Genomic DNA, 72089 nt, shown 5'->3' with positions numbered 1-72089 from the left:
GACTGGATTGAAACATTAAGCTGCTGAGGGGTATTGACAGGGTGGATGTGGTGAGGATTCTCTTGCTGGAGAACCTAGAACTCGGGGTCACTGTTTAAAAATAAGGGGTTGCTCATTTAAGACGGAGATGAGGAGAATTTTTTCTCAGAGGGTAGTGAGTCTCTGGAACTCTCTTCCTCAATAGGCAGTGGAAGCAGAGTCTTTGAATACTGTTATGGCAGAGCTGGACAGATTCCTGATTAACACGGGGGTGAGCAGCCAGGGTGGCACGGTGGCACAGTGGTTGGCACTGCTGCCTCACAGTGCCAGGGACCTGGGTTCGATTCCCGGCTTGGATCACTGCCTGTGTAGAGTTTGCAGATTCTCCCCGTGTCTGCGTAGGTTTCCTCCGGGTGCTCCGGTTTCCTCCCACAGTCCAAAGGTGTGCGGGTTAGGTGGATTGGCCATGCTAAATTGCCCCTTAGTGGTACTAGCTAGGGCAAATGCATGGGGTTATGGGGATAGGACCTGGGTGGTACTGTGGTCGGTGCGGACTCGACGGGCCAACTGGTCTCCTTCTGCACTGTGTGGATTCTATCTTATTGAATGGCGGAGCAGTCTCGAGGGGCTGAGTGGCCTACTCTTGCTCCTAGTTCGTATGTGCATTATCAGACAGCCATACTGAGGGAGTTGTGAGGGAGTGCTGGACTGCAGGGGGGGGGGCATACTCGGGAGTGCAATACTGTCAGAGGTACTGATTTCCGATAATAGATGTTAAATTGTGGTTCCAACTTGAATAAATGAAGTGGAGGAAATCTGTGCCATGGACAAGATGGGCCAAATGGCCTCCCTCTGTGCTGTAACTTTCCTATGGTTCTATGTGAAGGGATTGTTGGGAAACTATGGAGAATGTAGGGGATGGGGATCATTGTGGAGCTAGCTAGAGAGGGCACAAGTGCAGAAGGGGAATATCACTTGGGAAAGGAGAAGGCGCAGTGGGACAATGAAGGAGAGGATTATTTGTGCGGTCTGCAAAGGTGATACTGAATTATTGAACATTCCTAAGAAGCATTAGATTATTCAGCTTGGTCCGCTCTGTACCATCGTGTTTCTCCAGCGAGACACCTATCTCAACCCACTCTCCCACTCACTTCCTGTAATATCTCTCCTCCTCAAGCACTGCTGCCTCACAGCGCCAGGGACCTGTAGCTGTGCTACGGTAATGAATAGTGACAGTGAATTTTACATACCAGTCACTCTGTGACCAATTTCCTCCTGACCTCTTTCACTCTGTTTGTGATGATTGTAAATGTGCCTCTACTGCAGCGGCCAGGAGTGACAGTCCATCACTGTTCACTGTATCATGATCATTTCTCATCTTAAATGCCACCCCTTAACCTTAACTCCAGTGGGAGAAACTCGTCACTTCTCAAGGATCTCTTCACGACAAAAATCCCTCATTCCCGATAATGTCCCATGAAGCTACACCGCACACTTTCAAATACTCTTACATCCTCTCCATAGTGGGAGACCCCACACTGCACAGTGTGATCTGACTGCAGTTTAACTGAGATCTTTTGCTTCTGAATCCTGATTCTGCTTACAGCGCCAGGAATTTAATTTGGTTTGTTTTTATGGTCTAACTTACAGTGATGGGGTGGCAGGGTCATTTGAGACCTCAGGGGGTGGTCGCCTTGTCCTTTAGGGAATTTCCCCAAGTGAGGGTCCCCTGCTCAGGGTGAGGTGTGACGGCTAATGTCAGAACCAGTAAGTCTGCCCCTGTATCGGTGTGAGAGCTCGAACCTTGAGGGACAATGGCTGCTTCCAGATGGAGGGTCCTTTGGGAAGAGCTTTCTCTTTCTTTCTTTTAATTAATTTACAGGATGTGGGTGTCACTGGCTAGGCCAACATTTATTGTCCATCCCTAATTGCCCTACAGAGGGTGGCACTCAGCTGCCTTTTAAACCGCTGCAGTTCATGTGGTGTAGGTACACCCACGATGCTGTTAGGGAGGGAGTTCCAGGAATTTGATCCAGCGACAGTGAAGGAATGGCGATATATTTAACCGTAAGGATTGTAAGTAACTTGGACGGTGTTGGGGGACATAAAAGACTTTAAGGGCTAAGGGTTTTCTAATTGTGTTAAGAGATATGATTGTGTGAGTTTGGTTTTAAAGTTTATTTATTATTGTCACAAGTTGGCTTACATTAATACTGCAACGAAGTTACTGTGAAAATCCCCAAGTCGCCACACTCCAGCACCTGTTCGGGTACACTGAGGGAGAATTTAGCACGGCCAATGCACCTAACCAGCACGTCTTTCAGACTGTGGGAGGAAACCGGAGCACCCGGAGAAAACCCACGCAGACACAGGGAGAATGTGCAGACTCCATACAGACAGTGACCCAAGCCGGGAATTGAACCCGGGTCCCTGGCACTGTGAGGCAGCAGTGCTAACCACTGTGCCACCGTGTCGCCTATAGGAGACATAATTATGTTAGGGGAAAGACCAGTAGTCAGATGTGACGATTCTATCTCAATCAGGAAAAGATACCAAAAAGAACAATGTGGGAGTAATGTAGTTACAGGAACAGAAACTGATGTAAAACGTCAGCCTGGGCAGTGGTTGGAACAAAGGAGGACTGGTTACGTAAGCAGTTGGAAGGATGAGTATGCAATTTTTGTAAACAGATAAATGTAGCTCACAAACTCATGTACCTTGAGAGCAGTCTTGAGTGCTTCTCCCCTGCTTGCAAGCTTTAATAAACCGTCTTGTTCGAGGGATCATCCTATACCAAGTCCGTTGTCATCTTGCCAGCAAACCGATCCGACTGACGTCTTCCTTCAGAGGGGAACTTGCAAGTGGTGGTGTTACCAGGTATCTACTGCTCTTGTCCTTCTAGGTGGTAGTGGCCATATGTTTGGAAGGTGCTATTGAAGGAGCATTGGTAAGTTGCTGCAGTGTATTTTGAGAGTGGTACACACAGCTGTCCCTATGCATCAGTGGTGGAGGGATTGACCATTTGTGTAAGGGGTGCCAATCAAGTGGGCTGCTTTGTCCTGGATGGTGTCAAGCTTCTTGAGTGTTGTTGGAGCTGCACCCATCCAGGCAGGTGGGGAATATTCCATCACACTCCTGACTTGTGCCTTGTAGATGGTGGATAGGCTTTGGGGAGTCAGGAGGTGAGTTACTCGCTGCAGTATTCCTAGCCTCTGACCTGCTCTTGTTGCCCCCAGTATTTATATGACTAGTCCAGTTCTATTTCTGGTCAATGGTAACCCCCGGATGCTGATAGTGGGGGATTCAGCAATAGTAATGCCATTGAATGTCAAGTAGCAATGGTTAGATCCTCTCTTATTGGAGATGGTCATTGCCTGACACTTGTGTGGCACGAATGTTACTTGCAACTTGTCAGCCCAAGCCTGGATATTACCCAGGCCTTGCTGTATATGAGTACAGGCTGCTTCAGTGTCTGAGGTGTTGCGAATGGTGCTGAACATTGTGCAATCATCGGCGAACATTCCCAGTTATGACCTTATGATGGAGGGAAGGTCATTGATGAAGCAGCTGAAGATGTTTGGGCCGAGGACACTATCCTGAGGAACGTTGCAGTTCTGTCCTGGAGCTGAGATGATTGACCTCCAACCACCATAGCAATCTTCCTTTGTGCCAGGAATGACTCCAACCAGCAGAGAATTTTCCCCTGATTCCTATTGATTCCAGTTTCGCTAGGGCTCCATGATGCCACACTTAGTCAAATGCTGCCTTGATGTCAAGGGCTGTCACTCTCACCTCACCTCTGGAATTCAGCTCTTTTGTCCATGTTGGAACCAAGGCTGTAATGAGGTCAGGAGCTGAGTGACCCTCGCGAAACCCAAACTGGGCACCACTGAGCAGGTTATTACCAAATAAGTGCCGTTTGATAGCACTGTTGATGACCCTTTCTGATTCCTGCAGGCCATCTCTTTCTGATGTTAATCGGACGTTATGGCCCATTTTTATTTTCTGCTGAATTACTCTTAGATTTGTACTCTCCCTGACATGGCGGGTTTATCATTTCCCATATTAGTGACTTTCCCTTTTGCCTTGTCGCTGCCTTTTGATTTACCACATCTTCCCAAATTTGATCCCTTTCTCCCACTCTCCCACTATTTACTTTAAACCCTCTCTACCTCCCTGGTTAAGTGGTTAAGATGCAGATTGTCCCACTGATACAGATCCCACTTTCCCTGGTACTGGTGCCAGTGCCCCAGGAATCAGAAACCACTTCTCCCACGCCAGCCTTTGAGCTATGCATTCATAGAAACATAGCAAAAAGAAGAAGGAGTAGGCCATTCGGCCCTTCGAGCCTGCTCCACCATTCATTATGATAACATAAGAACATAAGAACATAAGAAATAGGAGCAGGAGTAGGCCATCTAGCCCCTCGAGCCTGCCCCGCCATTCAATAAGATCATGGCTGATCTGACGTGGATCAGTACCACTTACCCGCCTGATCCCCATAACCCTTAATTCCCTTACCGCTCAGGAATCCATCCATCCGCGCTTTAAACATATTCAGCGAGGTAGCCTCCACCACCTCAGTGGGCAGAGAATTCCAGAGATTCACCACCCTCTGGGAGAAGAAGTTCCTCCTCAACTCTGTCTTAAACCGACCCCCCTTTATTTTGAGGCTGTGTCCTCTAGTTTTAACTTCCTTACTAAGTGGAAAGAATCTCTCCGCCTCCACCCTATCCAGCCCCCGCATTATCTTATAAGTCTCCATAAGATCCCCCCTCATCCTTCTAAACTCCAACGAGTACAAACCCAATCTCCTCAGCCTCTCCTCATAATCCAAACCCCTCATCTCCGGTATCAACCTGGTGAACCTTCTCTGCACTCCCTCCAATGCCAATATATCCTTCCTCATATAAGGGGACCAATACTGCACACAGTATTCCAGCTGCGGCCTCACCAATGCCCTGTACAGGTGCATCAAGACATCCCTGCTTTTATATTCTATCCCCCCCGCAATATAGGCCAACATCCCATTTGCCTTCCTGATCACCTGTTGTACCTGCAGACTGGGCTTTTGCGTCTCATGCACAAGGACCCCCAGGTCCCTTTGCACGGTAGCATGTTTTAATTTGTTTCCATTGAGATAGTAATCCCATTTGTTATTATTTCCTCCAAAGTGTATAACCTCGCATTTATCAACGTTATACTCCATTTGCCATATCCTCGCCCACTCACTCAGCCTGTCCAAATCTCTCTGCAGATCTTCTCCGTCCTCCACACGATTCACTTTTCCACTTATCTTTGTGTCGTCTGCAAACTTCGTTACCCTACACTCCGTCCCCTCCTCCAGATCATCTATATAAATGGTAAATAGTTGCAGCCCGAGTACCGATCCCTGCGGCACGCCACTAGTTACCTTCCTCCAACCGGAAAAACACCCATTTATTCCGACTCTTTGCTTCCTGTCGGATAGCCAGTCCCCAATCCACTTTAACACACTACCCCCAACTCCGTGTGCCCTAATCTTCTTCAGCAGCCTTTTATGGGGCACCTTATCAAACGCCTTTTGGAAATCCAAAAACACCGCATCTACCGGTTCTCCTCCATCAACCGCCCTAGTCACATCTTCATAAAAATCCAACATGTTCGTCAAGCACGACTTTCCCCTCATGAATCCATGCTGCGTCTGATTGATCGAACCATTTCTATCCAGATGCCCCGCTATCTCCTCTTTAATAATGGATTCCAGCATTTTCCCTACTACAGACGTTAAGCTGACCGGCCTATAGTTACCCGCCTTTTGTCTCCTTCCTTTTTTAAACAGCGGCGTAACATTAGCCGTTTTCCAATCAACCGGCACTACCCCAGAATGCAACGAGTTTTGATAAATAATCACTAACGCATCCACTATTACCTCTGACATTTCTTTCAATACCCTGGGATGCATTCCATCCGGACCCGGGGACTTGTCCACCTTCAGTCCCATTAGTCTACCCAGCACTGCCTCTCTGGTAACATTAATTGTATTAAGTATTTCTCCTGCTGCCAACCCTCTATCGTTAATATTTGGCAAACTATTTGTGTCCTCCACCGTGAAGACCGACACAAAAAACTTATTTAAAGACTCCGCCATATCCTCATTTCCCACTATTAACTCCCCCCTCTCGTCCTCCAAGGGTCCAACATTCACTCTAGCCACTCTATTCCTTTTTATATATTTATAAAAACTTTTACTATCATTTTTTTATATTAATTGCTAGCCTAGCTTCATAGTCTATCCTTCCTTTCTTTATCGCTTTCTTAGTCTCTCTTTGTTGTTTCTTAAATTTTTCCCAATCACTTGTTTCTCCACTATTTTTGGCCACTCTGTACGCAGCTGTTTTTATTTTAATACTCTCCTTTATTTCCTTCGTTATCCACGGCTGGTTCTCCCTTTTCTTACAATCCTTGTTTTTTGCTGGAATATATTTTTGCTGAGAACTGAAAAGGATCTCCTTAAAAATCCTCCACTGTTCCTCAGCTATCCTACCTGCCAGCCTGCTCTCCCAGTCTACCTTAGCCAATTCATCCCTCATCCTATCATATTTCCCTCTGTTCAAACAGAGGACACTGGTTTGGGACCAAACTTTCTCCTCTTCCATCTGAATCAGAAATTCGACCATATTGTGGTCACTAGACCCAAGAGGGTCCTTCACAATAAGATCCTTAATTCTACCTACCTCGTTACACAATACCAGATCCAAAATAGCTCGTTCCCTCGTCGGTTCCGTAACATGCTGTTCAAGGAAACTATCCCGACAGCATTCTAAGAACTCTTCCTCCATTCCACCCTTACCGACTTGAGTCTGCCAGTCAATGTGCATGTTGAAGTCCCCCATGATTATTGCCGTTCTGTTTTTACACGCATCCCTTATCTGCTTGTTTATAGCCCTCCCTACCTCAACATTATTATTTGGGGGCCTATATACCACACCTACTAGTGTCTTTCTCCCTCTACTATTCCTCATCTCTACCCATAATGATTCCACGTTTTGTTCCTCAGAGCCTATGTCATCCCTCAGTACTACCCTGATATTATCTCTTATTAATAGCGCGACCCCACCACCTTTTCCTTCCTGTCTATTCTTCCTAAACGCCTGATACCCCTGGATATTCATCTCCCAGTCCTGGTCACATTTCAGCCACGTTTCTGTAATGGCCACTAGATCGTACCCACTTGTGCTGATTTGCACCATCAACTCATTTACCTTGTTCCGAATGCTTCGTGCATTCAGGCAAAGTGTCCTTATTCCAGCTTTTATCTGGACCCGCTTTGATGAGTCGCGAACACCCTCTCCTTCTACTCCCTTATCTAAATTACCGCCTTCATTCACTTGCACCCTCTCCTCTACCATTAATTTTGTAATTCCCCTTACCCCTGCATCCTCCCCCCCATCAATTAGTTCCTTGATCCCAGTCAACTCTTCTAGCTCCCCTCCCCCCAACCTATCTAGTTTAAATTCTCCCCAGTAGCCTTAGCCAACCTACCGGCCAGGATATTGGTCCCCCTGTGATTCAAGTTCCACCTGTTTTTTGTATACAGATCACCCCTGCCCCTAAAGAGGTCCCAATGGTCCAGGAACCTGAATCCCTGCCCCCTGCACCAGTCCCTCAGCCACACATTCATCTTCCACCTCACTCCATTCCTGCCCTCACCTTCCCGTGGCACAGGCAGTAATCCTGAGATTACTACCTTTGCTTTCCTCTTTCTCAGCTGTCTCCCTAATTCCCTGTACTCCCTTTTCATGACCCATTCTCCCTTCCTACCCACATCAGCGGTACCAATATGTACCGCTACCTCAGGCTCCTCTCCCTCCCACCTCAGGATTTCCGGGACGCGACTAGCGACATCCTGGATCCCGGCCCCAGGGAGGCAGACCACCATGCGAGACTCCCACCTACCTCCGCAGAAACGCCTGTCTGTCCCCTTCACCATTGAGTCCCCGATTAATACCGCCTTCCTCCTCTTTTCCTTAGCCCTCTGAGTTACAGGGCTCGACTCCACTCCGGAGACACGGCCACTGCTGCTTCCCCCAGGCGGGCTGTCCCCCCCAGCAGTACTCAAGCAGGAGTACTTGTTGTGCAGGGGCAAATCCACCGGGGTGCTCTCAACCACCCTAGCCTTACCCTTCCTGGCCGTCACCCACTTGGCCTCCTCCCGTGGCCCTGGTGGCTGATCATCCAACTCAATAGTATGTTCCCACTTTCCCCCCATATCCTTTGATCCCCAAGAATATCCTCAGCTTGGTATGGCTCCTGCTCTGTCCAAGACCGCAAGGAACTACAAGAGGCCGTGAATGTAGCCCAATCCAAAGCAGCCTCCCGCCCATTGACTCTGTCTACATTTCCCGCTGCCTCGGAAAAGCAGCCAGCATAATTAAGGACCCCACGCACCCCGGACATTCTCTCTTTCACCTTCTCCCGTCAGGAAAAAGATACCAACGTTTACGGACACGTACCAACCGACTCAAAAACATCTGCTTCCCTGCTGCTGTCAGACTTTTGAATGGACCAACCTCATATTAAGTTGATCTTTCTCTACACCCTAGCTATGACTGTAACACTACATTCTGCACTGTCTCCTTTCCTTCTCTATGAACGGTATGTTTTATCTGTATGGCGTGCAAGAAACAATACTTTTACTGTATACTAATACATGGGACAATAATAAATCAAATCAAATCAAATCAAAATCAAAATATCTAACTACTCATGAAAACATACAATGTCTTGGCCTCAAATGCTTTCTGTGGTAATGAATTCATCTCTCTAATCTTGTTTGCCCGATGCCAATTTGCATCTGACTCAGGTAATAATCCAGAGATTATTAGCTTTGAGGATCTGCTTTATAATTTGGTGCCGAGGGTTCGTGGTGGGAGATATAGGAAGGATATCAGAGGTAGGTTCTTTACGCAGAGAGTGGTTGGGGTGTGGAATGGACTGCCTGCAGTGATAGTGGAGTCAGACACTTTAGGAACATTTAAGCGGTTATTGGATAGGCACATGGAGCACACCAGGATGATAGGGAGTGGGATAGCTTGATCTTGGTTTCAGATAAAGCTCGGCACAACATCGTGGGCTGAAGGGCCTGTTCTGTGCTGTACTGTTCTATGTTCTATACTGACCGTGTAGAACCTTATTCCCTGTCCGACCTATCTCATTGGTACCTACCTGGAGCACAACCACGTGGAGACTGATCCATTAGAGGGGATGGCCTGGTGGTATTATCGCCAGACTATTAATCCAGAAACTCAGCTAATGCTCTGGGGACCTGCATTCGAATCCCGCCACGGCAAATGGTGGAATTTGAATTCAATTAAAACAAATATCTGGAATTAAGAATCTACAGATGACCATGAAACCATTGTCAATTGTCATAAAAACCCATCTGGTTCACTAATGTCCTTTAGGGAAGGAAATCTGCCGTCCTTACCTGGAATGGCCTGCATGCGATTCCAGAGTCACAGCAATGTGGTTGACTCTCAACTGCCCTCTGAACAAGGGCAACTAGGGATGGGCAATAAATGCTGGCCAGCCAGCGATGCCCATGTCTCACAAATGAATAATAAAAACAGTCTGCTTCTGTGCAATCCTTTTTCCTTAGATTCAATATTTTTCAAAGAAAAGGTGAAAAAGAGACAGTTTGTTTTTGATGTCTTTATGGTGCCTCTCCCACATGTTTGCTCCCAGTCCTCGAATGCCAATGCCAGGACAACACTGGAAGGTTGGCAACCCTACATCACTGCTGTAGCTGCCTTAGCTGGAAGGTCACGGAAACCTGCTTCCATTGTGATAAATGGTTGCTGTCCAGAGGCCAGCGGGGAACTCCAGCACGTAACAGCAACTCTGGGGGCTTGTATTGTATTTTCAAACCTCAAGTACAGATCTCTGGGCAGATTCCCTCTTGTCCTGGAAAGAGCGAGCGTTTGAATGTAATTTTTCACCAGTACCACTGCTCATTTATTTAGCTGTCACTGGAGTCACAGAACACTTTGCTGCAGAAAATCTTCCCAGTAAGTGGAGCTCCTGATTTCTCCTGGGTGCAGGGAGTGCTGCCTGTGACAGACTGACTTCCAAAGCAGGGCTTCATCCACTTGTAACTCCAGTGTTAAGGGGTCAGCTGTGGCAGGTTTAGAGTGTTCAGCCTCACTATACAATGTGCACAGTGTGGTACTGAACAAGACTGCGAATATCTGCACTGCGTACTGGTCTCCATAACACAAAAAGGATGTAAGGGCACAGGGGAGTTACATTTACAAACCTGATACCAGAATAGTTTCAACTATCAGGAAAGATCAAACAAGCTGTGGACTCTCTTCCTATGGGGACATCAATGGGGACGAAGTAGAAAGGGTCGAAAGCTTCAACTTTTTAGGTGTCCAGATCACCAACAACCTGTCCTGGTCCCCCCCATGCTGACACTATAGTTAAGAAAGTCCACCAATGCCGCTACTTTCACAGAAGACTAAGGAAATTTGGCACGTCAGCTACGACTCTCACCAACTTTTACAGATGCACCATAGAAAGCATTCTTTCTGGTTGTAACACAGCTTGGTATGGCTCCTGCTCTGCCCAAAACCGCACGGAACTACAAAGGGTCGTGAATGTAGCCCAGTCCATCAGGCAAACCAGCCTCCCACCCATTGACTCTGTCTACACTTCCCGCTGCCTCGGCAAAGCAGCCAGCATAATTAAGGATCCCACGCATCCCGGACATTCTCTCTTCCACCTTCTTCCCTCGGGAAAAAGACACAAAAGTCTGAGGTCACGTACCAACTGACTCAAGAACAGCTTCTTCCCTGCTGCCATCAGACTTTTGAACGGACCTACCTTGCATTAAGTTGAACTTTTTCTCCACCCTAGCTATGACTGTAACACTACATTCTGTACTCTCTCCTTTCCTTCTCTATGAACGGTATGCTTTGTATAGCGTACAAGAAACAATACTTTTCACTGTATACTAATACATGGGACAATAATAAATCAAATCAAATCAAATAGACCAGAGAGATCTGACAGGTGAATCATGGAATTATACAGCACAGAAGGGGTTCCTTCACCCCATCAAGCCCATGCCAGCTCCTTGGTTGAACTATCCAATTACTCCCACTCCCCAGCACGTTCTCTGTTGTGCTGCAGTTTTATCCCTTTGAGGGTTTACCTAATTTCCTTCCTTTGATTGAATCTTCTTCCATCTCTCCTTCCAGGAGGTGTATCGTGGGTCACACTCACTGTGTAAAAACATTGTCTCTTCTCCCTCTCGCTCCTTTGCCAATCACTTAAATCAGTGCCTTCTGATTACTGCCACTTCTGCTAATGGGGCTGTACCAGTCTACCCGGTTGCCCTTTTGGGGTCACGTCCGCATGTGCCATCTTCTAAAGAGTTATGGAGAACATCCTTCAAGGGCTACCCAAGTTAGTAGTATACTTAGATGGGGGCTTGCTCACAGGGCCTTCAGAACAGGAACTATACTTTTTCCGAGTCCCACCACAGCTGATGGTGCAATTAGAATTCAATTAAAATCGAGAATTAAAAGTCCAGTGATGACTAAGAAACCATTGTCAATTGTCATTAAAATGTATCAGGTTCACTAATGCTCTTATGAGAAGGAGATCTGCCGTCTGTACCTGGTCTGGCCTACAGGTGACTCCAGATCCATAGCAATATGGTTAACTCCTAAAATTGCCCTTTGAAATGGAAGCCGCTCGGTTCAATGGCGATTGGAGATGGGCAATAAATGCTGGCCCAGCCAGTGATGGCCACATCCCCATGCATGAATTAAAAAAGTGAGAGCTGGATGAAAGCGAGGGCCTAAACAGGATGAGCCACTCTAAAGAGTGTGGCTAGCCCGCCTGCGAGGGTGGCTACCCCCAGCCCAGAAGGGAAAGGGAAGGTAGAAGGAAGCGGCAGGCCAGAAAGACAGAGGAGCCAGCTGGAGTTGCTGAAGAGTGAGTTTAGATCAGAAGGGTGCAGAGCACATCAGAAGAAGATTACACACCATCAAATTATACACAGAACCTGGTCAAAGAGGGAAAGCTGGGCAGAGAATGCAAGAAGTAAGAGTGTGATCCATAGGCAGGTCAGGATCATACTTACTGCCAGTTTGTGCTCAGTCTCCAGAATATAAAGCACATCACATTGTGAGCAGCATTATTGGTGTGCTGAACTGGGCATGGGCACAGTACTCTCATGGTTTAGATTCTCTATAATGATGTGTGAAGCTGTTGACTGAACTGTACTACCTCTGCACAATTTCCCACTTTTAATTCAGGCTTCTACACACAGTGGATATTAGCAGGTTGGAACCCACCTCCACAAATGACCATTGATGCTAGATCAATTGTAACTCTCAGATTGGTGGGTAAGGAGATGTTGAAGGATATGAGGTCAAGTTGCACATGAGAAAGAATTAACACAAAACATGCTCACTGTCGTAATGTCAGAGAAATGGAGCAATCAATTTGTACGCAGCAAGCTCTCACTAACGGCATGGTGGCACGGGGTGGCACAGGGATGGCACAGTGGTTAGCACTGTTGCCTCACAGCGCCAAAGACCCAGGTTAAATTCCAGCCTCGGGTGACTGTCCATCTCGAGTCTGCATGTTCTCCCCGTGTCTGCGTGGGTTTCCTCCGGATGCTCTGGTTTCCTCCCACTCCAAAGATGTGCAGGTTAGGTGGATTGGCCGTGCTAAATTGCCCCTTAGTGTCCCAATATGTGTAAATTAGGGGGATTAGCGGGATAAATCTTGGGGTTATGGGGAAAAGGTCTGGGTGGGATTGCCCCTGAGCGTCAGGGGATTACATGGGATTATGGGGATAGAGCCTGGGTGGGATTGTGGTCAGTACAGACTCGATGGGCCGAATGGCCTCCTTCTGTACTGTAGGATTCTATGATTCTGTGATTCAACAGATATGAGATAAATGACCAAGAACGAGAGGAGGCCATTCAGCCCCATTCAGCCCCATTCAGCCCCATTGAAGGGGTCCAAGACTGATGTGTAGCTGAACGCTATCTGCCCAGCATGGCTCCATATCTCTCACTATCCTGGGCCAGCAGAACTCTCTCGCTATGGCCTGAGGGATGAATAATAATCACTGGGAAACTCCGCTCTCTTTTTGACGTAATACCTTGCAATCATTTACCTTTACCTGAGGAGGTCGACATCCCCTTGGTTACATGTCTCATCTGAAAGACAGCACCTCAGACAGTGCAGCACTCCTTCAGAGTACCAGCCTGGATCTTGTGTTCGGGTTTCTGGAGTTTAACAAAGATTAAAACATTAAAAACTTTAATAATGGAATGAAAGGCTAAAGTTCAGATGAATCACTCTAAGGTTGTGAGAAGATTTGAAGGTAAATGTGTATGTGTCATTGATTTAATGGGATCAGTGACTGAAAGTAAAGTGGCAGCAGTCACATAACACGATGAGTAAGGTTTATGGAAACATCCTCTCCCAAACATTCCACTAGAAAAACTTCATATATTCTCATCAAGTTCCTGTTTTAAAATTGATGCTTGAGGAGTGGAGAGTTGTGAGGGTGGAGGGTCATGAGGGGGGGAGAGTTGTGAGAGTGGAGGGTTGTGAGGGGGGAGGGTTGTGAGGGTGGAGGGTTGTGAGGGTGGAGGATGGAGGGTTGTGGAGGGTGGAGGGTTGTGAGGGTGGAGGGTCATGAGGAGGGAGGGTTGTGAGGGAGGAGGGTCGTGAGGGGGGAGGGTTGTGGAGGGATGTGAGGGTGGAGGGTTGTGGAGGGTGGAGGGTTGTGGAGGGTTGGGGCGGCACGGTAGCACAGTGGTTAGCACTGCTGCTTCACAGCTCCAGGGACCTGGGTTCGATTCCTGGCTCGGGTCACTGTCTGTGCGGAGTTTGCACATTCTCCTCGTGTCTGCGTGGGTTTCCTCCGGGTGCTCCGGTTTCCTCCCACAGTCCAAAGATGTGCGGGTCAGGTTGATTGGCCATGCTAAAATTGCCACTTAGTGTCCTGAGATGCGTGGGTTAGAGGGATTAGTGGGTAAAATATGTAGGGATATGGGGGTAGGGCCTGGGTGGGATTGTGGTCGGTGCAGACTCGATGGGCCGAATGGCCTCTTTCTGCACTGTAGGGTTTCTATGGTTCTATGATTTCTATGAGAGTGGAGGGATGTGAGAATGGAGGGTTGTGAGGGTGGAGGAATGTGAGGGTGGAGGAATGTGAGGGTGGGGGGTTGTGAGGGTGGGGGGTTGTGAGGGTGGGGGGTTGTGAGGGTGGGGGGTTGTGAGGGTGGAGGGTTTGGAGGGTTGTGAGGGTTGTGAGGGTAGAGGGTTGTGAGGGTGGAGGGTTGTGAGGGTGGAGGGTTGTGAGGGTGGAGGGTTGTGAGGGGTTGTGAGGGTGGAGGGTTGTGAGGGTGGAGGGTTTGGAGGGTTGTGAGGGTGGAGGGTTTGGAGGGTTGTGAGGGTGGAGGGTTGTGAGGGTGGAGGGTTGTGAGGGTGGAGGGTTTGGAGGTTTGTGAGGGTGGAGGGTTGTGAGGGTGGAGGGTTGTGAGGGTGGAGGGGTTGGAGGGTTGTGAGGGTGGAGGGTTGTGCGGGTGGAGGGTTGTGAGGGTGGAGGGTTGTGAGGGTGGAGGGTTGTGAGGGTGGAGGGTTGTGAGGGTGGAAGGTTGTGAGGGTGGAGGGTTTGGAGGGTTGTGAGGGTGGAGGGTTGTGAGGGTGGAGGGTTGTGAGGGTGAGGGGTTCCCTGTTGCAGAGGGGATTTTGCACTCTCGGGTGTTGTTGGAAATTTCTTTTCAGTTTTGTGTTGAGCGTGAGTTTTGGTGAGGGTTTGGAGGGTGAGTTGTCGATTCTCGGAGATGGTTCGACAGCCTCTGTGTGAGCAGCATTTCATACATTCCCACAGCAAACTCTACAAATACAATGATTGATAACAGTGAGAGCAGGAGGAGCACAGCACGGCACTCAGTGTGCTGGCCTGAGGTCAGGTGAATTCAGCATGGAGGCAATCTCTGACTGAAGTTCTGAACATGATGGACAGAACTTGCCAAACAAACACTGCAAACAAGGTGAAGCAAACAAAACCCTCCAGTGAGTTATTGAGAAGTGTGACTGCTGTTATATTCAGGCTGGAGGCTGATGTGTCCCTCTGTGATTCGCTTATTCCCCACTCTGATTGTGTGTGTTTCTTTAACAGCTTTCTCTGTGTTTTTAATGTGACGCTGATTCTGCCCTAAAGGTCACTCAGCAACACGTTCAAACGTTGCAAACTTCTGGCCATTCTGCTCCTCGGTTGAGACTTCCTCGAAAAACTCTTAAGAAATTAATCAGATACAATTTCCCTTTCATGAAGCCATGCTGATTCTGCTTGATTAGATTATAATTTTCCAAATGTGATGCTATTACTTCCTGAATAACTAATTCCAACATTTTTCCAACAACACTGGCTTCCATCAGTTGTGGTATAGAGTACAAGGGCAAGGCGGTTATGCTGTAGTTGTACAGAGCATGAGGCCACAGCTGGAGGACTGTTTGTAGTTCTGGTCGCCACATTATCAGAGGGATGTGGTTGCACTGGAGGGGGTACAGAGGAGATTCACCAGGGTGCTGTCTGGGATGGAACATTTAAGTGATGAGGAGAGATTGGATAGGCTTAAGTTGTTTTCGTTGGAGCAGAGAAGACTGAGGGGGCGACCTGATCAAGGTGTTCAAGATTATGAGGGGCCTGGACAGAGTGGATAGGGAGCAGCTGTTCCCCTTAGTTGAAAGGTCAGTCACGAGGGGGCATAGGTTCAAGGTGAGGGGCTGGAGGTTTAGGGGGGATGTGAGGAAAAGCTCTTTTACCCAGAGGGTGGTGACGGTCTGGAATGCGCTGTCTGGGAGGGTGGTGGAGGCGGGTTGCCTCACATCCTTTAAGAAGTATCTGGATGAGCACTTGGCACATCATAACATTCAGGGCTATGGGCCAAGTGCTGGCAAGTGGGGTTAGGTGGGAGTTCAGGTCCATCTATTGTGTCCGTGCAGACTCGATGAGCTGAAGGGCCTCTTCTGCACTTTATGGCTCTATGACTCTATGATTCTACAGAAACATAGAAACCTAGACCTGGGGACCTGGGTCCGAATCCCACCACGGCAAATAGTGAAATTTGAATTCAATAAAAATCTGGAATGAAACCATTGTCAATTGTCAGAAAAACCCATCTGGTTCACTAATGTCCTTTCGGGAAGGAAATCTGCCATCCTTACCCGGTCTGGCCTACATGTGACTCCAGAGCCACAGCAATGTGGTTGACTCTTAACTGCCCCCTGAAATGGTTCTGGGACTCACTGCCTGACAGCGGCTGAAACTCCCATCATGGTTAGAAAACACACTTGACTGCAAAAAGACTAGAAAGCGAGATTAGGCTGACTTGTTATTCTTTGTCCTGGAAGTTATTGGCCTCTGCAGCAGCCCTTTAAATTAGACTCCCGTCGAATGGAAACCATGGATGGAATTTTCCTGTCCCGCCCGCCACGTGAATTGTAACGGAGAGGAACAGACCATGCAAAGGTCCGCTGACCTTGGGTGGGAAATTCCAGCCTTGAAGTGAGCATGGCCGGAAAATCCCGCCACCTGTGTCTTCCTGCTTGGAAACTCTCACTGTGCCCACGTCTCATCTGAGATTTAAAAAAATTCATTCATGGGATGTGGGTGTCACTGTCTGGGCCAGCATTTATTGCCATCCCTACTTGCCCTTGAATTGAGTGTCTCACTCAGCCATTTCAGAGGGCAGTTGAGAGTCAACCACATTGCTGTGGTTCTGGAGTCACATGTAGGCCAGGCCAGGTAAGGGCGGTGGATTTCCTTCCCGAAAGGACATTAGTGAACCAGATGGGTTTTTACAACAATGGTTGCATGGTCACTGTTGGACATTTAATTTAGACTTTAAATTCCATCTGCCGTGGTGGGATTTGAACCTGGGTCCCAGTGCATTATCTTGGTGTGTCTGGATTCTAGTCCAGTGATAATACCACTACACCGCTGCCGCCCCTAGTGAGTTGCTGAAGATCCATGAGACCTTTGTGAATTCTAAATGCGGTACAAAATTGTGAATAACCATCTCCTAAGGAGCCTTAACTGGAGGGGCATCACAGTGACGCAGTGGTTAGCACTGCTGCCTCATAGTGCCAGGAACCGGGTTCGATTCCTGGCTTGGGTCACTGTCTGTGTGGAGGTTGCACGTTCTCCCCGTGTCTGCACGGGTTTCCTCCGGGTGCTCCGGTTTCCTCCCACAGTCCAAAAGACGTGCTGGTTAGGTGCATTGGCCATGCTAAATTCTCCCTCAGCATACCTGAACAGGCGCCGGAGTGTGGCGACTCGGGGATTCTCACAGTAACTTCATTGCAGTGTTAATGTAAGCTTACTTGTGACACTAATAAATAAATTAAACTAATTGAGTACTCTCCAATGACCAGTGAACTCCCGTTCCCTCTACCGAGCTGCTCCTGGTCATGGTTGCAGGAAGATATTAGGGAGTCAACCTGACACATCCCCCCACCTCCCCTTCTCCTTGCCTCTAACCCATCTCCATGGGGCTGAGAGAACACAGCTCAAAGTTCCATCGAGCTGAAATGTTAACTCTGTTTTTCTTTCTCCACCAATGCTGTCAGGCCTGAGGTGTATATCCGGCATTTTCTGTTTTGATACTTTCAACTGTGCGTCTCGTAATCCATCACAATGTGGGAGCTTGCTGTGTATAAATTGGCTGCCACTCGTCCTGCGTGACAGCACTGACAATTCCTCATTGGCTGAAAAGTTGACCTTTTGTCAGTGAATAGAATCCTACAGTGCAGAAGGAGGCCATCTGGCCCGTCGAGTCTGCACTGATCACAACTCCACCAAGGCCCTAATCCCGTAACTCCTCATATTTACCCTGCAAATCCCCCTGACATTGAGGGACAATTTAGCATGGCCAATCAACTTAACCCACACATTTTTGGACTGTGGGAGGAAATTGGAGCACCCGGAGGAAACCCATGCAGACACGAGGAGAATGTGCAAACTCCACACGGACAGTGACCCAAGCCGGGAATCAAACCCGGGTCCCTGGCGCTGTGAGGCAGCAGTGCTAACCACTGTGCCACCTGTGAAGATGTTTATAAGTACAGCTCTCCCTCTTCCAGGAAGATGTTGGTATTTGTCAGGCAGTCAGTAAATTAGCAGATAAAGGCTGCCCGATGGACATTATTCCTTTGGAGCTTCAGAAGGCAATAGTGGATTTTAAAGAGGATTAAGGCTGATGGAAATAATGAGAATTTAGTTGGCTGAATCCGGAACTGGTGAGACTACAGAGTTCAGAATAAGCTGGAAGCAAAGCTCTGAAGCAGGAGGTCAGTCTGTGACAATCTACGAGACGTGTTTTTGGGAACCACTGCTGTTCCTGGTGTCAGGGAATGATGAGCAGCCTCTTACCATACTGCTGTTAAATATGCAGCTTAAACATAGCTGGGCGACCACACTAAGACTAACAGGATTCCAGGATGTTCTCACTGGAGCGACGGAGGTTAAGGGGCGACATGATAGAAGTCTACAAGATTATGAGAGGCATGGACAGAGTGGATAGTCAGAAGCTTTTTCCCAGGGTGGAAGAGTCAATTATAGGGGGCACAGGTTTAAGGTGTGAGGGGCCTGGTTTAAAGGAGATGTACGAGGCAGATATTTTACACAGAGAGTGGTGGGTGCCTGGAACTTGTTGCCGGGGGAGGTAGTGGAAGTGGATACGGTAGTGACTTTTAAGGAGCATCTTGACAAATACATGAATAGGATGGGAATAGAGGGATATGGTTCCTGGAAGCGTAGGGGGTTTTAGTTCAGTCGGGCAGCATGGTCGGTGCAGGCTTGGAGGGCCGAAGGGCCTGTTCCTGTGCTGTAATTTTCTTTGTTCTTTGTTCTTTGATCATAGAGAAATCATAGAAATCCTACAGTACAGAAAGAGGCCATTCGGCCCATCGAGTCTGTACTGACCACAATCCCACCCAGGCCCTACTCCCATATCCCTACATATTTTACCCGCTAATCCCTCTAACCTACGCATCCCAGGACACTAAGGGGCAATTTTAGCATGGCCAATCAACCTAACCCGCACATCTTTGGACTGTGGGAGGAAACCGGAGCACCCGGAGGAAACCCACGCAGACACGAGGAGAATGTGCAAACTCCACACAGACAGTGACACAAGCCGGGATATTGAGATGAATTGGATGAATGGCGTAAGGATTTGAATGCAGGTAAATGGGAAGGTGTACACAACAGAACAGACAATGACAAAACTGCATAATGATGAGATGAGATGAGTCATCGGGGAGAATTCACTAAAAGTTAATGTGAAGCAGTTATCAAGAAATGGAGATGCCGGCGTTGGACAGGGGTAGGCACAGTAAGTGTTGTGAGACTTCTTACTGTTATCAAGAAGGCTAACTATGGATTTTTAAATTCATTAATGCGACATGGGTGTCGCTGGCTAGGCCAGCATTTATTACCCATCTCTAATTAGCCCTTGAGAAGGTGGTGGTGAGCTGCCTTCCTGAACCGTTGCAGTCCATGTGGTGTAGGTACACCCACAGTGCTGTTAGGGAGGGAGCTCCAGGATTTTGACCCAGCGACAGTGAAGAAACAGTAATATATTTTCCATTCAGGATGGTGAGTGGCTTGGAGTTAGTAGTGTTCCCATATGTCTGCTGCCCTTGTCCTTCTAAATGGTACTGATCGTGGGTTTGGAAGGTGCTGCCTAAGGAGCCTTGGTGAGTTGCAGTGCATCTTATAGATAGTACACCTGGCTGCCAAAGCCATCGGTGGTGGAGGGATTGAATGTTTGTGGATGTGGTGCCAATCAAATGGGCTGCTTTGTCCTGGATGGTGTCAAGCTTCTTGAGTGTTGTTGGAGCTGCACCCATCCAGGTAAGTGGAGAATATTCCATCACACTCCTGACTTGTGCCTTGTAGATGGTGGACAGGCTTTGGGGGGGTCAGGTGATGAGTTATTCCTAGCCTCTGCCCTATTCTTGTGGCCAAGGATTTATATGGTTAGTCCAGTTCAGTTTCTGGTTAATGGTAACCCCCTGTATTTTAGCTACACAACAAATACATTGGACTATAAGTCAGGACAAGTTTATTTAACCAACTGATAGATTTCTGATGAGACATATTTGAAATATTAGCTCTAAGTTTAATATGAGGCTTTCTGCTCTGATAATCTTTAGTCTCGATTAAGACTACACTGCATTTCCAACATATTTCATGGATTGTAAAGAGTTTTGGGAAATCCTGAGGTTCACAGTAAAAGGAGGCCATTCGGCCCACCGTACCTGTGTCTGCCTTCCGAATGAACAATGGACCTGTTGCCATGTCCCAGCCCTCTCCCTGTAGCCCTGCATATTTTTCCTTTTCAGACAGTAATTCAATTTCTTTTTGAAGGTCTCGACTACCCCAGCCTCCACCACACTCTCAGGCAGCGCATTCCAGACCTGAACCATTCGCTGTGTGAAAAGGTTTCTCCCCGTGTCCCCATTGCTGGTCAAAAGCTGTGAAAGATTCTGCATGAATCAATGTTCTTTCTTCCTTTGCTGGATATCTCGAGGCAGCACAGTGACACAGTGGTTAGCACTGCTGCTTCACAGTGCCAGGGACCCGGGTTCGATTCCTGACTTGGGTCACTGTCTGTGTGGAGTTTGCACATTCTCCCCGTGTCTGTGTGGGTTTCCTCCGGGTGCTCCAGTTTCCTCCCACAGTCCAAAGATGTGCGGGTTAGGTTGATTGGCCATGCTAAATTCACCCTAGTGTCAGGGGGACTAGCAGGGTAAATGCATGGGGTTATGGAGATAGAGCCTGGGTGGAATTGTGGTCAATGCAGACTTGATGGGCTGAATGGCCTCCTTCTGCACTGTCGGATTCTATGATCTTGCTCCAACAGCAGCAGTACCAATGAGACGTGTGCTGCATGAGAAACTAACATGATGCCTATTGATGACTATGAAACCATTGTCGATTGCCAGTTCACTGACATCCTTTAGGGAAGGAAATCTGCCGTCCTTACCCGGTCTGGCCTACATGTGACTCCAGAACCACAGCAATGTGGTTGACTCTCAACTGCCCTCTGAAATGGCTGAGCGAGCCACTCAGTTGTATCAATCACTACTACAGTGTTTTAAGAAGACTGCACACTGCCAATTTAGGTATAGAATCCTTACAGTGCAGAAGGAGGCCATTCAGTCCATCGAGTCTGCACCAACAACAATCCCACCTTGGCCCGACCCGCGTAATCCCACATATTTACCCCGCTAATCCCTCTAACCTACACATCCGAGACACTAAGGGGCAATTTAGCATGGCTAATCCACCTAACCTGCACATTTTGGACTGTGGGAGGAAACTGGAACACCCGGAGGAAACCCACGCAGACACGGGGAGAATGTGCAAACTCTACACAGGCAGTGACCCAAACCGGGAATCGAACCCAGGTCCCTGGAGCTGTGAGGCAGCAGTACTGACCACCATGCTGCCCAACCTCTCAAGGGCAACTAGAAATGGGCAATAAATGCTGGTCAGCCAGCGACTCATGTCTCACGAATAAATTAAAAAGAGCCGTGATCTAGTTGAATAGCAGAGCAGGCTTGAGAGGCCGAATGGCCTACTCCTGATCCTAATTCCTTTGTTCTTAGAGAACACATATCACCTGTCAGCTTCACCTAAACCGAAGACAATTGATCTGTCAGTTTAATCTAAAGCTGCTATTAAAATTAATATTACTATTAGAGTGTCATTTAATTTCAATCAATCCCTCCAGTTTTGACATGTCACAGAAAAATTCCAGATAGCAAAGCTCAAGAGTGAAGAAGGTTATTTCTCGTCCAGCCTGTTTGATTACACAATTCTCAGCACTGGGTGTGAGTCACTCCTGTAACCCTTCCCACTGTACCTTTCCTCGCAATTTCAGAAGGTGCCTCACCTGCCCCTTTACCTCCTCTCTCCACACTGTCTAAGGCCCCAAACACCCTACAGTGCAGAAGGAGGCCATTTGGCCCATTAAGCCTGCACCAACAACAATCCTACCCAGCCCCTATCCCCAAAACCCCACATATTTACAGCCATAACCTCCCTGACAGTAATTTAACACGGCCAATCAACCGAACCCGCACATCTTTGGACTGTGGGAGGAAGCCGGAGCACCCGGAGGAAACGCACGCAGACACGGGGAGAGCGTGCAAACTCCACACAGACAGTGACCCAAGCCGGGAATCGAACCCAAGTCCCTGGCGCTGTGAGGCAGCAGTGCTAACCACTGTGCCACCATGCCACCCCTTTCAGATAAAGCAATGTTTACTTGCACTTCCTTCAATTTAATCTACTGTATTCGCTGCTCCCAATCGTCTCCTCTACACTGGGGAGACTAAACGCAGACTGGATAACCGCTCTGCGGAATACTTTCGCTCAGTCCATAAGTACGACCCCAACCTCCTGCTGCGTGCCATTTTAACTCAGCATCTTGCTCCCATGTCCACATGTCCATCCTTGACCTGTTGCAATGTTCCAGTGAAGCCCAACACAAACTGGAGGAACAACACCTCACCTTCCGATTTGGCACATTACAGCCCTCAGGACTCAGCACTGGGTTCAGCAACTTTAGATTGTGAACTTTCATCTTCAATTTGACCTCCTTTTTGGTTTTCTGTTCCTTGGTCTTCCTCAGTACAACTCTCCCCTCCCCCACTGGATCGTCTGTCACTTGTTTCTCAGTTTTGCTTTCACTGAGCATTGCCCTTTGTTCTCCTATTAACACATTCTATCTGACCATTATTAGCACCTTCTCTTGTCCTTAGTGGCACCATTAACACTCCCTTTGCCTTGTGCCCATGATACTTTTGTCAATATCTCCTGACCGATCCCTGACCTTCCATTCTGGCCCAATCCCCTGTCCAACTATATAATTCATCGCATTTCTATCCTTCTTCAGTTCTGAAGAAGAGACATATGGATTTGAAACGTTAACTCTGTTTCTCTCTCCACAGATGCTGCCAGAACTGCTGAGTATATCCAGCATTTTCTGTTTTTGTCTCAGATGTCCAGCATCTGCAGTATTTTGCTCTTATGTATAACCAGTCGTGTTTGCCTGATTTTCTCTTAATACCATAAGAAATATGAACAGGAGTGGGCCATTTGGCCCCTCGAGTCTGTTCCACCATTCAATAGGAGCATGGTTGATCCCACATTCAGCAGCACGGTGACACAGTGGTTAGCACTGCTGCCTCACAGCTCCAGGGACCCGGGTTCGATTCCCGGCTTGGGTCACTGCCTGCGTGGAGTTTGCACAGTCTCCCTGTGTCTGCATGGGTTTTCTCCGGGTGCTCCAGTTTCCTTCTACAGTCCGAAAGATGTGCGGGTTAGGTGGATTGGCTATGCTAAATTGTCCTTTAGTGTCAGGGGGACTGGCTAGGGTAAATGCATGGGGTTATGGAGATAGGGCCTGGGTGGGATTGTGGTCGGTACAGACTCGATGGCCCAAATGGCCTTCTTCTGCCCTGTAGGATTCTATGATTTCTATGTATACAACCCTGGAGAACTTTGTTCTGGTAACTGCATTTTAGGAAAGATATTGGATTAGTAACAGCAGATTCTGCAGAATGATATTGGATTTAAAGGTCACATTGTAAAGACAGTCTGTGTAAACTTGGCTTGTATTCATTCCGTGACTATAGATTAAGGGTAGATCTGATCTTAGAATTAAAGGACTCAAGGATAGATACTGAAAATCTATTTCCTCCAGTGGGGAAGCTCTAGAACAAATGGACATTATCTTAATATTAAAGCCAATTCATTGAGGAGTGAATTGGAAAACAAAGAGTATTAGACACCCAGAACATTGTTGATACAACGGCAGCACAGTGGCACAGTGGTTAGCACTGCTACGTCACAGCGCCAGGGACCTGGGTTCAATTCCAGCCTCGAGTCACTGTCTGTGCGGCGTCTGCACATTCTCCCCATGTCTGCGTGGGTTTCCTCCGGGTGCTCCGGTTTCCTCCCACAGTCTGGTTAGGTGCATTGACCCAAACAGGCGCCGGAGTGTGGTGACTAGGGGATTTTCACATAACTTCATTACGGTGTTAATGTAAGCCTACTTGTGACACTAATGAATAAACTTAAACTTTGAATCACTTGCCAATCAGGCAGTGGTGAGGCAAGGATTGGGGAGTGGAAAGGATTGGGGAGGGGAGCTCTCAGTCCCTCCAGTCCCTCAATCAGATACTGAGCGTCTCAGATTGAGAGGCAGCCCCCTCCTCCCCCAGGGGTAACAAGCTGGCTGCACAGTTTTAGCTGTTGACAGTCCCATCCACCAATGGGTTAATACCCGTGGCAGTGGGACTCCAGTGGCCTTTAATTTAAGAGCTTCAATTAGCAGTGGACTGTCCCATCCAGAATGTAATTCTAGGGGAGGCAGGTGGGGTTCAGGTCTGCCACCATCCTGCCCGAAAATATGCCCTCCCCACCTCCAAGCTCACTACTGATGAGGAGGGGGGTCCTGATGTCCGTGGTGGGCGCGGGGGTGTCTCCTAGTGCACTGTTAGATCAGGGTGCCCTCACAGAATGGTGCCCAAGTGCTGTGCAGCAGGGCTCACCGACGTGTTTGGACCTCGCCCCACACTCACCCCCCCAAATACTGTGGGAGGATTGCAGTGCAGAGTGCCCCGAGAGATTGGCGTGGATCGCTCCGTTATCCTCGCCATTGTGACACTTTGCCGCTTTTTGGGAGAATTCAGCCCAAAATTACAATGGCCCTCATCTCAGGAGGCAACATGACAGGTACAAAAAAAACAGGTTCCAAAAAAACCAGAATATTCTGATGAGTTTTAAATAGGACACACCCACGTTGTGCTGTGCAGGAGTCACACGCTGAACTTAGGAGAATTTGTTTGTGCTGAAGAGGGTTTGGCAGAATCAGCTTATGAATACATTTGATAAATTAGCTTCCCTCCCCAGCATTGCAAACACCCCCACACAACAGCCGCACGCTGCCTGGCCTGAGAGCGTTCCAATCTCTCTGTTCAAACATCTTCCCACTTCCCCAGCCAAGAGCCCCTCCATCGTGGGATTAAAAGGCTGAGTAACCAGAGTAACACGGCCTGTTTGACACATGATTAATGAAATGAGAAACCCGAGGCAGCATCTAAACACGCTTGTTAGAGAGGCAGCCTCCTTCACCTCAGCTGGTTGCCTAGTAACTGCAGCCCTATTCCAACCCTCCCGTCCCCTCCCCTCTCCTCCATTTCCACCAGTTAGTTCCAAATGGCAAATAAGAATGAAGAGGAACGCGGGCCAGTGATGTGGTGACATCACCCAGTCGGTCTGCGGTTGGCTGAATGCGGAGGTGATGCCAACGAGACAGACCAATCATGGAGACAGGTAGGCGAGTCCTTGATTGGCGATTGTTTGAGACCTTAGAATAGTGGAGAGAGAGAGAGAGAAAGAGAGTCGGTGAAATGGAAGAGAGAGAGAGGCGGAGAGAGAGAGGAATGATGTTCAGTGCACATTGGTTTGACCTCGTTGCTATTAGTGACTGCTGCCCACTATACCCAAATGCCATGAGAACAACAGGTATTTAAAGAAGGTTGCCAAGAGTCAGCCAGTTACCCAGGTAAGGATGCAGTCTGCAGCTTACTTAATGTCATTGAGCTTGTTTAAGAGAGCCTTGTTGATGCTGATGTAGTTTAATAATCTCGACATTGGAGCAACTTACATCCCGGTCAAACAGTGCTCAGTGCTCCCAATCCTTGCCGCCTGTGCATTGTGTTCATTTAATTATGTCTCTTTTAACATTCATCTCACACTCTGTTTGAAACAACCTGTCAATGACAAATCAATTATGCCCCACACACTCAACCCTTAAATGGTGCCACTTGTGCCAAAAGTATATTTACTCGAATTTGAAATGCAGATCACATCTGAGGAGACATAATGGCTGTAAACTCAGCAGCTGCAGGGAATGGGAATGATCCAGGTAGAGGGAATGGGAACATTTCATGTAGAGTAGGAGAATGTTTCACATGCAGTGAGCGGGGAATATTGCAAGGACAGGGAGTGGGGAATATTGCATGGACAGGGAGCGGGGAATATTGCATGGACAGGGAGCGGGGAATATTGCAAGGACAGGGAGCGGGGAATATTGCAAGGACAGGGAGCGGGGAATATTGCAAGGACAGGGAGTGGGGAATATTGCATGGACAGGGAGCGGGGAATATTGCATGGACAGGGAGTGGGGAATATTGCAAGGACAGGGAGTGGGGAATATTGCAAGGACAGGGAGTGGGAATTGTTCACATGCAGGGAGAATGGGAATATTTCATTTTTTTATTTGCTCACGGGATGTGGGCATCGCTGGCAAGGTCAGCATTTAATCCCCATCCCTAATTACCCTTCAGAAGGTGGATTGAAGGAATAGTGAAGGAACAGCGATATATTTCCAAGTCAGGATAGTGAGCGACTTGGAGGGGAACTTCCAGGTGGTGGTGTTTCCAGGCATCTGCTGCTCTTGTCCTTTTAGATGGTAGAAGTTGTATGAACATAGAACAGTACAGCACAGAACAGACCCTTCGGCCCACAATGTTGTGCCGAGTTTTATCTGAAACCAAGATCAAGCTATCCCACTCCCTATCATCCTGGTGTGCTCCATGTGCCTATCCAATAACCGCTTAAATGTTCCTAAAGTGTCTGACTCCACTATCACTGCAGGCAGTCCATTCCACACCCCAACCACTCTCTGCGTAAAGAACCTACCTCTGATGTCCTTCCTACATCTCCCACCATGAACCCTATAGTTATGCCCCCTTGTAATAGCTCCATCCACCCGAAGAAATAGTCTTTGAACGTTCACTCTATCTATCCCCTTCATCATTTTATAAACCTCTATTAAGTCTCCCCTCAGCCTCCTCCGCTCCAGAGAGAACAGCCCTAGCTCCCTCAACCTTTCCTCATAAGACCTACCCTCCAAACCAGGCAGCATCCTGGTAAATCTCCTCTGCACTCTTTCCAGCGCTTCTACATCCTTCTTATAGTGAGGTGACCAGAACTGCACACAATATTCCAAATGTGGTCTCACCAAGGTCCTGCACAGTTGCAGCATAACCCCACGGTTCTTAAACTCCAACCCCCTGTTAATGTTCAGTATGTTTGGAAGGTGCTGCCAAAGGAGCCTTGTTGAGTTGCTGCAGTGCATCTTGTAGATGGTACACACGGCTAATGTACATCGGTAGTGCAGGGAGTGAATATTGAAGGTGGTGGATGGGGTAGAAATCAAGCGGGCTGCTTTGTTCTAGATGGTGTCAAGCTTCTTGAGTGTTGTTGGAGCTGCACCCATCCAGGCAAGTGGGGAGTATTCCATCACACTCCTGACTTGTGCTTTGTGAATGGTGGACAGGCTCTGGGGAGTCAGGAGGTGAGTTACTTGCTGCAGTATTCCTAGCCTCTGACCTGCTGCTGTAGCCACAATATTTCTATGGCTAGTCCAGTTCAGTTTCTGGTCAATGGTAACCCCAGGATGTTGATGGTGGGGGATTCAGCGATGGTGATGCCATCGAAAGTCAAGAGATGGTTAAATTATCTCTGGATGGAGATAGTCATTGCCTGGAACTTCATTTGCCACTTATCAGCCCAAGCCTCGATATTATCCAGGTCTTGCTGCATTTGAACATGGGCTGCTTCAGTATCTGAGGAGTCGTGAATGGTGCTGAACATTGTGCAATCATCGGCGAACATCCCCACTTCTGACCTTATGATGGAGGGAAGGTCTTGATGAAGCAGCTGAAGATGGTTGGGCCTGGGACACTTCCCTGAGGGACTCCTGTAGAGGTGTCCTGGAGCTGAGAATATTGACCTCCAACCATCACAACCATTTTCCTTTGTGCCAGGTATGACTCCAACCAGTGGAAAGTTTTCCCCTGACTCCCATTGACTCCGGTTTTGCTAGGGCTCCTTGATGCTGGATATGGGAATATTGCATCAGAAAAGTGGGAGTGATTCAGGTCATTAGATATTTCAGGGTGCGTGTTATTACCCTGCTGTCTCAATGAGGCTACTCTTTAAATCTGTGCTTGACTGTCCACCTTCCAGCCTAACACCCCACCATGTGGTCTTTAGTTATCTCTCCACCAGACTTGAATCTGTTCGTCCAGAGTTATAACGTGTGTTGTGGCATTAATAAGTTCTCAGTCATGTTGATGGTGATTGTTTCTGAAGGTAAATATATCGGGAAGTCGGGAATGTTTTCCTTGGAGAAGAGAAGGCTGAGAGGAGATTTATTGGAGAAATCAAAACCATGAGGTGTCCCGACAGACTAGATAGGGAAATGGGGTGGCACAGTGGTTAGCACTGGTGCCTCACAGCGCCAGTGACCCGGGTTCAATTCCAAACTTGGGTGACTGCGCAGAGCTTGCACGTTCTCCCTGTGTCTGTGTGGGTTCCCTCCGGGTTTCCTCACACACTGCAAAGATGTGTGGGGTAGGTGGATAGCTCTTAGTGTCCAAAGATGTGTAGGTTAGATGGATTAGCCGTGGTAAGTGTGCGGGGTTACAGGGATAGGGCGGAGGGGAGGTAGTGGTGGGCCTGGGTAAGATATTCTGTCAGAGAGTTGATGCAGACTCAATGAGCCAAATGGCTTCTCCTGCAGTGTAGGGACTCTATGAAAACTGCCTTCATTGGTGGAAGGATTGAGAATGGGCAGATTTAAGCTAATTGGCAAAGTAAGCAATGGAGATGATGAGGAGAAACTTTTTCACACAGCGAGGGTCTGGAATGTGCTGTCTGAGAGTGTGGTGGAGACTGGTTCATCAAAGTATTCGAGAGAGAGTTAGATGACGATCTGAACCGGGAGAGTGTGCAGAATTATGGGGAGACGTGGCACTGGGTGAATTGCATCTTCAGAGAGCCTGCACAGACTCGATGGGCCAAATGGCCTGTTTCTGTACTGTAACCGTTTACTGATTCGATGCAACTTGTTATCTCCTTATTGAAAGCTCTGATTTCATCAATCCTGCCTTGCTGCACCATCTCCTTCATGTATATTTTGGACACTGTTGTTCCAGTGATAAATTATAGGGGTCAGGAGCTTAATTTTTGTTTAGCTGAGTCTGCAATTACTAAAAACATCTTATCTATTCATCAACAGCAAATTAGCACACACAAATCTGTATTTATTCTTTCGCAGGATATGGGTATCACTGGCTGGCCAGTGCTTACTGCCTGTTCCTCATTGCCCTTGAGCACTCCTTCCACACAAAGCCAATTTACTGTGACAACACACTGTCAGGAGGTTAGAATGTGTCTGTAAAACATTGTCACTTCCTCAAGAAAAGGCATTGGAGCAGGGGGAATCCATTCACCCCTTGAATCTGTGCTACTCAATTAGATCATGGATGATCGGTATTTCCATTCCATCTGTCTCTCTGGCTTTGAAACAATTAATACTCCTTCGGGATGGCACAGTGGTTAGCACTGCTGCCGGGCGCTGTGGACCCGGGTTCGAATCCGGCCTCGGGTGACCGTCTGTGCGGAGTCTGCACGTTCTCCCCGTGTCTGAGTGGGTTTCCTCCGGATGCTTCAGTTTCTTCCCGCGGTCCGGGGATGTGCAGGTTGGGTGGATTGGCCATGCTGGGTTGCCCCTTGGTGTCAGGGGGATGGATGGGGTGGGTGCTTGGGGTTACGGAGGTGGGGCTGGGTGGGATTGTTGTCGTTGCAGGCTTAATGGGCCAAGTGGCCTCTTCCTGCACTGTAGGGATTCTATGAAAACCGATCAGTGTCAGTTCCAACTTTTAGTTGAAGTTTGGCCGAGAGCTTTCTGAGCTTTCTGAGGGGGAGAGTTCCAAATTTCCACTTCCCTTTATACGAAGAATTACTTCCTGATATCACCTCTCATTGGTCTTATTCTGGACACTCGCACCTCTCCGCCCATCCTATCAACTCTCTCTGATCTTCAACATCTCAGTGAGATGACCGCTTAGTGTTTCATACACAAGGAAACGTATTGAAGGTGTGTTGCAAAGACACAACGAGAAAGGACGGTTCAAACGAGGGACTGGAAAGGGGAAAGTGTGTGTAAGGGAAGCTATCCATTGACAGTACTGTCACTGTCTGTCTATTAATGTAGATTTGCTGGATGCAATATGGGTGTAAAGCTCGTCATCAGCAACCCTGCGTTCTAGAGGCTCTCAGTCGATATTCAGTGCCATCTCTTGGAACCTGAGTAAAGGTTTAATCTCAGGAGTGACTCCACTTGTGGTTAAATATGGACATGAATAATAGTGAGTGAGTTACAGACTGGAATCTAATTGAGGGCTTCAGATAGTTAATGAATAGAATAATGGATACTGGGAGTCAGTTACAGATTGGAATCTAATCGAGGGGTTCAGGTGGTTTATATATAGAATAATGGATACCGGGAGTGAGTTACAGACTGGAATCTAATCGAGGGGTTCGGGTGGTTTATATATAGAATAACAGATACCCAGGAGTGAGTTACAGACTGGAATCTAATCGAGGGGTTCGGGTGGTTTATATATAGAATAATGGATACCCGGGAGTGAGTTACAGACTGGAATCTAATCGAGGGGTTCGGGTGGTTTATATATAGAATAATGGATACCGGGAGTGAGTTACAGACTGGAATCTAATCGAGGGGTTCGGGTGGTTTATATATAGAATAACAGATACCCAGGAGTGAGTTACAGACTGGAATCTAATCTAGGGGTTCGGGTGGTTTATATATAGAATAATGGTTTGCAAATCTAATTGATTATATGATAAACCATAAAGATGTAGCTGCAGAAGTTTCTGAACACATCCCTCTTACCCAAGATTTAATTCTGCCTCAAACTCTCACAATGAAACCTTCATTTCTAAGATGCCAGGTTGGATGAATCTGGCCCGCAGATAGGGAGTTCCCCAAGGGGAACTGATGTCTATCAGTTCAGTCAACAGGGACGGGTCCGGCAGCAAACAAATCCATTTGAAATTCCTCCTGTGTCAGATTTGGGAAGATGCTGATTGGTGCTGTGTGTTGTGCCATTGCTAACATTCCCAGCTGTCAGTTTTGATTCCATGCCTGTCTCCTGTTCTCGCTTGCTGCTGCAACTTTGATTCAGACTCATTATCTGATTATACTAGAGTGGAAATAATTGCAATTGACAGCTCCTGATGTGTAGGAGAATGCCACACAGCAAACGACGCCCCAGGGAACAAGCTCTCAGAGTCTCCAGTTACAACAGCCTCCCAACATCAGGTTACTTGGCCGATTTCGATGGCTATGTCCGCATTCTCCAGATATTGGGTGGCATGGTGGTTAGCACTGCTGCCTCACAGCACCAGGGACCCGGGTTCGATTCCTGGCTTGGGTCACTATCTGTGCGGAGTCTGCACGTTCTCCCCATGTCTGCATGGGTTTCCTCCAGCTGCTCCGGTTTCCTCCCGCAGTCCAAAAGACGTGCTGGTTAGGTACATTGGCCATGCTAAATTCTCCAGTGTATCCAAACAGGCGCCGGAGTGTGGTGACTGGGGGATTTTCACAGTAACTTCATTTGTTCTCTCCGTGTCTGCGCGGGTTTCCTCCGGGTGCTCCGGTTTTCTCTCACATTCCAAAGATGTGCGGGTTAGGTGGATTGGCCATGCTAAATTGCCCCTTAGTGTCCCGGGATGTGTAGGTTAAAGGGATTAGGGGAGTAAATGTGTGGGGTTGTGGAGATAGGGCCTGGGGTGGGATTGCTGTCGGTGCAGACTCGATGGGCTGAATGGCCTCCTTCTGCACTGTCGGATTCTATGATTCTTTGACATTGACTCCATTCCACTTGTCAGGAATCACATTGTTAGTAATGATCAAGAAGGGAAGTGAAAAGGAAAGGATGGCTGGATCCAGGCTTGGATCCTAGGAAATACATGATCCAGTCAGACATTTTTGGTCAGTGCAGGCTTGGAGGGCCAAAGGGCCTGTTCCTGTGCTGTAATTTTCTTTGTTCAGTCATAGATCCTGGTTAATATGTGATCCAGTACTGGATCCCAGCGAATGAGGATCCAGTACTGGATTCTAGAGAATGATGCTCCAGCACTGGATCCCAGGGAATCTTTGAACCAGTAATAGATCCCAAGGAATAAGTGGTTCAACAATATATCCCAGGGGATGGGTGGTGTGTATCCAGTAGGGGATATTCTTTAGGGTGGACCCATTGGGAGATGTGAGAATGTGAACATGGAGTGTGCAATTGGAAAACTTCAGGATGATGGCACGGTGGCACAGTGGTTAGCACTGCTGCCTCACAGCACCAGGGACCCGGCTTAGATTCCTGGCTTAGGTCACTGTCTGTGTGGAGTTTGCACATTATCCCCGTGTCTGCGTGGGTTTCCTCCGGGTGCTCCGGTTTCCTCCCACAGTCTGAAAGATGTGCAGGTTAGGTGCATTGGCCGTGCTAAATTCTCCCTCAGTTTACCCGAACAGGTGCTGGAGTGTGATGCCTTGGGGATTTTCACAGTAACTTCATTCGTTCTCCCCGTGTCTGCGTGGGTTTCCTCCCACAGTCCAAAGATGTGCGGGGATTAGGTGGATTGGCCATGCTAAATTGTCCCTTAGGTGTCAGGGGGATTAGCAGGGTAAATAAATGGGGTTATGAAATCATAGAACCCTACAGTGCAGAAAGAGGCCATTCGGCCCATCGAGTCTGCACCGACCACAATCCCACCCAGGCCCTACCCCCATATCCCTACACATTTTACCCACTAATCCCTCTAACTTACGCATCTCAGGACACTAAAGGGCAATTTTAGCATGGCCAATCAACCTAACCCGCACATCTTTGGACTGTATACATCTTTGGACTATAGGGATAGGACCTGGGTGGAATTGAGGTCGGTGCAGACTCGATGGGCCAAATGGCCTCCTTCTGCACTGTATGTATGTATGTATGAATGTATGATGTATGTGCTATGGGAGAGCTCAGGAATGCTGGATGAAGTGAGTCCTAATCCCAACTTTTGAGGACACGGCAATGGAAGGATTGGAGCATATTGGTGGGAAGATGTGTTTGTGAGGGGCTTTACCAATGTACGAGTGGGGAGGGTCCCACTGATCGGCTGAGCTGCTCTGAGCAGGTCTGAAAGCTGCTTTCTATCAGGTTGCCTGGCCCTGGGCTTCAGGATCTGATGTTGGGTTTCAATGGGGCTCCCGCAGTCGCTGGGCTGGAAACGGCTTCAGCAAAGCTTCTCAGAGACGCCTCCTAATTGGCCTCCTCTGGGTTGCCGTCCTGTTAAGGATGGCAGGAGGGTTCCTGGTGCCCAGTCAGACAGCTAGCAGCTACAGAGACTTGGCAGCTCAGAGGGGAGTGGATGGCACTGCTAAAGTTGGCTGGAGCCCATGTGGGCACGGAGACACCGGAGGTCTTCCCTGGACATTCAGAGGCGTAAAGAAGAGGTCAGCCCCGGGGAGTGGAGGGGAATTCCCTCCAGTGGGACCGGGTGCTGAATTGCCTCCTCTTTGGGGTTTTGGTCCTCTGGCTCCATCGGCACCCCTTCCCATGCCCCCCCAACCCCATCCTGCCGCAGGGAGGCTGCCTCCAGTGAGCTGGCAGCTCCTCCATGTGGCAGGAGGACCAAAGTGCTGGCAGCTAAATGCCTTTGAGATTGAAATCTCCCTCCTAATTGGGGCTTTCATGAGATTCATTGACAAACTGCCTCTCTGAAACAGGTGCTTAATCCGATTCCCGAGTCAGGTCTGATAGTGGGAATGCTTTGGGGAATTGTCCCTGAGTGCTTCCCCAGAGTGGGCCAGAGGAGCAAAACCCCAAAGAGGAGGCCTTGAGGTGGAAATTCAGAACCCATGGGGCGCGGCACGGCGGCAAGAGAGGGGCATGGCGGCAAGATATAGGCGCGGGGGCAAGAGAGGTGCGGGGGCGAGAGTGGGGCGGCGACATGGGTGCGGGGCAAGAAGGGCGGGACAGCGAGTGGGATGGGTCATGGAGTGCAGTGCGACGGAGAGTGTGGTACGGTGAATGCCAATGAATACCATGGGATGATGATGCCAGATGTGCTGAGTATTTCCAGCATTGTCTATTTGCCCAGAAGCTATCAAGATAACACTCAAACAGAACAAAATAGTGAGAGAAAGAAAATGAAAGAAAAAGATGTAAGAAGGAAGGAACAAGTAAGATAAAGAGAGAGAGTGAACGAGCGGGCCATTGATTTTATTAGTACATTTTCTTACGCTTTGGTAGTTTGGGGACACAAAGGCAATTTCTGCTCATCAGGTCGGAACTCTCCACCGAAACCCATGGGAATGTCACTGTTTGAACAATGTCACTGCCCATCAAATCAAATCTTTGCACCATTCCTGTGACAGTTCTGCTGAGGTGAATAGATTGCGTCCTCTCACACATTTATCTGTCACCAGATCTCCAGTCAACATGAACCATTTTCCTGAATCCTTTACTCTTGAGGTGAAAAATGTTCAGGGATGTGCAATAACTCACTTGGGCTCAAACTGCAGCTAACGTCTTGTGGCAGGAGGACCAAAGTGCTGGCAGCTAAATGCCAGCAATCCGAACATGAAAGTGAAGCTGTTCAGGGCTGGTGCCGAGAAGCAGTCCTTTACATCAAGACTATTGGAAACCTGGAACTCGCATTCCCGAAAAAGGGCTTGAAAATTCATGGAAAGATTTCCCAGCTGTGAGTGATAGATTTTTGTCAGTCAGGGTATTAAGGATTACAGATCATAAACTTCAAGCTACATAATGAAATTAGCCTAGACCCCAACTATTTTTCTGATTTTGGCATTTGGGTGAGGATAAGGTGACATAAGGGGCCCGATTTTACCAAAACTTCGCGCCCGTTTTCAGGCGCGGAATGGCGGTAAAGTTGGGCGTCGGGCGGATCGCGGCATAGGCCTTTACCAACGGCTGATTCGGGCGCTGTTCCGGTGCGCGCCCAAATCGGCTGGCGCAACGATTTAAATGCATTCGGCCCAATTCACGTCCGCACCTTCACCGACCTGATAAATAAAAGTCCAACTTGTACTTTTATTCTGCAGGGGAATTGCCGAGGCCCACCCTTCACAGACACCCCCTCTAACCACCCCGGCAGACCAACCCCTCCCCCCCGGGATTGGACCCCTCTGGGAGGTAGCCCCCCCCTCCCCCCCGCCCCCCGGGATCGGACCCCTCTGGGAGGCAGGCCTCCCCCCTAACCTACTTCGGTCGTGGTCTCCTGCCACCATCCTTCCCGCTCACCTTCAGTCCTTCGACAGCCTGCAGCACGTTCCTGGACACTGACTTCGAGCCACGGCTGAAGGGACCAGGCTTCACACAGGTCCGCTGGCGTCTGCCGGAGGAGTGGGGGGCGGGCCCAGTTGGAACTCTGGTGGGGAGGGGGGGGAGGTGGGATGAGGAGAGGGGATGGGCCCACATCGCCCTCTTGGGGGGGGGGGCTGGGAGGGGGGGGGGGTGTGACGTCTCATCTTCTGGTCGGGGGGGAGAGGGGGTGTGACATCTCATCCTCTGGGTGGTGGGAGGAGGGGGGGGTGGAGGGGCTGTGGCGTATCATCCCCTGGGGGGGGCGGAGAGGGGGTGAGACGTATCATTCCCTGAGGGGGGGGGGTAGAGGGGGGGTGGAGGAGAGGGGGTGTGACTCTCATCCTCTGGTCGGGGGGATTCCGCTGCCTTTCTGCGGCCGATCCCTCCTGGCACCATCACTGGTACACTACCAGCCACAGCCATCTCTCCCGCTCTCTCGCACCTGCAGGGAAGAGTAATCTGTGGCTGGTAGTGAACCAGTGATGGTGCCAGGAGGGATCGGCCGCAGACAGGCAACGGAACCCCCCCCCCCCCAGGGGATGAGACGTCACACCCCCTCTTCCCCCCTCCCCCCTCCCCCCAGGGGATGATAAGTCACGCGTATGGGCGCGCTGGAGCGCGGCCTCCGGGCTCGGATCTATTTGGCACCCGCACCCGGCACTTAGTCTCTAAATGGTAAAATCGGGCCCAAGGTGTCCAACTGTGATTCTATTGACCCACTAGTAAGCTTTTGTTAAAACAAATTTTATTTAAGAATACAGATTAACTATAACTAAAAAGCACAGCTTTCACCAATTGAAATGACAAGGTATAATTCTTAACCGCTAACCAATCTCTATTAGTTCCAATTTAAGCAATATTCCTCATAGCCTTCAACTCCTCTTCAGAATCAGTTAGCAAAAACACACACGCTTATGTGGCTTGCTAGTCTTCCAGCCTTTTAACACACCTGGACAGAGATACAGAGAAAAATCTGTCTTCTGACTCTCAAACAGCAGCCTCCAGGGAAAGACCTGTCTTCACACAGTAGAATTCCAGAGAGAGAGAGAGAGGGAGGGAGAAAACACCTCTTGCCTTTTTTGCAGACCTCTGGAGAGAGATGCCACTTTTCTAGCTGGTCCCAGACTTCAATTTCCAGAAAGAGAGAGAGAAAGAGAGCTGCTGCTCCTTTTTAAATTCAAACAGCAATTGCCTGCTTGTCCCTCTGCAAGCCCAGCTCCACCCATTCATATGGCTCTTTCTCTCTTGTCAATCAACCTAATTAAACCCGACTCTGAAAACCGTAAAAATTACAAAAATGTATTAGCTCAAATTCAGACAACACCCCAATAATTATCCTTCTGCACTACCAGTACGTGGGCTGCCGGTTGCAGACAAATCGGCACCATTTAAACAGAGTTAAATCTCCCTCACAAGAAACATGACACAAATGCATTTCTTAAAGGCACAGTATCGTCTCAGAGCCAAGGCACGCGAGGATGCAGAAGAGGCAGATACAATGGAATGGAAGAACAGGCTTGAGGGGCTGAATGGCCTCCTGTTCCTATGTATCTTATTTAGGGAGATAAAGAAGAGGTTTCTGGTCCTCCAAATGGATCGGTTGCACTGGAAGATTGGGCAATGAATCTTGACGTGTCAGCTGTGGGTCAGCTGACGGTGCTCGAACCTCAGTATCAGAAAGTTGTGGATTCAAGTCCCACTCCAGGACCTAGACACAAAGATCAAGGCTGAAACGTCAGCTGTTGGAGGTGCTGTTTTTAGGATGAGTTGTTAAACTGAGTGCCTCTTGGCCTCCCAGATCTCTGTCATTATATCTTGGAACTACGCAGAGATGACACTGGTTTCTACATGTGTGACAAGTTTCATTCATAATGCTTTAAAATGTCTGCTCCATGCTTCTGCTCCAGTCCTTCAGGGAGGGCACCTAGTCTGGCCTAGGTGTGACTCCAGAGCCACAGCAATGTGTGGTATACTCTGAACTACATATACCCACATTATACTCCATTTGCCAGATCTTTGCCCATTCACTAAACCAATGTTCCTTTGTAACCTTTTCCCAATTTACTTTCCTACCTACCTTGGTGTCGTTAGAAAATTTAGCAACCATACCTTCAGTCCCTTCATCCAAATCATTCATATAAATTAGAGTCATAGGACTTTACAGCATGGAAACAGGCCCTTCAGCCCAACATGTCCATGCCGCCCAGTTTTTACCATTAAGTTAGTCTCAATTGCCCGTATTTGGCCCATATCCCTCTATACCCATCTTACCCATGTAACTGTATAAATGCTTTTTAAAAGACAAGATTGTACCCGCCTCTACTACTGCCTCTGGCAGCTCGTTCCAGACACTCACCACCCTCTGTGTGAAAAGATTGTCCCTCTGGACACTTTTGTATCTCTCCCCTCTCACCTTAAACCTATGCCCTCCACTTGTAGATTCCCCTGCCTTTGGGAAAAGATGTTGGCTATCTATTTACCTTATCTATGCCCCTCATTATTTTATAGACCTCTATAAGATCACCCCTAAGTCTCCTACGCTGCAGGGAATAAAGTCCCAGTCTATCCAGCCTCTCCTTATAACTCAAACCATCATTGTAAATTGTAAAAAGTAGATGCCCCAGCACTGATCCCTGTGGCACAACCCTCGTCACATCCTGCCAACCAGAAAAAAACCCATTTATGCCAACTCTCTGTTTTTTGCCAGCCTATCAATCTGCAATCCATACCAATATGTTACCCCTAAGACCATTAACTTTTATTTTCTGCAATAGCCTTTGATGTGGCACTTTATCAAATGCCTTCTGCAAATCTAAGTACATTACATCCACTAGTTCCCCTTTATCCACAGCACATGTGACTCCTTCAAAGAATTCCAATAAATTGGTAAAATATGATTTCCCTTTCACAAACCGTGTTGACTTTGCCTGATTTTCCCAAGTGCCCCTGCTATAATAATAGCTTCTAACATTTTCCCTGACAGATGTGAAGTTACTGGCCTGTAGTTTCCTGTTTTCTGTCTCTCTCACTTTCTGAATAACAGAGTTACATTTGATTTGATTTGATTTATTATTGTCACATGTATTAGTACACAGTGAAAAGTATTGCTTCTTGCGAGCTATACAGACAAAGCCCACCGTTCATAGAGAAGGAAAGGAGAGGGTGCAGAATGTAGTGTTACAGTCATAGCTAGGGTGTAGAGAAAGATCAACTTAATGCAAGGTAAGTCCATTCAAAATTCTGACAGCAACAGGGAAGAAGCTGTTCTTGAGTCGGTTGGTACGTGACCTCAGACTTTTGTATCTTTTTCCCGACGGAAGAAGGTGGAAGAGAGAATGTCCGGGGTGCGTGGGGTCCTTAATTATGCTGGCTGCTTTTCCGAGGGGGAAGTGTAGACAGAGTCAATGGATGGGAGGCTGGTTTGAGTGGTGGACTGGGCTTCGTTCACGACCCTTTGTAGGTTATTACTATCTCCCAGTCAAATGGAACTACTCTCAAATCGAGGGAATTTTGGAAAACTAAAGCCAATGATCGACTATCTCATTCGCCACTTCTTTCAAACTCGAGAGTGTATTCAATCAGGACCTGACAGATACTGACTGACTTGCCGTGTGTCTCTGGAGCTCTCAGAGGGAACGAGAGAGAGAAGCAAATTTGTCGAGTTGCTTCTCCATCACAGCCACATCCTCTCTGCTTCAGTAATGTAATCCTCGCTGTCATCACAGAATCCTTACAGTGCAGGAGGCCATTCGGCCCATTCAGTGTACACTGGCTCTCTGAAGGAGCATTCTACCCAGTCCCACTCCCCTGCCTTATCCCCGTAACCTTGCACATTCTCTCTTTTCGGATAGCAATCCAATTCCCTTTTGAATACCTCATAGAGGGGTGACGGGGGAGAGGGGTGACGGGGGAGAGGGGTGACGGGGGAGAGGGGTGACGGGGAGAGGGGTGACGGGGGAGAGGGGTGACGGGGGAGAGGGGTGACGGGGGAGAGGGGTGACGGGAGAGAGGGGTGACGGGGGAGAGGGGTGACGGGGGAGACGGGTGAGGGGGGAGAGGGGTGACGGGGGAGAGAGGAGTGATGGGGAGAGAGGGGTGACGGGGAGAAGGGTGACACAGCGGAGAGGGTGATGGGGAGGTGATGGGGGAGTATTGACAGAGTGGGGGGGTGGACAGTTTCAGAATGCTATCGATTTTTCTCACATTAATCATGAGTTGCTGTGAACACTGAACGATTCCTGTCAGAGTTTGATGAGAGAATGAGGTCTCCTCACTCAGTCCGAGGGGTGACGGGGAAGAGAGAGGTGACGGGGGAGAGAGGGGTGATGAGAGAATGAGGTCTCCTCACTCAGTCCGAGGGGTGACGGGGGAGAGAGAGGTGACGGGGGAGAGAGGGGTGATGAGAGAATGAGGTCTCCTCACTCAGTCCGAGGGGTGACGGGGGAGAGAGAGGTGACGGGGGAGAGAGGGGTGATGAGAGAATGAGGTCTCCTCACTCAGTCCGAGGGGTGACGGGGGAGAGAGAGGTGACGGGGGAGAGAGGGGTGATGAGAGAATGAGGTCTCCTCACTCAGTCCGAGGGGTGACGGGGAAGAGAGAGGTGACGGGGGAGAGAGGGGTGATGAGAGAATGAGGTCTCCTCACTCAGTCCGAGGGGTGACGGGGGAGAGAGAGGTGACGGGGGAGAGAGGGGTGATGAGAGAATGAGGTCTCCTCACTCAGTCCGAGGGGTGACGGGGGAGAGAGAGGTGACGGGGGAGAGAGGGGTGATGAGAGAATGAGGTCTCCTCACTCAGTCCGAGGGGTGACGGGGGAGAGAGAGGTGACGGGGGAGAGAGGGGTGATGAGAGAATGAGGTCTCCTCACTCAGTCCGAGGGGTGACGGGGGAGAGAGAGGTGACGGGGGAGAGAGGGGTGATGAGAGAATGAGGTCTCCTCACTCAGTCCGTGTGGTGTAATTGGTGCTGGGCTGTGATATTAAACAGCGAGCGGCCAGTGCCATCACTCACTATTCACTGTGTCAGCTTTGTTATTACCTGAACCCACTCACAGTGATAGAGATACTGAGAATACAAATAAAAAACCTCCTTCACAAAGAGAAGATAAATATCACCAGAAGACAGTGTGTGTGACAGTGTGTGTGACAGTGTGTGTGATAGTGTGTGTGTGTCTGTGTGTGTGAATGAATCATAGAATCCCCACAGAAGGGAGAAGGAGGCCATTCGGCCCATCGAATCTGCACCAATAACAATTCCACCTAGGCCCTATCCCTGTAACCTTACATATTTACCCCTCTAACCTACGCGTCCCAAGACACTAAGGGGCAATTTAGCATGGCCAATGCACCCGACCCGCACATCTTTGGACTGTGGGAGGAAACCCACGCAGACACGGGGAGAAAGTGCAGACTCCGCACAGACAGTCCCCGAGGCCGGGCATTGAACCCAGGTCCCCGATGCTGTGAGGCAGCAATGCTAACCACTGTGTCGCTGTGCCACCTCGTGTGTGAGTGTGTGTGTGTGAGTGTGCGAATGTGTGTGTGAGTGTGTGTGTGTGTGTGCGAATGTGTGTGAGTGTGTGTGTGAGTGTGTGTGTGTGTGTGTGAGTGAGTGTGCGAATGTGTGTGTGTGCGTGACTGAATGAATGTGAGAGCAGAAATCTCAAAGGTCTCCTCTCCAATCAGCTCCTACCACATTCTGACCTTTGACATCAGGCTGTACTTTATTACTTCCTCAGGAGGAGACCATAACAAGTGGATATTGTGAACTCTGCACTGTAATATTACATTTCGACCACACCTTTGTGCACCCGTCTGCGGCCCACACGTACCGGAGAATATTTCATTGCACCTTCTGAATACACGTCGAAAGGATATTATTAAACTAGAAAGAGTTCAGAAAAGATTTACTAGGATACTACCGGGACTTGATGGATTGAGTTATAAGGAGAGGCTGGATAGACTGGGACTTTTTTCTCTGGAGTGTAGGAGGCTGAGGTGTGATCTTCTAGAGGTCTATAAAATAATGAGGGGCACAGATCAGCTAGATAGTCAATATCTTTTCCCAAAGGTAGGGGAGTCTAAACCGAGAGGGTATAGGTTTAAGGTGAGAGGGGAGAGATACAAAAGTGTCCACAGGGACAATTTTTTCACACAGAGGGTGATGCGCGTCAATTGAACACGAGGCAGGAAGCTTCGGTAACAGAAGGCTTTTATTGTCTAACAATGGAACTTAATAGAACGTCAACACACCATCCCAGACTGACGAGGTCCCGCCCGAGCAGGGGGTCTTATACCTCTCCCAGGAGGCGGAGCCCGACTGGGATGTGCCAAAACAGCAACAACCACAGGTGTATCAAACCCACCCTAGCCCAACAACAACATTAGAACAATCCCACAGTGGGAACCAACGATGGTTCACCACAGAGGGTGATGAGTGTCTGGAACAAACTGTCAGATGCAGTAGTAGAGGCGGGTACAATTTTGTCTTTTAAAAAACATTTGGACAGTTACATGGGTAAAATGGGTATCGAGGGATTTGGGCCAAATGCGGGCAATTGGGATTATCTTAGGGGTTTAAAAAAAAGGGCGGCATGGACAAGTTGGGCCGAAGGACCTGTTTCCATGCTGTAAACCTCTGTGACTCTATAACTCTATGAGAGTGAGTGTGAGAGTGAGTGTGAGAGTGAGAGTGAGTGTGAGAGTGAGTGTGAGAGTGAGTGTGAGAGTGAGTGTGAGAGCGTATATGAGAGTGTGGGCTGGCTCAGTGAGCAGACTGGTCCGTGGCTGGGTTTCACTCTAAATAACGACGTGTATTCAGAAGGTGCAATGAAATATTCTCCGGTACGTGTGGGCCGCAGACGGATACACAAAGGTGTGGTCTAAATGTAATATTACAGTGCAGAGTTCACAATATCCACTTGTTATGGTCTCCTCCTGAGGAAGTAATAAAGTACAGCCTGATGTCAAAGGTCAGAATGCAGAAGGAGCTGATCGTAAAGGAGGCCTTTGGGATCTCTGCTCTCACACTCGAACCAAATTCAGTCTTCATCGGGAGCAACAAGAGTGGGAACTGCTCTCAGTTCAAACCAGCTCGATAAACAACTAACTGGAGCAGGTGAAAGGTTCTTATTTAATGTTTAATCACAAGGGCTGCCTCAGACTGAGGGTGTTGTGTCCAGTGTTGACTGGTTTAGTCCTGCCTGATCCTGTATGATTTGTGGACGATCCACACTGATTTAGTCCCGTCTAATAACGTACAGTTCATTGTCAGTGTTCCTTCACAGTAATATAACTCCTTTGTTGTGAGTGCCATTTGCTAGCATTGCCCATCCCTAATTACCCTTGAGAAGATGGTGGTGAGCTTCTTTCTTGCTGTAGTCTATGTGGTGTCGGTACATCCACAGTGCTGTTAGGGAGGGAGTTCCAGGATTTTGACCCAGCGACAGTGAAGGAACGGCGATATATTCCAGGATGGTGAGCAACTTGAATGGGAACCTCCAGGTGGCGGTGTGCCCAGTTAGCTGCTGCTCTTGTTCTATGTGGTGTTTAAGGTGTGTAAGACCTATGTGTAAAAATATTATAAAGACAAGCCTAAAAGCACTGTATCCGAATGTGTTCCACGGTGACAGAGGGTGCGGGAGATGCAAGACCCCGTAAACATTGGAGGGATCAAAGATCCCACCACCAGCCAATGCGGGTGCCGGAAAATCCCATCCGAGGATCCTAAATCTAAACAAAACGAACTACAAAGGCATGAGGCATGAACTGGTTAAGGTAGATTGGGAACTTCATAAAGAGGCATGATAGCAGATCGGCAATGGGTAATATATAGAACATAGAACATAGAACAGTACAGCACAGAACAGGCCCTTCGGCCCACGATGTTGTGCCGAGCTTTATCTGAAACCAAGATCAAGCTATCCCACTCCCTATCATCCTGGTGTGCTCCATGTGCCTATCCAATAACCGCTTAAATGTTCCTAAAGTGTCTGACTCCACTATCACTGCAGGCAGTCCATTCCACACCCCAACCACTCTCTGCGTAAAAAACCTACCTCTGATATCCTTCCTATATCTCCCACCACGAACCCTATAGTTATGCCCCCTTGTAATAGCTCCATCCACCCGAGGAAATAGTCTTTGAACGTTCACTCTATCTATCCCCCTCATCATTTTATAAACCTCTATTAATTCTCCCCTCAGCCTCCTCCGCTCCAGAGAGAACATATATGAAACATATATGAAATGAATGTGTACATTGCAACAGTTATCCATTCCTTTCTGGTGCAGAAACAACACGATAAGCAGCTCAACCACGGTTAACAAAAGAAATGAAGGATAGTATTAGACCCAAAGGGGATCAAGATAAAGTTGAAAAAGTATCCAGCCTGAGGACTGGGGGCACTTGAGAATTCAGCAAAGGAGGACCAAGAGATTGATTCACAAAAAGAAAACTAGAGTGTGAGAGTCAACTTGGAAGTCACATAAAAGCGGGCTGTAAGTCTTCTGTAAATATGTTAAAACAAAAAGATTAGTGAAGATTAATGTAGGTAGGTCCCTTACAACAAAAATGGAAAATGCTGGTAAGTCTCAGCAGGTGTGACAGCATCTATGGGGAGAGAATAGAGCCGTTTGGCATCTCGATGACTCTTCGTCAGAGCCTGGGCTTTCTCAGACAGAGAAACAGAATGGCAGAGTATTAGTTAAACGGTGATAGATTGGAAAATTTGATTAGATTTGATGTATTATTGTCACATGTATTGTTTGTTGCACGCTATACAGACAAAACATACCATTCATAGAGTACAAAGGGGAGAAGGAAAGGAGAGGGTGCAGAATATAGTGTTACAGTCATCGCTAGGGTTTAGAGAAAGATCAGCTTAATATATGGTAGGTTGTACTAAAGGACCTTGGTGTCGTAGCATACCAGTCACTGAAAGCAAGTGTGCAGCTACAGCGAGCAATTCGGAAGACAAATGGTATCTTGGCCTTCATCGCAAGAGGACTCGAGTACAGGAGCAAGGATGTCTTGCTGCAGCTGTACAGAGTCTTGGTGAGACCCCACTTGCCACTTTTGGTCTCTATCTAAGAAAGGATATACTTGCCATAGAGGGAGTACAGCGAATGTTCACCAGACTGATTCCTGGGATGGCAGGTCTGTCATATGAAGTTCCCAATCTACCTTAACCAGTTCATGCCTCATGCCTTTGTAGTTCGTTTTGTTTAGATTTAGGATCCTCGGATGGGATTTTCCGGCACCCGCATTGGCTGGTGGCTGGTGCATCTCCCGCACCCTCTGGGCCTGTATTCAATAGAATTTAGAAGAATAAGAGGGAATCTAATTGAAAGGTATAAAATTCTGACAGGGCTGGACAGACTGGATGCAGGGATGTGTTTCCTCTGGCTAGGGAGCTAGAATAAGGGGTCAGAGTCTCAGGATACTGGGTAGGCCATTTAGGACTGAGACAAGGAGAAATTTCTTCACTCAGAGGGTGGTGAACCTGTGGAATTCTCTGCCACAGAAAGCTGTGGAGGCCAAATCACTGAATATATTTAAGAAGGAAATAGATTTCCAGGTTCTAAAAGTAACAAAGGGCTTGGGGAGAGCACTGGAGTATGGCTGCAAGATACAGGATCCGCCATGATCACATTGAATGGCAGAGCAGGCTCGAAGGGCTGAATGGCCTACTCCTACTCCTACTCCTACTCCTATTTTCTACGTTTCTATGTTTATCCTTGAAATGGCTGAGCAAGCTATTCATTTTAAGGGCAATTAGGGATGGGCAACATTGGGGGTGAAGTTTACTGCCACTTTAACACATTGAAGACAGCCTTATGAGCATCTCCCCACCCTCCGCCATCCCCCCCACCCTCCGCCATCCCCCCACCCCGCCAATCCCCCGCCCCCCCCGCCATCCCCGCCCCCTGCCACCCCCCTGCCTCTCACCATCCCCTCCCCTGCCCCGCCCCACCATCCCCAGTCTATCTGCTGGTCCTGAGGGGTTGCTGACGGGCTGCCCACTCTCCGGGTGACCCGGGAATGACTCCCCAGGATGTTCTGAAGGAGAGATTGCTCACATTTTCTTTGAATATTCCTGTCAGAGATACTCGGGGTGATGGGAAAAGGGCTGAATAAATCAGGAGTCTGTTCTCACTTTCTCATTGGCTGTGGGAAGAGGGAACTATCATGATGTGAACCAATTGTAGAGGGCCGGTATTCCCCATCCCCCACCTCCCACCCATGGAGAGGCCTCTCCTCCTTCTAGTAGGCCCCAAACACATCCCCGCTAAGGCCTCAGCTTCATGCCAGGCCTGCAATAGGAGCCTTGAGGCAGAGGCCTTGGATCTTGTCAAGATCCCTTGTTGCTCCATCACCACTGGAATTTACCTAGCCTGTACTGGCAGGGTTCCCTCTTGATTGGAGGAATGGCGGGCCTTGCATTCATGCAGCGACCCATCATCTTCAGGTCAAGATCAGGGACAAGGAAGGGTGAGCTAAAGTCTTGTCCCTACAAGAGCAAGTGCCTCTCCTCCCACCCTCCTAAAGGCTGGTCACCCAATCATCTCCTCTGTATTGGTACCCGTGCGTTAGCTGCCAGTGTTCTAAGTGCTGGACCACCACAAGTTCCCCTCATCCTGGCTTGAAATATATTGCTGTTCCTTCACTGTGGCTGGATTAAAATCCTGGAACTCTCTCCCTAACAGAATTGTGGGTGTACCTACACCTCATGGACTGCGGCGATTCAAGAAGGCAGCTCACCACCTTCTCAAGGGACAATTAGGGATGGGCAATAAATGCTGCCCTAGTGAGTGACATTGACATAGAAGAATCATAGAATCCCTACAGTACAGAAAGAGCCCATTCAGCCCATCAAGTCTGCACTGACAACAATCCCATCCAGGTCCTAACCCCCCCCACGTATTTACCCTGCCAGTCCCCCTGACTCTAAGGGTCAATTTAGCACGGCCAAATCAACCTAACCCGAACATCTTTGGAGTGTGGGAGGAAACCGGAGCACCCGGAGGAAACTCACGCAGACATGGGGAGAACGTGCAGATTCCACACAGACACATCCTGTGCAAAGATAAATTATGACGTGGAAATTACACAGGGGAGGAACATGAGGAAAATATGAGGAGAATTTGATATTAGAAGTTAGTCTCATTGTTGGCTGGGTCCCTTTCAGTGGGGACAGAGCATATTGTGATATTAAATCCTCTGCTGTTTATCCACATGCAGGTTATCCACACTAACTCGATGGATTTCATTGCCACAGTTATAATACTCGGTCTCCAAGTGTTTCAGTGCCAGGGCTGTCTGGAAGGATGTCGGTGTTATAGTACAACAGTGGAATGTGGATCCCTCGGACTGACAACTGTACCATCCAATATTCCTCCTTTCACCCAGGTAACTTCACAGACTGATAAAGTGCAGCAATCCCATTCCTACACCTTCTATTCCCAACGACAGGCTGGGATCCCGTCCCCAAACCAAAAAAACACAAAGGAGGAGTTTGGGAGGATCATTTAAAGGCAGAGTTTCGTTCAGACCTGACATTGTGGAGGAATCAGAATCCTCAGCAATTACATAAGGGCCACAACTGGGATAAGGAGGGGACAACCTGTCCGGGGCCTTGCTCGGCCCAGAGTCTAATCACTGTGAGGTCGGGGTGGGCTGGAACACAGTGGGAAGCCCGTTCATAGAAACATAGAAAATAGGAGCAGCAGTAGCCTGCTCCGCCATTCATTATGACCATAGCTGATCATCCAACTCAACAGCCTGATCCCGCCTTCCCCCCCATTTCCTTTGATCCCTTTCACACCAAATGCTACATCTAACTCCTTCGTGAAAACATTCGATGTTTTGGCCTCTACTTTGTGTGGTAGAGAATTCCATACGTTCACCACCCTCTGGGTGAAGACATTTCTCCTCATCTCGATTCTAAAAGGTGTACCCGTATCCTTAGACTGTGACCCCTGGTTCTGGATACGCTTACCATCTTCCTGCCTCGACCATGTCTAATCCTGTTAGAATTTTGTAGGTTTCTTCTGAACTCCAGTTAATATAATCCTAACCGACTCAATCTCTCCTCATACATCAGTCCAGGAATCAGTCTGGTAAACCTTCCCTTGAGCAAGAACATCCATCCAAAGATAAGGAGACCAAAACTGCCCACAATATTCCAGGTGTGGCCTCACCAAGGCCCTGTATAATTGCAGCAATATATCCCTGCTCCTGTATGCGAATCTTGTCACTTTGTAGGCCAACATACCATTTGCCTTCTTTACTGCCTGCTGCACCCGCATGCTTACCTTTAGCAACGAGGATACCCCAGGTCTCATAGCCCTTTCCCTCTCTCAATATATAGCCATTCAGATAATAATTGTCCTTCCTGTTTTTGCTACCAAAATGGACAACCTCACATTTATCCACATTATACTGCATCTACATTGCATTTGTCCACCCACTCAATGTGTCCAAATCACACTGAAGGACCTCTGCATCCCCCTCACAGCTCACCCTCCCATCCAACTTTTTATCTTCTGCAAATTTGGAAATATTAAATTTAGTTCCCTCATCTAAATCATTAATAAACATTGTGAATCCCTGCAGTACCCTGCTAGTTACTGCCTGCCACTTGGAAAAAGACCCATTTATTCCTACTCTGTGTTTCCCGTCTGCCGGCCAGTTTTATATCCATCTCAATACACTGCCCCAATCCCATGCGCTTTAATTTTACACTCCAATCTCTTATGTGGGAATTTGTCGAAGGCTTCTGAAAATCCAAATAAACCACATCCACTGGCTCCCCCTCATCAACCCCACTAGTTACACCCTCAAAGAGTTCCAGTAGATTTGTCAAGCATGATTTCCCTTTCATAAATCTATGCTGACTCTGTCTGATTCTAAAGTTAAAGTTTTTTTATTAGTGTCGCAAGTAGGCTTATATTAATACTGCAATGAAATTACTGTGAAAATCTCCTAGTTGCCACACTCTAGAGCCTGTTCAGGTACACTGAGGATGGCCAATGCACCTAACCAGCACGTCTTTCAGATTGTGGGAGGAAACAGGAGCACCCGGAGAAAACCCACGCGGACACGGAGAGAATGTGCAGACCCTGCACAGTGTCCCAAGCCAGGGATTGAACCCGGGTCCCTGGTGCTGTGAGGCAGCAGTGCTAACCACTGTGCCACCATGCCGCCCTACCTGCTATGAAATCTTTTATAATGTACTAGCATTTTTGTCACTACCGATGTTAAGCTTACTGGTCTATAATTCCTTGTTTTCTCTCTACCTCCCATTTTAAATAGTAGAGTTACATTAGCTACCTTCCAATCTATAGGAACTATTCCCGAGTCTATAGAATATTGGAAGATGACCACCAATGCATCCACTATTCCTCGGGCCACTTCCTTAAGTACTCTGGGATGTAAATGATCAGGCCCTGGGGATTTATTGACCTTCAATACCATCAGTTTCCCCAACACCATTTCTCTACTAATACTGATTTCCTTCAGTGCCTCCCTCTCACTAAATTCACCACTCCACCAGAGTGTGACTGTTTTCATCAAGGTAGCAGAGAATTTTCACACAGTAAGATGCCACACACAGCAGTGTGATAATGACCTAATTAACCTATTGGTTGGTGAATTAACATTGAGCAGGACACTGGGGGAGATCCTCCTCTTTCATAGAATATAGAATCCCTACAGTGCAGTAGGAGGCCATTCGGCCCATCAAGCCTGACCCAGGCCCTAACCCCATAACCCCATGTATTTACCCTGCCACTCCCCTTGACACTAAGGGTCAATTTAGCATGGCCAATGCACCTAACCCGCACATCTTTGGCGTGTGGGAGGAAACTGGAGCACCTGGAGGAAACCCACGCAGACACGGGGAGAACGTGCAGACTGCACACAGACAGTGGCCCAAGCCAGGATCGAACCCGGGTCTCTAGTGCTGTGAGGCAGCAGTGCTAAGTGCTGTGAGGCAGCAGTGCTAACCACTGTGCCACCATGCTGCCCATAAAGCAATGGCCCCCAAAGTGATCTATGAACCCACAACCCTGAGATTAAGAGTCTCATGCCCTATTTACTAAGCTAGCTGGGCTTCAGATAGTCTGGGATGACTTCTCTACATCCACTTGTGAGGGAAATTTCATGTCACATTTGATGGTTGACACTTCCGACAGTTAGTACTGTGCGTCAACTTAAATTTTATGCACAAGTCCTTGGAATGGCCAAGGGGACAAATTGCTAAGCTAGTGTGCCCAGACTGAGAAAGGACAGTAGGTAAATATATGAGCAGAATGCGATAAGAGCAAAGGTCCATCAGAAAAATGCAAATGGCCTCTTCCTGTGCTTTGAAACTGCTAACTGAAACCGTTCCCCATCTTGGTGAAGCATTGCTTCAGTCCTCCTTCAAAATGTGAAGAATTTAGGTGCTGGTGTGTGGTGTTACCAGAGGTGACCATCCCTGGGCTCTGCCACTGTTTAACCAGGTAAGGAATGCATACACTCCAGATTGTAAAGGAGGCTAGAGAGGTTGCGGGTCCCCTAACAGAGATATTTGAATCATCGACAGCCACAGGTGAGGTGCCTGAAGATTGGAGGGTGGCTGATGTTGTGCCGTTGTTTAAGAAGGGAGAAGGCTGGGAACTACAGTGAGCTTAACATCTGTAGTGGGTAAGTTGTCAGAAGGTATTTTGAGAGACAGGATCTACAGGCATTTGGAGATGCAAGGACTGATTAGGGACAGTCAGCATGGCTTTGTGAGTGGAAAATCATGTCTCACGAATTTGGTTGAGTTTTTTGAAGGGGTAACCAAGAAGGTAGATGAGGGCAGTGCAGTCGACATTGTCCACATGGACTTTAGCAAGATTTTTGACAAGGTACCGCATGGTAGGTTGTTGCATAAGGTTAAATCTCACGGGATCCAGGGTGAGGTAGCCAATTGGATACAAAATTGACCTGATGACAGAAGACAGAGGGTAATTGTAGAGAGTTGTTTTTCAAACTGGAGGCCTGTGACCAGCTGTGTGCCTCTGGGATTGGTGCTGGGTCCACTGCTATTTGTCATTTATATTAATGATTTGGATGAGAATTTAGTAGGCATGGCTAGTAAGTTTGCAGATGACACCAAGTTTGGTGGCATAGTGGACGGTGAAGAAAGTTATCTAGGATTGCGACGGGATCTTGATCAATTGAGCCAGTAGGCTGATGAATGGCAGATGGAGTTTAAATTGGATAAATGCAAGGTGATGCATTTTGGTCGATCGAACCAGGGCAGGACTTATTCAGTTAATGGTAAGATGTTGGGGAGAGTTATAGAACAAAGATATCGAGTGGTACATGTTCATAGCTCCTTGAAAGTGGAGTCACAGGTGGACAGAGTGGTGAAGAAGGCATTCGGCATGCTTGGTTTCATTGGTCAGAACATTGAATACAGGAGTTGGGACGTCTTGTTGAAGTTGTACAAGACATTGGTAAGGCCACACTTGGAATACTGTGTACAGTTCTGGTCACCCTATTATAGAAAGGATATTATTAAACTAGAAAGAGTACAGAAAAGATTTACTAGGATGCTACCAGAACTTGATGATTTGAATTATAAGGAGAGGCTGGATAGATTGGGACTTTTTTCTCTGGAGCGTAGGAGGCTGAGGGGTGATCTTATAGAGGTCTATAAAATAATGAGGGGCATAGATAAGATAGATAGATATTTAACATCTTTTCCCAAAGGTAGGGGAGTCTAAAACTAGAGGGCATAGGTTTAAAGTGAGAGGGGAGAGATACAAAAGTGTCCAGAGGGGCAATTTTTTCACACAGAGGGTGGTGAGTGTCTGGAACAAGCTGCCAGAGGTAGTAGTAGAGACGGGTACAATTTTGTCTTTTAAAAAGCATTTAGACATTTACATGGGTAAGATGGGTATAGAGGGATATGGGCCAAACGTGGGCAATTGGGACTAGCTTAGGGGTTAAAAAAAAGTGCGGCTTGGAGAAGTTGGGCCGAAGGGCCTGTTTCCATGCTGTAAACCTCTATTACTCTATGTGAGGTCTGCTTATGGGAACAGCCAATGATGCAAGTTCCCCTCTCCACTCACCATCCTGACTGGGAAATATATTGGCCGTTCCTTTACTGTGGCTGGGTCAAAATCTTGGAACTCCGTTCCTAACAGCACTGTGGATGTACCTACACCTCATAGTCTAGAGTGGTTCAAGAAGGCAGCTCACCACCACCTTCTCAAGGGGCAATTAGGGATGGGCAATAAATGCTGGTCTTGCCAGCGACGCCCAGGTCCTGAATGAATGAAATAAGTCTGAACTGGAGTGAATTCTAACAGCAGCATGTACTCACAGTGCAGTGAATCGCAGCACACTGCACCATCATTTAAACTCAGCCTGTCGAGCTTGCTTCTGGAAGAAAGATTGAAAGCGTTCCATTTTCACATGTTCAGCTTTACATTGAGAAGAATGAGTAGAAATGCTCTGCATGTCAGTTTGGATGTTGATGCAGTGTTTAGTGTTGTTTGCTCTGTGTTTGCAGACTTTCCCTCTTCCTTGCTTTTTTCACATCTTGTCTGATCCAGAATTGTTCTCTGCTGTTTTGTGTAGTTTTTACCAGTTACTTTATTCTCTCCCCTTCCTGCTGTTTCCATACTGTCACTGCATGGTTTGGATTGAATAATTTCTTATTTCTCCTGTGAACTGTCAGCCTGTTCATGGGGAAATCTTGTTTGATTTTTGCTGCCTGTTTTCTCCCTCTGTGTATCTCTCTCATTCTCTCTCTGTCTCTCTCTCTCTCTCTGTGTATCTTTCTCGTTCTCTCTGTCTTTGTTCTCCCTCTCTGTCTCTCTTTGTGTATCTCTCTCATTCTCTCTGTGTATTTCTCTCATTCTCTCTCTGTTTCTTTCTGTCTCTCTCTCTCTGTCCCTCTCTCTCCCTCTGTGTCTCTCTCATTCTCTCTCTTTCTGCCTCTCTCCCTCTGTGTCCTTCTCTCTTTCCCTGTGTCTTTCTCTCTCTCTTCCTCTGTCTCTCTTACTCTCTCTCTCTCTGCCTCTGTCCCTTTATGCCTCTCTCTCCTTCTCCCTTTGTGTCTCTCTCTCCCTCTGTGTATCTCTCTCATTTTCTCTCTCCCTGTCTCTTGCTCTCTTCCGTGTGTCTTTCTCATTCCCTCTCTCTCTCTCTCCCTCTTGTTCTCTCTCTCTCATGCTCTCTCTCTACACTCTGTCTCTGCTCTCTCTCTCTCTCTCTGCGCTCTCTCTCTGTCTCTGCTCTCTCTGCACGTTCCCTCTCTCTGTCTCTGCTCCCTCTCTCTCTGCGCTCTCTCTCGGTCTGCCTCAATGAGCTAACTAGCGTTTGGTTTATTCTCAGACCTTATTTTTGCAAGACAATGACATCACTCACATCAGACAGCAGGACTTTTCCCACCTCTCCAAACTCCAGAACCTCTACATTCAGAACAACAGCCTTAGCTCCATCCAACCCGGTGCGCTGTCCAGGCAGCACTCGCTGGTGGAGTTGGCCCTGAATGGCAACCGGATCCAACACCTGAACCGCAGCATATTCGAGGGATTGGATCACCTGAGGGTGTTGTACCTGGCAGGAAACCAGATCGGCCGACTGCTGGACTTCACATTTCATGGACTGCAGGTACTGAGTACAGAGGGAGCGATATGTAATCGAGTACAGAGGAGGCGGCACGGTAGCACAGTGATTAGCATTGCTGCCTCACAGCACCAGGGACCCAGGTTTGATTCCCGGTTTGGGTCACTGTCTATGTGGAGTCTGCACGTTCACCCCGTGTCTGCGTGGGTTTCCTCCGGATGCTCTGGTTTCCTCCCACAAAGTGGGAGTTAGGTACATTGGCCCGAACAGGCGCCAGAGTGTGGCGACCAGGGTAATTTCACAGTAACTTCATTGCAATGTTAATGTAAGCCTTACTTGTAACTAATAAATAAACTTCAGAGGGGGCAATGCACATTGGGGAAGAGAGGGAAGACAGAGGTAGTGGGCATTGAGGAGGGTGGACATTGGGAGGGCACTGAGGGGAGGGTGAGTACTGAGGGGGTGGGCACTCAGGGGAGGTTCAAATGGAAACTGAATGGAGGGAGAGTCCCAGGAATGATGGGTTTGCCATATGAGGAGCGATTGAGGAGTCTGGGTTGATACTCGATGGAGTTTAGAAGGATGAAGGGGGATCTAATTGAAACTTACAGAATACTAAGAGACCGAGATAGAGTGGATGTGGAGAGGATGTTTCCACTCATGGGAGAGACTGGAACTTGAGGGCACAACCTCAGAGTGAAGGGACGCTCCTTTAAAACTGTGATGAGGAGGAATTTCTTCAGCCAGAGAGTGGTGAATCTGTGGAACTCATTTCGACAGAGGGCTGTGGAGGCCAGGTCATTGAGTGTCTTTAAGACAGAAATAGATAGGTCCTTGATCAATAAGGGGATCAAGGGTTATGGGGAGAAGGCAGGAGAGTGTGAATGAGAATCATATCAGCCATGATTGAAAGGTGGAACAGACTCGATGGGCTGAGTGGCCTAATTCTGCTCCCATATCTTATGGTGAGTCATGAGATTGGATACTGAACATGGAAGAACATCCTCGCACTGGATAGAGGGACAGTCTCACAGGACAGAGGAATAATCAATGATTTTCCCAGGAAGAGATGGAAATTCAGTAGGAGAGACACCAAATGGGGCCTGTGAGCTGGACACATGGCTAATATTTTGCTCCTGGACCACCAGAGGAATAGTAAAGTTGAGAGATATAAAATATTATTTTTCATGTACCTCAGTTCATAGAGTCATAGAGATTTACAGCATGGAAACAGGCCCTTCAGTCCAACTTGTCCAAGCAGCCCAGTTTTTACCACTGAGCTAGTCCCAATTGCCCACATTTTGCCCATATCCCTCTATACCCATCTTACCCATGTAACTTCATTGTACGTGTTGAGAAACCAGAGATAAAGATGGAGGACAAAGGGCAGTGGGTAGAGGTTGTTTAGGCAGCAATTATGGTGACTATTGTAGAATAAAAGGGACAATGACTGAAGTAAGAAGTAGCAGTGGGTGTTGAGGAGGTTGGTCTTTGGAATGTCTGAAGGTTGGGTTTTCTCCAATGTTCCACATCTCTTGCAGAGGTTACAAGAACTTCATCTCCAGGAGAACAATCTCGAGTCTTTAGCTGACCAAGCATTCCTGGGGCTCTCATCACTGGCCTTACTGGATCTAAGCAACAACAACCTGCATACTCTAAACCAGGCATCAATCCAACCATTGAGGAGCCTCCAAGAGATCCGATTGACCGGTGAGGACACAGACTCACAGCCTAAACATTCAATACAGTGTGAGAGACAGGGAGTTATTCAGTGATATCCACACAGTGAGAGACAGGGAGTTATTCAGTGATATCCACACAGTGAGAGACAGGGAGTTATTCAGTGATATCCACACAGTGTGAGAGACAGGGAGTTATTCACAGTGATATCCACACAGTGAGAGACGGAGTTATTTACAGTGATATCCACACAGTGTGAGAGACAGGAGGATATTGACAGTGATATCCACACAGTGAGAGACAGGGAGTTATATACAGAGATATCCACACAGTGTGAGAGATAGGGAGTTATTTACACTGATTTCCACACAGTGTGAGAGACAGGAAGTTATTGACAGCGATATTTACACAGTGTGACAGACAGGGAATTATTTACTGCGATATCTGCAGTGTGAGAGACAGGGAGTTATTTACGGTGATATCCACACAGTGTGAGAGACGGGGGATATTGAAAGTGATATCCACACAGTGTGAGAGACAGGGAGTTATTTACAGTGATATGCACACAGCGTGAGAGACAAGAGGATATTGACAGTGATATCCACACAGTGAGAGACAGGGAGTTATTTACAGTGATATCCACACAGTGTGAGAGACAGGAGGATATTGACAGTGATATCCACACAGTGTGAGTGACAGGGAGTTATTTACAGTGATATCCACACAGTGTGAGAGATAGGGAGTTATTTACAGTGATATCCACACAGTGTGAGAGACAGGAGGATATTGACAGTGATATCCACACAGTGTGAGAGATAGGGAGTTATTTACAGTGATATCCACACAGTGTGAGAGACAGGGGGATATTGACAGTGATATCCACACAGTGTGAGAGACAGGGAGTTATTTACAGTGATAGCCACACAGTGTGAGAGATGGGGGATATTTACAGCGATATCCACACAGTTTGAGAGACAGGAGTTATTTACGGTGATATCCACTTAGTGTGAGAGACAGGGAGTTTAATAATGATGAAGAAATTGTTGACATTTCCCTTTACAGTGTCTTTCTTTGTGAATATGAATGGGGCTTTGATCTGGTGAACTTGCAGAACTTTTCCAGATGGTTACAGTTCTTTATCACGGTTTAACTGTTTTGTTCTGGACCCCTCTCCTCGATTCTAATTTTCAAATAACTGGAAGTATCCCCTGAGCCCACCATCTCTTCACCAGGGTGAACAGTTTGACTGATCCACCCGCCATGTCATACATTGTCCCAGGTAAACGCAGTGAGGTTGAGGAACAGCAAGAGGGAGGTTGTGGAAATTCAGGGCCTGGAATAAGCAGCAATAATGACAATCGCATTTCTATAGTGGGAAAATGGGGGCATATGGCTCATGAGGAGGCACGATGGAACAAAATGGGTGGGGGTGTGGAGGCAAAGCGGGAGATATTAGGAAGGAGCGATTTGAAAAAACTCAGACAAAGAAATGGTTTTTAAAAGGCGCCTTAAAGGACAGCGAAATGAGGAGGTATACAGGGAAAATTGAAATGCGTGCAGCATGGTAACTGAGTGCCACCATCAGCGTGGGAAAGGCCCCGGACAGTGTGGAGGGAGGGAGGGGTTTGCTCGGCTTCAGGGGGAGGTCGCTAGGGTTTGGGGAGAGATTGCTAGGGTTTGGGGAGAGGTTGCTAGGGTTTGGGGAGAGATTGCTAGGGTTTGGGGAGAGATTGCTAGGGTTTGGGGAGAGGTTGTTAGGGTTTGGGGAGAGGTTGTTAGGGTTTGGGGAGTGGTTGCTAGGGTTTGGGGAGTGGTTGCTAGGGTTTGGGGAGTGGTTGCTAGGGTTTGGGGAGTGGTTGCTAGGGTTTGGGGAGTGGTTGCTAGGGTTTGGGGAGTGGTTGCTAGGGTTTGGGGAGTGGTTGCTAGGGTTTGGGGAGTGGTTGCTAGGGTTTGGGGAGTGGTTGCTAGGGTTTGGGGAGTGGTTGCTAGGGTTTGGGGAGTGGTTGCTCGGGTTTGGGGAGTGGTTGCTCGGGTTTGGGGAGTGGTTGCTCGGGTTTGGGGAGTGGTTGCTCGGGTTTGGGGAGTGGTTGCTCGGGTTTGGGGAGTGGTTGCTCGGGTTTGGGGAGTGGTTGCTAGAGTTCGGGGAGTGGTTGCTAGGGTTCGTGGAGTGGTTGCCATGGTTGGGGGGAGGTCGCCAGGCTTTGGGGAGAGGTTGCTAGCGTTTGGGGAATGGTTGCTAGGGTTTGGGGAGAGGTTGCTGGCGTTTGGGGAATGGTTGCTAGGGTTTGGGGAGAGGTTGCTAGGCTTGTCTGGTATCGAGGTTTGATTTGCACTTGGAGTATTTTATTCAGCTCTGGGCACCAGACAGGAAAGGTTTATTGGATTTGGATAAATTGCAGCACAAATTGTCCAGAATGACATCTGGACTCTCTGTGAGTTTCCTGTTTAAATGATTCTTTCTCAGGATGTGGGTGTCTCTGGCTAGGCTGACATTTATTGCCCATCCTGAAATAATGAAGCGAGGTTGCAGAGAGGAGGCGTGTATCTCCCTGAGTATTGAAGATTAAGGGATGATTGAATTGCGGTGTTTAAGGTAATTTAAAGGCAGTGGGCGCTGTTCTGAAGGAACAGCAGTTGTGGGATGATGAAGAGTGTTTGACCTTTTATGTTTCTCTCCCCGTAGGGAACCTGTGGCGATGTGACTGTGTGCTGCACTGGCTGAGAGGTTGGATTATTCAGGAAGGCCACAGGCTGTTGATGGGCAAAAGGATTCTGTGTGCGGAGCCTCCACGCCTCCTTGGCCAGAATCTGCTGGACATCCCAGGAAACAGCCTGGTCTGCATCCCTCCAGTGGTGCAACTGGACCGCAGTGATGTGGTGGGTCACCCGGGAGATGAGCTGCACGTGAGCTGCCGTGCCTCCGGCTACCCACAGCCAGTGGTGGTCTGGAGGAAGGTGAGTGACGCCAGAACGGTGCTGGGGCGTCTCCAGTCGGCGACCAGATCCTCGGGCCCTCCCGGCTCGGGGCCTTTCGAGAGGCCAGACGGCGAGGGTGAACCGCGGAGCAGCCTGATACCCCCCGGTGACGGCGGGACGCTGACCCTGCGCAATGTGACGGCCTCCCACGCCGGGAGGTACGAGTGCGAGGCCAGCAACCCCGGCGGGAAGGCCACCGCAACCTTTGACCTGTCGGTCAACCTGTCGAGCCGGGGACGGCCCCTCCGCCCCCTGCGGCCGGCCCCCGGCCTGAGTCACGAGCCGCTGTACGAGAGTGTGGACAGCATGGACTTCACGGCCCTGGGCACCGCCACCCAGACCGGCATCGCAGCCGGCATCTCGCTGCTCGCACTCGTCGCTCTTCTCCTGGTGGTGGTGATCTGTCGGAAACAGGGCAAGCAGAGGAAGGCGGGGCAGGAGGAGAGGGCGGAAATGGAGGGGAGCGGCCTCTACCTCAACGACTACTCGGATGGGCCCACCACCTTTGCCCAGCTGGAGGAGTACCGGGACGCTGCCGGGCATGAGATGTTCGTCATCGACCGGACCAAGAGAGACTTCTGCACCTACAAGGACACGGCTGAACTGGGCAAACTACTCCAGGCAGGCCCCCTCCAGGACCAGGCCACACAGACAGCTGAGGCCATGGCTGAGCGTCACAGGTCACACAGCCTGGACGGCGGCGAGGTCTTTGAGAATCGCAGCGTGGTCTTCCAGCAGGAGATCAAGTATGAAATCCACTGCTGAAGGAGGGGATGCAGGTGATGGAAAGTTCTGGATAAACTCTGTTGGGATTGTGACATTCCCAGTACTGAAGGAGTGCTGCACCCTCGGAGGCGCAGCTTCTCGGCTGTGATGTTAAACCAAGGCCCTATGGGCGTAAAGGATCCGATGATCAAAGAAGAGCATGGGGATTCCGCCCCTCCCCCCCACCCCCCCCGGGCCAATATTTACCCCTCAGTCTATCGATTGTCTGCTCATGTATCACATATCACTTCACTGTTTGTGGGATCTTGCTGGGCACAGATTGGCTGCCATGTTACCACGGTGACACCACCTCCGAAGCACCTGATTGGCTGCGCAGAGCATCGGGGATATTGTGAGGTGGTGACTGGTGCCATGTAAATGTAGGTCTTTGGTTTTTGTGTTGGGGAAGGTGGTCCCATCACAGACTGGGAGAGCCTGATGGAAACTCAGAGCCCCAAGGAGTAGGTCAGGGAAATGTACGGGGGAGGCAATGAATGAGCAAAAGGAAAGAGGAAGGGGGAATGAGAAAAGAAAAGCAAGAGTTTACGGTGCAATGAGATGGGAGAGAGAGAGAATATTTAAGAAAGTTTATTTATTGATTAGTCACAAGTAGACTTACATTAACACTGCAATGAAGTTACTGTGAAAATCCCCTTGTCGCCACACTCAGGCACCTGTTCGGGTACACTGAGGGAGAATTAAGCACCCTAACTAGCACGTCTTTCAGACTGTGGGAGGAAACCGGAGCACCCGGAGGAAACCCACGCAGACACGGGGAGAATGTGCAGACTCCACACAAACAGTGACCCAAGCCGGGAATTGAACCCGGGTCCTTGGCGCTGTGAGGCAGCAGTGTTAACCACTGTGCCACCATGCAACCCCATTTCAGTGTTAATAGTAACATATATTATTAAACTAGAAAGAGTGCAGAAAAGATTTACTAGGATGTTACCAGGACTTGATGGATTGAGTTACAAGGAGAGGCTGGATAGACTGGGACTTTTTTCTCTGGAGCATAGGAGGCTGAGGGGTGACCTTATAGAGGTCTATAAAATAATGAGGGGCACAGATCTGCTAGATCGTCAATATCTTTTCCCAAAGGTAGGGGAGTCTAAAACTAGAGGGCATAGGTTTAAGGTGAGAGGGGAGAGGTACAAAAGTGTCCAGAGGGGCAGTTTTTTCACACAGAGGGTGGTAAGTATCTGGAACAAGCTGCCAGAGGTAGTAGTAGAGGCGGGTACAATTTTGTCCTTTAAAAATCATTTAGACAGTTACATGGGTACGATGGGTATAGAGGGATATGGGCCAAATGTGGGCAATTGGGACAGCTTGGTGGTTTTAAAAAAAAGGGGCGGCATGGACAAGTTGGGCCGAAGGGCCTGTTTCCATGCTGTAAACCTCTATGACTCTATGTAATTGGGAAACAGAAGAAAGCGCTGGAATAAAGTGGGGGAGGCAGATAGTGAACAAGGAGGGGACTGTGACCGTAACTGTGTGGCAAGGAGAGATTGTGAATATATTCCTGTCGGCACACAGACATCTAATCTTCCCCTTCGTTTAGCTCCTGCTCTGGGTATGGGCATCACTGGAGAACCCCCATTTATTCCTCATTTACTGGGACATTGCGTCAAAGACAGGCTGGAGCAGCAGGAGGTTTGATAAAATGGAATGGTTAACCCAGAGGGAAGTTTGTGCGGAAGTGAAGCCAGCTCTCGATCAGACAGGATCAGGATATTGGTGTAGAAACAGAATCTAATCCTTACACAACGTTTCAGTTAGTGAGCTCCCCCTCACCATGCACTATGACCCTCGGCAGGTTCCAGGTACAGTCGCTGATAGGGGATGCGCTCATTGCTGGAGTGTGGGTTAAGGTGTGACGCACTGGGGTAGGGAGGGTGAGGTTCGGCAGGACTCCCGAAGCAGGCTACAATCACTGAGCTTTGTCGGAGGGTGTGAGCGAAACAACTCTGTCACCTGCTGTCCGAAACCCCAGTGAACAGCTGACCCTCTGTGTGGACTGATAAACTGGGGGTGAGGGAGGGGAGGGGGGGGGGGGGTGGTAATGGTAACCGGGGGTGCTGTTAGTGTCTGTGGGACAGTCAGTAGGAGACTAGGGGATGTTTTTTTTAATTAGTGTCACGATCAGGCTTACATTAACACTGCAATGAAGTTACTGTGAAATTCCCCTCGTCGCCGCACTCCGGCGCCTGTTCGGGTACACTGAGGGAGAATTTAGCACGGCCAATGCACCCTAACCAGCACCTCTTTGGACTGTGGGAGGAAACCGGAGCATCCGGAGGAAACCCACGCAGACACGGGGAGAACGTGCAGACTCCACACAGTCACCTAAGCCGGGAATCGAACCTGGGTCCCTGGCGCTGTGAGGCAGCAGTGCTAACCACTGTGACACTGTGCCGCCGGGGAGAGGGGATGAGGGGAGGGGGGATGAGGGGAGGGGGGGATGAGGGGAGGGGGGGATGAGGGGAGGGGGGGATGAGGGGAGGGGGGATGACGGGAGGGGAGTGGCCGGGAAGAGAGGAGGTCAAGAAAAGGAAGAACAATTTATGAAATTTTGTAACAGAACCTCATCCAATCCTTCCCTCTCCTCCCACTCTCCCTTCTCCCCTCCACACCTCACTATCTCTTCCTCTCCCTTTCGTCTATCCCCTCTGCACTTCCCCTTCTCCTCCACTCTGCATCCCTACTCTCCCAGCCCCCTTCCTCCTCCTCTTGCCCTCCCCGCCTCCACTCTCCCCTCCCTAACTCTCCTCTGGTCGCACCTCCCCTTCCTACCACCTCCTGCCCCCTACCCCCTTCTCCTCTTCCTCTGTGTGCCCCCACCCTCACCTTCTTCCCTTGCTGCCCCCTGATCCTCTGGTTCCACAGGTAATGTTATTTAACGAGAAGTTTGACACTGATATGTTTGTGTGTTTTGAATGTTCTGCTGTCTGATCCATCGAACTCCGGAGTTGACCACAATACTTACTTTGTGAGGCTATAAATGACAGAATCTACAAACTGCAGGAAGCTCTCTGGGTCACCCTCACACTCACACCTAAATAAATAAAGCAGGACAGATACTTCAATAAATACTAACACCCCAGACTCCACACATCCCCCCGCCCCCCACAACCACCCCCCCCCACCACCTCCCCCTCCCCCCCCCCACACACACTCTCACAGACACACACTCTTACATACACACATTCTCACACACACACACACGCTCACACACACACGCTCACACACACATTCTCACACACACATTCTCACACACACACATTCTCTCACACACACACATACGCTCACACACGCATTCTCAAACACACACGCATACACACATGCTCACACAAACACACATTCTTACACACACACATTCTTACATACGTACTCTCACACACACACACACACACACATTCTCACACACACACATTCTCACACACACACACACACACGCATTCTCACACACACACATACACACATACACGCACACACACACACATACACACATACACGCACACACACACACATACACACATACACGCACACATACACGCACACACACACACACACACAAATACACGCACACATACACGCACACACACACACACACACACATACACACACACATACACACACACACTCACACACATTCTCACACAACTGCAGACATGAGCAGATGCGAGAGCCTCGATCACAGAGGGCGGTTTGACAGAGGGTTTGTTTATCACTGAGAGTAAGTTAATGATGAATCAATATCAGAGTTATCCTCTTCAGATGTTCCAGATTGTCAAGAGTTGTTCTGGACTGAGGGGGAATCAGTCGAGGGAAAGGGGAGATTGACCAGAATGGTTGCAGGGATGGGGGATTTTAGTTACAAGGTGAAATTGGAGAAGCTGGAGTTATTCTCCTTGGGGCAAAGGAGATTGCAGAGAGCTTTGATAAATGTGTACAAAATTATGACAGATTTAGATAATGATCGACAAAGGAACACTTCCTATTAACTGACTGCACGAGGATTAGGGGACACAGAGAGGCTTTCGACACAGAGTACTGGAGTTGTGAGGAGGAACCTTTTAAAAAAATTCATAGGGAAGGATGATGCCCTGAAACTCATCGTGCACAGGGGAATTGGCAGCAGAAGCCACAATCAAATTTAGAATAAAATTGAATGGGATGCTGAGGGAAATAAAGCTGGAGGCTTAACAAGATAATAGCGGGGGAATGGGATTGAATGGATTGACTCCACAGAAAGCTGGTTTAGACTCAGTGGTCTGAATGTCCTCCCTTTGTGCTTAGTGACAGACTCTTGTTCTACAGGTCTGCCGGGCAAAGAATCATACAAATGTTTCAAATTGAGAGAGAGCAACAGAGCATAAACATCCACTGAGTCTGAGAAGCCTGTCAGAGTGTGGCTACAGGAAGAGGCAAACCCCATTCTTTTCTTACCCCAAGACTCAAACACTTGACTTGGGAAGGCAGTGGCGTAGTGGTATTGTGGCTGGACTAGCAATCCAGAGATCCAGGGTAATGCTCTGGGGACCTGGGTTCAAATCCCACCTTGGCAGATGGTGAAATTTGAATTCAATAAAGGAAAATCTGGAGTTAAAAAGTCTGATGAGGAGAAAGATTGAAAAGGGACCTGAGGGGCGATTTTTTCACACAGAGGGCAGTGCGTATATGGAATGAGCTGCCAGAGAAAGTGGTTGAGGCAGGTTCAATAGCAACATTTTAAAAACATTTGGATAAGTACATGGATGGGAAAGGATTAGAGGGATATGGGCCAAATGTGGGCAATTGGGACCAGCTGGGAGAACACCATGATTGGCATGGACCGGTTGGGCCTGTTTTCATGCTGTGTTGCTCTATGATGACCATGAAACCATTGTCAGTTGTCATAAAAGCCCATCTGCTTCACTAATGTCCTTTAGGGAAGGAAATCTGCCGTCCTTACCCAGTCTGGCCTACACGTGACTCCAGAGCCACAGCAATGTGGTTGACTCTGAAATGTCCCCTCAAGGGCAATTAGGGAACAGAGTTGAGGGGGAACTTCTTCTCTCAGAGGGTAGTGAATCTCTGGAATTCTCTGCTCATTGAAGTGGTGGAGGCTTCCTCGTTGAATATGTTTAAATCACGGGTAGATAGTTTTCTGATCGATAAGGGAATTAGGGGTTATGGGGAGCAGGCGGGTAAGTGGAACTCATTCGCTTCAGATCAGCCATGATCTTGTTGAATGGCGGGGCAGGCTCGAAGGGCCAGATGGCCTACTCCTGCTCCTATTTCTTATGTTCTTATGTTCTTATGCTCCTTGGGGATGCTAACCCAGCCAACGATACCCACATACCATGAAAATGTTTTTAAAAACTTCAATAACTGTCTCAAATCTAAAAGGGTGGTAACATTAGACACAGGTATCAGTAAGATGTTCTTGTTGTTGAATGGACTACATTGGATTTACTCTTGTGAAATGTCTGCGTTCCTTCATTTGGGAATAAAACAATGGATTTATATTTTTGTTGGTCTTACATCATTGACAAAGGTTAAAAATGTTCCAATAACCTCCTAATAGGGAATTCAGGAGGGACCTGTTTACAAAGAGCATGTGTGGACCTCACTCATGTCTAAGGTGAATAGTTCACTCACATTCACTTTATTATTATCCAGACGGAAATTTGATTTAGATATATTGCTTGTTCATTACGAAAAAAATACATAAATTCACAAAAAAAGGAAGAAAATCACCCTATCTCAAAGATCTAACTTTAATTAAATATGTGTTAAAATGTAGTAAATTAATCAGTCAGTGAGTGCCACCCTGCTCACGTCCCCTCATCCATACATCAATCTCCTGATCTGAGTTATTACAGAGAGAGGCACCAGTGAGTTCAGCAACCCAATTTACTCTCCAGCTGAGGATTTGTCGCCCTTTCCCCGAACGTCTCTGTGGTGATTGTCCCTTTAAGGGACACACAGCAGAGTAAGGGTCACCAATCGGAACTCAGAGTGGGGAATCATCCTGGGGGTGGAGGAGTTTCTCCGAGGACAGGGCTATTTGAGGATTAGCTGCAAACAGACTGCTGCTCTACATGGCTTGTTAATGAATCGATAATGTTCACTAATGATGTCTCTGAAAGTGCATCATTACAGTATCCTACAGTAATGTGGAGAACATGGAGATTCTCAATGTCCATGACATTCCTCACTCCTGGCAAGATTCTTCCAGAGCAGACTTTGTCATGAGTGATCAGCTCATCCAATATACCTAGTTCCATAATATCTGTACCCTGTACCCTGCCTGGTTCCATAATATCTGTACCCTGTACCCTGCCTTGTTTCATAATATCTGTACCCTGTACCCTGCTTGGTTTCATAATATCTGTACCCTGTACCCTGCCTGGTTTCATAATATCTGTACCCTGTACCCTGCCTTGTTTCATAATATCTGTACCCTGTACCCTGCCTGGTTTCATAATATCTGTAGCCTGTACCCTGCCTTGTTTCATAATATCTGTACCCTGTACCCTGCCTTGTTTCATAATATCTGTACCCTGTACCCTGCCTGGTTCCATAATATCTGTACCCTGTACCCTGCCTTGTTTCATAATATCTGTACCCTGTACCCTGCCTGGTTCCATAATATCTGTACCCTGTACCCTGCCTGGTTTCATAATATCTGTAGCCTGTACCCTGCCTTGTTTCATAATATCTGTACCCTGTACCCTGCCTTGTTTCATAATATCTGTACCCTGTACCCTGCCTTGTTTCATAATATCTGTACCCTGTACCCTGCCTGGTTCCATAATATCTGTACCCTGTACCCTGCCTTGTTTCATAATATCTGTACCCTGTACCCTGCCTGGTTTCATAATATCTGTACCCTGTACCCTGCCTGGTTTCATAATATCTGTACCCTGTACCCTGCCTGGTTTCATAATATCTGTACCCTGTACCCTGCCTTGTTTCATAATATCTGTACCCTGTACCCTGCCTTGTTTCATAATATCTATACCCTGTACCCTGCCTGGTTTCATAATATCTGTACCCTGTACCCTGCCTGGTTCCAGAATATCTGCATCCTTATAGAATCTGCTATCCTAAGACAACAGTACCAGTCATGAAAAGGACCAGCACTCCCAGCTGTAGCTGTGTAGGATCAACTGGAAAAAGTGTTGATTTTCTGAGGTAGTATAATGTTGTATGGCCTTTATCTCCACACTGTTCAACTCACCATCAAATGGCCAAATGGCCTCCTCCTGCTCCTACCTTCTATGTTTCTATGTTACTGGTGCTGATGTATTTAAGAGAAAGTTTAATAAAGGGAAAGATATGCTGATAGAATGAGGTTTATGTGGAGATTAAAGACTAGCACAGTCCCATTGGGCCGAATGGTCTGCTTTAGTCTGTAAAATAGACTAAGCAGGTGTCAGAGGGCCAGATTGCTCAGTCAATGTGAGAGACTGTCTAGAGCAATTTAAATGTTATTTCTCCTCCTCCCCCACCTCTCTCTCTTTTTCTCTCTCACTCTCTGTCTTCCCCTATTCTCATTAATATTCTGCAGTGGTCTAACCCTGTCAACCTGGTGTTGTGTGTGGGGGACTGTGGGGGAGATGGGAATGGCAGGGTGGACATGGAATCACTCATTCTCTGCAGCACTCTGTGTGGGGTTGACAGAAGCTTGGCACTTTGACAAACAGAAACTAATAGGAGGAGGCCATTCTGCCCCTCCAAACCTATTCCACCAATCAATTAGATCATGGCTGATCTGTACCTCAACTCCACTTCCTGGCCTCTGTTCTGTAACCCTGATACCCTTCACCAATAAGCTAGAGGTCACACGACACAAGGTTAGAGTCCAACAGGTTTATTTGCAATCACAAGCTTTCGGAGCGCTGCTCCTTAAGAACATAAGAACTAAGGGTTGGAGTAGGCCATCTGGCCCCTCGAGCCTGCTCCGCCATTCAATAAGATCATGGCTGATCTTTTTGTGGACTCAGTTTCACTTACCCGCCCACTCATTATAACCCTTAATTCCTTTACTGTTCAAAGATTTATCTATCCTTCACTTAAAAACATTCAGTGAGGTAGCCTCAGCTGCTTCACTGGGCAGGGAATTCCACAGATTCACAATCTTTTGTGTGAAGAAGTTCCTCCTCAACACAGTCCTACATAGAACATAGAACATAGAACAGTACAGCACAGAACAGGCCCTTCGGCCCACGATGTTGTGCCGACCTTCATCTGAAACCAAGATCAAGCTATCCCACTCCCTACCATCCTGGTGTGCTCCATGTGCCTATCCAATAACCGCTTAAATGTTCCTAAAGTGTCTGACTCCACTATCACTGCAGGCAGTCCATTCCACACCCCAACCACTCTCTGCGTGAAGAACCTACCTCTGATATCCTTCCTATATCTCCCACCATGAACCCTATAGTTATGCCCCCTCGTAATAGCTCCATCCACCCGAGGAAATAGTCTTTGAACGTTCACTCGATCTATCCCCTTCATCATTTTATAAACCTCTAATAAGTCTCCCCTCAATCTCCTCCGCTCCAGAGAGAACAGCCCCAGCTCCCTCAACCTTTCCTCATAAGACCGACACTCCAAACCAGGCAGCATCCTGGTAAATCTCCTCTGCACTCTTTCCAGCGCTTCCACATCCTTCTTATAGTGAGGTGACCAGAACTGCACGCAATATTCCAAATGCGGTCTCACCAAGGTCCTGTACAGTTGCAGCATAACCCCATGGCTCTTAAACTCCAACCCCCTGTTAATAAAAGCTAACACACTATATGCCTTCTTCACAGCTCTATCCACTTGAGTGGCAACCTTTAGAGATCTGTGGATATGGACCCCAAGATCTCTCTGTTCCTCCACAGTCTTCAGAACCCTACCTTTGACCCTGTAATCCACATTTAAATTAGTCCTACCAAAATGAATCACCTCACATTTATCAGGGTTAAACTCCATTTGCCATTTTTCAGCCCAGCTTTGCATCCTATCTATGTCTCTTTGCAGCCTACAACACCCCTCCACCTCATCCACTACTCCACCAATCTTGGTGTCATCAGCAAATTTACTGATCCACCCTTCAGCCCCCTCCTCTAAGTCATTAATAAAAATCACAAAGAGCAGAGGACCAAGCACCGATCCCTGCGGCACTCCGCTAGCAACCTGCCTCCAGTCCGAAAATTTTCCATCCACCACCACCCTCTGTCTTCGATCAGACCTATCCAATCGGCCAACTTTCCCTCTATCCCACACCTCCTTACTTTCATCATAAGCCGACCATGGGGGACCTTATCAAACGCCTTACTAAAATCCATGTATATGACATCAACCGCCCTACCTTCATCAACACACCTAGTTACCTCCTCAAAAAATTCTATCAAATTTGTGAGGCACGATTTGCCCTTCACAAATCCGTGCTGACTATCCCGGATTAATCCGCATCTTTCTAAATGGTCGTAAATCCCATCCCTAAGGACCTTTTCCATCAATTTACCAACCAGGGAAGTCAGACTAACCGGTCTATAATTACCAGGGTCATTTCTATTCCCTTTCTTAAACAGAGGGACAACATTTGCCACTCTCCAGTCCTCTGGCACCATCCCCGTGGACAGCGAGGACCCAAAGATCAAAGCCAAAGGCTCTGCAATCTCATCCCTCGCCTCCCAAAGAATCCTAGGATACATTTCATCAGGCCCAGGGGACTTATCGACCTTCAGTTTATTCAAAACTGCCAATACATCCTCCCTCCGAACATCTATTTCCTCCAGCCTATTAGCCTGTAACACCTTCTCTTCCTGAAAAACATGGCCCCTCTCCTTGGTGAACACTGAAGAAAAGTATTCATTCATCACCTCGCCTATCTCTACTGATTCCATACACAAGTTCCCACCACTGTCCTTGACCGGCCCTAACCTCACCCTGGTCATTCTTTTATTCCTCACATAAGAGTAAAAAGCCTTGGGGTTTTCCTTGATCCGACCCGCCAAGGACTTCTCATGTCCCCTCCTAGCTCTCCTCAGCCCCTTTTTCAGCTCGTTCCTTGCTAACTTGTAACCCTCAGTCGAGCCATCTGAACCTTGTTTCCTCATCCCTACATAAGCTTCCCTCTTCCTTTTCACAAGACATTCCACCTCTTTTGTGAACCACGGTTCCCTCACTCGGCCATTTCCTCCCTGCCTGACAGGGACATATCTATCAAGGACACCCAGTATTTGTTCCTTGAAAAAGTTCCACTTTTCATCAGTGCCTTTCCCTGACAGTTTCTGTTCCCATCTTATGCCCCCTAATTCTTGCCTAATCGCATCATAATTACCTCTCCCCCAATTGTAAGCCTTGCCCTGCCGTCCGGCCCTATCCCTCTCCATTGCAATAACAAAAGACACCGAATTGTGGTCACTATCTCCAAAGTTCTCTCCCACAACCAAATCTAACACTTGGCCCGGTTCATTTCCCAGTACCAAATCCAATGTGGCCTCACCCCTTGTCGGCCTATCCACATATTGTGTCAGGAAACCCTCCTGCACACACTGCACAAAAAGTGCCCCATCCAAACTATTTGACCTACAAAGGTTCCAATCAATATTTGGAAAGTTAAAGTCCCCCATGACAACTACCCTGTGACCCCCACACGTATCCATAATCTGCTTAGCAATTTCTTCCTCCACATCTCTATTACTATTTGGGGGCCTATAGTAAACTCCTAGCAACGTGACCGCTCCTTTCCTGTTTCTAACTGCAGCCCATATTACCTCAGTGTGCATATCCCCCTCAAAGTGCTTTTCCGCAGCCGTTAAACTATCCTTGATTAACAATGCTACTCCTCCACCTCTTTTACCAGCTTCCCTACACTTACTGAAATATCTATACCCTGGAACGTCCAACAACCATTCCTGTCCTTGTTCTACCCACGTCTCCGTAATGGCCACAACATCGTAGTCCCAAGTAGCAATCCACGCCCCAAGTTCATCCACCTTGTTCCGGATGCTCCTTGCATTGAAGTAGACACACTTCAACCCATCTTCCTGTCTACCGGTACCCACCCTTGACCTTGATACCTTCCCCAATACCTCACCACCCTCAACACTGACTTCTGGACTACAACTCCTTTTCCCACTCCCCTGACAAATTAGTTTAAATCCCCCTGAAGAGCCGTAGCAAATTTCCCTCCCAGGATATTGGTGCCCCTCTGGTTCAGGTGCACCCCGTCCTGTTTGTAGAGGTCCCACCTTCCCCAGAACGTGTTCCAATTATCCACGTATCTGAAGCCCTCCCTCCTGCACCATCCCTGCAACCACATGTTTAAGTGCACTCTCTCCCTGTTCCTCAACTCGCTATCACGTGGCACCGGTAGCGTACCAGAGATGACCACATGTTTTGTCTTTGCTCTCAGCTTCCAGCCGAGCTCCCGAAATTCCTGTTTTAAATCCCCGTCCCTTCTCTTACCTATGTCGTTGGTACCAATGTGTACCACGACTTGTGACTGTTTCCCCTCCCCCTTAAGAATCCGGAAAACACGGTCCGAGACGTCACGGACCCTGGCATCCGGTAGGCAACAAACCATCCTCGAGTCCTAAATCTGCTTCCCCTTATTTTGAGGCTATGCCCCCAGTTCTAGTTTCACCCGCCAGTGGAAACAACTTTCCTGCTTCTATCTTATCTGTTCCCTTCATAATCTTATATGTTTCTATAAGATCTCCCCTCATTCTTCTGAATTCCAATGAGTATAGCCCCAGTCTACTCAGTCTCTCCTCATAAGCCAACCCTCTCAACTCCAGAATCAACCTAGTGAATCTCCTCTGCACCCCCTCCAGTGCCAGTATATCTTTTCTCAAGTAAGGAGACCAAAACTGTACACAGCACTCCAGGTGTGCCTCACCAGCACCTTATACAGCTGCAACATAACCTCGCTGTTTTTAAACTCCATCCCTCTAGCAATGAAGGACAAAATTCCATTTGCTGCCTTAATTACCTGCTGCCCTGCAAACCAACTCCTTGAGATTCCTGCACAAGGACACCCAGGTCATCAGGTGAAGTGCAGGAGCAGCGCTCCGAAAGCTTGTGATTTCAAGTAAACCTGTTGGACTATAACCTGGTGTCACGTGACCTCTCACCTTGTCCATCCCAGTCCAACGCCGGCATCCCCACAGCAACATCCAATTAAACATCTTTCCCTTTCCATCTGGAGATCCCCCAGTTGATTCTCGGAATCCAGGATTTGTTTGGGAAGTGAATTTGACGTTTTCACCATCCTTTTGTGTGAAGAAATCTTCCTCGATTCTCTCCTTAGCTGTTACGTTTGGACTTTGTCTTCACCAGATGATGGGATAGTTTCTTTGGACCAAGCGACTGAATCTTTTCACCTTTTAAAACACTTCAATCAGTTTGTTCATCAGCTTTAAAGTTAAGAGTTAAAGTTTATTTATTAGTGTCACAAGGCTTACATTAACACTGCAATGAAGTTACGGTGAAAATCCCCTAGTCACCACACTCCAGCGCCTGTTTGGCAGAGGGAGAATTTAGCATGGTAAATGCACCTCACCAGCATGTCTTTCGGACTGTGGGAGGAAACTGGAGCACCCGGAGGAAACCCATGCAGACACGGGGAGAACGTGCAGACTCCACACGGACAGTGACCCGAGGCTGGAATTGAACCCGGGTCCCTGGCGCTGTGAGGCAGCAGTGCTAAACCACTGTGCCACCGTGCCGCCCCGGACTGATAGACTCAAGGCAGGTTTATGTGATCCGCCCACATAATTTGAGCATGGGGGCAGGACCATGTGTAGCCTCAGGGAGCAGCCTGCCCTCCCCCCCCCAACGCAGGCCCAGGTGAGGGTCCCACGTTCAGGGTATGTGTGACCAAAGGCAGAACAAGTCAAAGAGTTGGAGCCTCACGGGACAATAAGATAAAAGTGAATTACTGCCGATGCTGGGAATCGGAAATGAGACAGAAAATGCTGGAAAATCTCAGTTGGTCAGGCAGCATCTGTGGAAAGAGGAACAGAGTTAATGTTTCGAGCCTGTGTGACTCTTCTTCAGAACTGGTGTGTTTCTCGTGGCGGGAGGCAGTGTGCCATTCGCTGATGCCCAGATCTTCCAGTCCCGCCGGGGTTTCCCATTGTTCACACCCCAGCCATTGGATGATCATAGAATCATAGAAACCCTACAGTGCAGAAGGAGGCCATTCGGCCCATCGAGTCTGCACCGACCACAATCCCACCCAGGCCCTACCCCCACATATTTACCCACTGATCCCTCTAACCTACGCATCCCAGGACTCTAAGGGGCAATTTCTTTTTTTTAACCTGGCCAATCAACCTAACCCGCACATCTTTGGACTGTGGGAGGAAACCGGAGCACCCGGAGGAAACCCACGCAGACACGAGGAGAATGTGCAAACTCCACACAGACAGTGACCCAAGCCGGGAATCGAACCCGGGACCCTGGAGCTGTGAAGCAGCAGTGCTAACCACTGTGCTACCGTGCCACCAATGGGAATAGTTGGAAAATCCTGCCCATCATTCCGGTGAATGTACCCGTTCCAGGAATTTGAATGGATCTGATGGATCTGTGCAACTGAAGCATCAACTCTTCAGACAAGTGTTTCTGGATAAAGGCCAATATTTCATTCAATGATTGTTCTTTGTACGTTTCCACACCTTTCACCTGATTTCTGTGCCGGGCCATCCAAAATCTATTTGTTCCTCCAGAGGTTTCCGTTCC

General features: G+C 48.3%; 1 protein-coding gene across 1 annotated transcript; it reads left to right on the top strand.

Moving 5' to 3' along the window:
* The first annotated feature begins 34882 nt into the window (after positions 1 to 34882).
* lrrc24 (leucine rich repeat containing 24) lies at positions 34883 to 58358 on the top strand. The gene is made up of 5 exons (XM_078229554.1): positions 34883 to 34888; positions 46569 to 46736; positions 52704 to 52982; positions 54479 to 54647; positions 57301 to 58358. Exons 1-5 carry the CDS (start codon positions 34883 to 34885, stop codon positions 58356 to 58358), a joined length of 1680 nt encoding a protein of 559 aa, XP_078085680.1.
* Positions 58359 to 72089: the final 13731 nt, after the last annotated feature.

This window comes from Mustelus asterias, chromosome 2 (genome assembly GCF_964213995.1).
Source record: "Mustelus asterias chromosome 2, sMusAst1.hap1.1, whole genome shotgun sequence".
NCBI lineage: Eukaryota > Metazoa > Chordata > Chondrichthyes > Carcharhiniformes > Triakidae > Mustelus > Mustelus asterias.
This window is presented reverse-complemented; position numbering and strand designations above follow the sequence as displayed.

Coding starts and splice junctions, on each gene's coding strand:
- lrrc24 (XM_078229554.1), top strand. Junction 46,737..52,703: donor ATATTCCTCCTTTCACCCAG/GTAACTTCACAG, acceptor GTTTATTCTCAG/ACCTTATTTTTGCAAGACAA. Junction 54,648..57,300: donor CCAAGAGATCCGATTGACCG/GTGAGGACACAG, acceptor CTCTCCCCGTAG/GGAACCTGTGGCGATGTGAC.